Source organism: Astatotilapia calliptera, chromosome 18 (assembly GCF_900246225.1).
Source record: "Astatotilapia calliptera chromosome 18, fAstCal1.2, whole genome shotgun sequence".
Lineage (NCBI taxonomy): Eukaryota > Metazoa > Chordata > Actinopteri > Cichliformes > Cichlidae > Astatotilapia > Astatotilapia calliptera.
This window is the reverse complement of record NC_039319.1, coordinates 715722-766715: the sequence shown is the minus strand read 5'-3', so window position 1 is coordinate 766715 and position 50994 is coordinate 715722. Positions and strand designations below refer to the sequence as shown.

General features: G+C 44.5%; 3 protein-coding genes, 1 pseudogene and 1 gene segment (V, D, J or C); 3 read left to right on the top strand and 2 right to left on the bottom strand.

Annotated features, from left to right (window-relative positions):
- Positions 1-12300: 12300 nt before the first annotated feature.
- Positions 12301-15407, bottom strand: LOC113010377 (T cell receptor alpha variable 18-like; annotated as a pseudogene).
- A 1185-nt stretch (positions 15408-16592) lies between these two features.
- LOC113010277 (zinc finger protein 112-like) lies at positions 16593-22120 on the top strand. Of its 2 annotated transcripts, XM_026149289.1 has the most exons (4): positions 16593-16832; positions 17625-17653; positions 17708-17921; positions 21063-22119. In XM_026149289.1, exons 1-4 carry the CDS (start codon positions 16661-16663, stop codon positions 21905-21907), a joined length of 1260 nt encoding a protein of 419 aa, XP_026005074.1. In that variant the 5' UTR covers positions 16593-16660; the 3' UTR covers positions 21908-22119. The 2 variants fall into 2 exon arrangements, with proteins under 2 accessions (XP_026005074.1, XP_026005072.1); XM_026149287.1 differs by having other exon boundaries at positions 17625-17921; positions 21063-22120.
- Positions 22121-24767: 2647 nt separating this feature from the next.
- Positions 24768-29214, bottom strand: LOC113010365 (T cell receptor alpha variable 38-2/delta variable 8-like; the record flags this gene model as incomplete). The annotated part of the segment is given in 3 exon segments: positions 24768-24833; positions 28666-28916; positions 29002-29214. Coding segments are annotated over 3 exon segments (363 nt in total), but the record flags the coding sequence as incomplete, so codon positions are not given.
- A 7514-nt stretch (positions 29215-36728) lies between these two features.
- On the top strand, positions 36729-38438 carry LOC113010313 (zinc finger protein 550-like). Of its 2 annotated transcripts, XM_026149345.1 has the most exons (3): positions 36729-36978; positions 37199-37967; positions 38083-38438. In XM_026149345.1, exons 1-2 carry the CDS (start codon positions 36807-36809, stop codon positions 37948-37950), a joined length of 924 nt encoding a protein of 307 aa, XP_026005130.1. In that variant the 5' UTR covers positions 36729-36806; the 3' UTR covers positions 37951-37967; positions 38083-38438. The 2 variants fall into 2 exon arrangements, with proteins under 2 accessions (XP_026005130.1, XP_026005129.1); XM_026149344.1 differs by having other exon boundaries at positions 37199-38438.
- A 5594-nt stretch (positions 38439-44032) lies between these two features.
- Positions 44033-49017, top strand: LOC113010318 (armadillo repeat-containing protein 1-like). The gene is made up of 7 exons (XM_026149353.1): positions 44033-44424; positions 45643-45839; positions 46143-46234; positions 46510-46699; positions 46784-46900; positions 47080-47154; positions 47698-49017. Exons 2-7 carry the CDS (start codon positions 45678-45680, stop codon positions 47887-47889), a joined length of 828 nt encoding a protein of 275 aa, XP_026005138.1. The 5' UTR covers positions 44033-44424; positions 45643-45677; the 3' UTR covers positions 47890-49017.
- The last annotated feature ends 1977 nt before the right edge of the window (positions 49018-50994 follow it).

Below are 50994 nucleotides of genomic sequence, written 5' to 3'. Positions count from 1 at the left end.
TACATAAAGTCCCAACTTTTTTGGAATTGGGTTTGTATAACTGCTGAAGGACAACATTCAATTGTTGAGAACATGGTTCGATCCTGGATTGTAGTCCAGGAAAAGACAAACAGTTTCCTCTGTGTCTGCCTTAGTGTCCTGAGATAAAATCATGCAGTGAATTTAGTTTTTCCTTTATATTGCTGTAATAAAAGTTTGTTTACTTATAATTTTTTATGTCTTTGTGTCTGAACGTTCCTGCAGTTGGTTTGTGGTTGATGTGGATTTGCTGCTCATGTGAATCCTCCCACAGTGTTTCATTAGCAGCTGTAACCACAGTGACTCTGATAAAACAGGAATTAGCAGAATCCATCTGATATGAAGCTGTGCTTTGAATACCACTTCCCTCCTCTTTGAAGAGTAGTCAGATATCTGTGTTCAGGTTTTTGTACAGCCTCTTCTACACTTTGTATCACTGTGTTTCTAGAGCACAGTAGTAGAGAGCTGTGTCTGCCAGGGTTAGGGCTGGTATGGTCAGATTAGTTGTTGTACGTGATGTTTTTGATTTATATCGATTATTGGGAATATATTCATTGCCACTCCATGATCTTGCTCCTTTCCAGAGTATAAACTGAGGAGCCTGAAGGTCAGAATCATGTCTGTACCAGTGAAGTAGAAGACTGCTTTCACTCGTCTCATAGCTACATGTGAGTTTGACAGATTGTCCTTCTGTTTCAGTGACTTCAGGTTGTTGAGGAGTGATTGAGTCTCCAGCTGTTAGTCCTGGAAAAAGAAAGAAGAAAAGTAGTGAAATGCAGTCTGTATATCTGCTTAATGCAGCAGCTTCAACTAAACTTTAATCCCTGTTCTTAAACTCACCTATAATGTGAGATAGAAGCAAAAAGAGGTGCAGCAACATGTCTTTGGAGTTATTAAAGCCAGACAGACAGCACATGAACAATGTTCTTCCACTGCAGCACAATGACCAACAAATAATGTCATTGGATGAGCTCAACTTCAGTGGGCGGGGCCAGTGTAATAGCTGAGCCAATCAAACAGTTTTGTGCTTCCACAGCAGCTCTGTCTCTGTCTCTGATCTTTACTGCTTCATTTCTCTGTTGTCTTTGTCATCAGTCCAATGACACAAGAATCAGAGGTTTAACAGTGTGTGGCTCCCTCTAGTGGATGTTGTGGAGTATTCTGTTGTCTTTGCTCCAAAGGTTTTTGTACAGAGTTTTGCTGTTTCCTGTCACTGTGGGCTGCAGAGCACAGTAGTACACAGCAGAGTCAGACACTGCAGCAGAGGAGATCTCCAGATCTGCACGTTTCTCTGTTTTGTCAATGTGAGCTGAGAATCCCGACACAGCTCGATGAACTGATCCTCCCTCTGTAATGTAGAGCAGGAACTCTGGTCTGGATCTCTGGTATTGTCGGTACCACTGGATATTGTAGATAAGACCATCATATGTACAGGTCAGGTTGATGTTTCCTCGCTCTGCAACAGCTTCTTCAGCACGTTCCTGCTTTATGCTGTTCATGGAGCCCAAAGCTGCAAATGAATGATTCATGTCAGTCAGTCTTTTTCTTCCTTTGTGAGCATAATGAGATGAAGAACTCTGCTAATAATAACTCTGATCAAATCTTGTCACAATGAGACTTTTCTGTGTTCTAACACTCACCTATGCAGTGAGAGAAAAGTACAAACAGGTAAAGGAACATGTTTCAGGTGCTGAAGTCACACAGCAGATGAACAAAGTTCAGCAGAATGAAAAGACTAAGCAGCCTCTCTGCTGCACAGCCTTCTCCTCAACATCAGGCTGGCTGTAGTTCTGCAGGAAGAGACCATCTCATTGGCTGAGTTCAGCACCAGTGGGTGGAGCCAGAGAGAAACCTGTTTAGAGTCTTTATGAACAGCGAAACATCTGCTGGTTGTTTTTACAGCTGTCCTTGTTGCATGTGTGTTTCTTTCAGACTGAAACGTTTTGGGAGGAGAGTATTTGAACAACTAATAAAAATAATAATTCACTGAGATTTAGAGATAAATCTGTTCCTACACTGTTATTAACACTGGGAGCACTGAACGTATCCTATTATGTTTTGGACATGGCTGTGATAGCTGAAGGTGCCATGAGAGAGTGTGTGGTAGATGAGAGTTTCCTCCACTTGTGTTCGTTTATGAGGAAGATGTGACCAGAACACAGTGACTGTTAAAGCAGGCGTTAGAAAAACGTACTAGATATGATACAACGTCTTTGTTTAACACATGAAATATTGTGAGAAGTCAGAATTGTGTGTCGTGGCTCTTATCACATGTAACCGAAAGCACAGCAAGTTCCCAGGAGATACAACTCCTGAGAAAGTCCTCCTACACATCTGTCCCAGGGTGATATGCAACATGCTACACAAATCCTCTTTGTCTGTAGAAAAGAAGCTCGCTGAGCCGTCCCCAGAGAGGGCTCGCACAAAGTTATGGTTGCTGCTGCTGCTCACTTGAAGTCACTAAAAGCTTTAAAGTCACATCTCTTGTGTTTCTCCATTTGTTGAAGAGTTGTTCCAACAGCTTGGTACCTCGAGCCGGACTCCACATCTGTCCTACTCATTCCAACAATGTCTGGAAGGTGAGGTCAGCAGCAAGGGAGGAGTCGGAGAGTGATGAGATCTGTAACTACATATACACTGGAGAACCAGAGGTGTGGAGAGCGATGGCCTGAATCCTACAACAGGTCGGAAAAACCTTTTCTGTAAGAGCGTAAGACTCATAAGACGGTCAGGGAGCACAGAGTGTGCACAGAAAATGACACATAATAACAGCACATAATAATAGTTATGATAGGAATCAAAAGAATAATAATAAGTACAAAAGGTCAAAGGTCAGCAGTGTCTCCAGACAGTCAAAGGGGAAAACTGATGAACTAGCAGTGTTAACAAACGCAGGTGAAGTCATTTCATCAACAGTTTGGTCTTTTCGTCCAGCTTCCATGAGCTGGAGGATGCTCCCCAACCTGACTCCACTCTGTCTGTTCCACAAAGCAGCTTTAGGGAAGGTTGAGGCTAAACAGTAACACATGTAAGGCAGCCCCATTCATGGATTAATCACCAGAGTATGTTAGAGTTATCTGATGAACTGAAAATGTAAAGCTTGCATGTGACTCCCTTTAAGTGTGTAAACGATGTGAAGTTCAGATGAATTGTAGCCGATGATGCTGAGATCCATTCACTGATTTCCACACAGCAAATCCAGCATGTCCAAATTAACACTGTCAGATTTGATTTCAACACTATTAAAGTGTCTATATGGGTCCACACCAGAGAGTGTTAATTTAACTCTTTTTGGAGAGTTGGTACGTTAACTCTGATTTAGTGTTAAACACCAAATCTGTCTGGAGTTGATAATTTAACACTTGGTGTTAAGAGTTTATATATTAACTCTCAAAGAGTATTTTAGTTTAACTACGTAAGAGTTATCTTCTAATTCATTCTAAAAAGCAGGAATTTTACTGTTCTGAACTTCTAGAAATTTCTTTTGGAAATAAACATTTACTAAAAAGATGCAATGGTTTTTGAAAAACATTTATTCTGAACTGTGCACCACAATTTCAAAACATTTTCTGAAAGATGTAACAGTGTACATGTTCTCACTTTCATTAGAATTTTGTTTATCAAAAGGTCTGACATGGTAAATGCAAATAACAGCATCTCATCACTTATTTCTCCAATACAATATGCATGTCCTTCATTCATCCCTTTGTGGAACTTCAACGCACTTCTGCTCTCCCCCATATTCCATCTTCACAAGCATATCCTGTGCGGAGATCGAATAAAAATTAGTTGACACTAATTAACGGCACAAATAATCCAGTAAACAATTGCAGCACAGTAAAAAAAAAAGGAATCCTCTTTGAGCCATTACTTGTGTAAAGTATTTTCCCAAAAGACAAAGACACAGGCAACAGGTAATACTGAACTAAATGTAAAACCTCAACCTTTTTCATTTTTACCTAAACCGTGTGCACAAAACTCTGGAGGGATCTATGCTAACGTAGAATCCAGTCAGGACGTCAGCTACTGCTGTTTGCTCGTTTTTTTATGGGCGATCGTTTTCAGGCTTCAAGTAGCACCATTATACCAACATTTACATTCTACACATTGTTTTAGGTGTATTTGACCAAAGGTTTGACTGAAAATTCACATGCAAGCTTTTTTCAAGGCTGTGGTATTTGCCCGCAAACAATACCTTTCAGCTAGCTAAAACAGAATGTTATGCTATCAGCGAGCAACATGGCTAATGCCTTTCACACAGCTTTGTCTCAACTCCAAAGAGCCACAGAAGTAAAAGCTCATAATAATAATTGAAACAATCTTTGAAAAAATGACTTACCAAGCATGGCAAACAACTCAAACATGTAGAGCAAAATGTTCTGAAACGGCTTCACTTCAGCTTCGATTGGAGCCGTGCTGGGGGCGGAGTCTGTGAATTTGTGAGTCTGTGAAAAATGTGTAAGAAGTCCTGAATTCAAGAAACATCTCAGATGATGTTTTTACTTTGTGACATATTGGACTCGTGCTTTAATAAGAAGCTGGTATAAACAGTATGAAAGGGATAATAATAATAATAATAATAATAATAATAATAATAATAATAATAATAATAATAATAATGATGATGATAATAATAATAATAATAATAATAAAAATAATAATAACAATAATAATAATAATAATAATAATAAAAATAATAATAACAATAATAATAATAATAATAATAATAAAAATAATAATAACAATAATAATAATAATAATAATAATAAAAATAATAATAATAATAATAATAATGATAATAATGATAATAAAAATAATAATAACAATAATAATAATAATAATGATAATAATGATAATAAAAATAATAATAACAATAATAATAATAATAATAATAATAACAATAATAATAATAATAATAACAATAATAATAATAATAATAATAATAATAATAACAATAATAATAATAATAACGATAATAATAATAATAATGATAATAAAAATAATAATAACAATAATAATAATAATAATAATAATAATAATAATAACAATAATAATAATAATAATGATAATAAAAATAATAATAACCATAATAATAATAATAATAATAATAATAACAATAACAATAATAATAATAATAATAATAATAATAATAACAATAATAATAATAATAATGATAATAAAAATAATAATAACCATAATAATAATAATAACAATAATAATAATAATAATGATAATAAAAATAATAATGATAATAATAATAATAATAATAATACATCCTGTTTCAAAGCACCCACAGACACCCAAGGACATTTAACAATAGAGTGAATCACATAATAGAACAATGACAACACAAAGAACAATGAAAAGCATAAAACAGACAAACATTAAGTTCACAGTGAATATGCAGACTTGAACAGATTAAACTGGGGCAGAGACTTCCACAGCCTGGAGGCAGAGCAGCTGAAAGCTCTGCTTCCCATGGTGCTGAAAGAAGGCACAGCAAGCTGGACAGAAGAAGAAGATTGAAGTGAGCGGGCAGAAGAGGTAGGGCTTAACAGGTGAGAAAGGTGAGGAGGAGCGAGGCTATGAAGGGTCTTGAGAAGAAGTATGAACACTGTTCAGAGTTTCACAGGGAGCCAGTGAGGTTCCTGAAGGACAGGGGTGATGTGCTGTAGGAGGGCTTCTGGTAATAAAACAGGCAGCTGAGTTTTGAACCAGTTGAAGCTGATGGAGGGGTTTTTGGGGGAGACATGCAAGAGAGGATTACAATAGTCAATGCGGGAGGTAACGAGACTGTGGACAAGAATAAGAAGAAAAGGAGAGTGGCCATGTTGAACAAGCTAATTACAGAAATTAAAGCCATTCACTTAGATATGAAACAAACAGCAGAAAATAAGGATTTACTTGAGAAATAACTGGAAAGATGGATGTGTAGGAGCAGGACATTGACAGCATCCCAGAAAAAAAACTGAGTTATATAATAAACTTCAAACTAACAGAGAAAGAAATTAATAATGTTATATCTAAATAAATAAATAAAAAACAGGAAAATGGCAGGAGCAAATGGTTATCCATCTGAAATGTGACTTTAAAGCTTTTTGATAAAATGAAGAGACGGGGAGTTCCTCAGTACATCGTGAGGATTCTCTCTTACTGGTGCGCTCATCAGAACATGCAGGTTAAATGGGGAAGCAGTATTTCTGCCCCCTTTGGTGTCAGCAATGGTGTCAGACAGGGTGGGATTTTGTCTCCAATTTTATTTAATTTATATGTTGATGATTTGTCCATACAACTGAGAGCCTGTAACACTGGGTGTATATTAGGTAAAACACTGATAAATCATCTCATGTATGCAGATGACCTGGTTGTTTTTAGTCCAAGCAGTGCTGGGTTACAGGATCTTCTTAATGTCTGTACTGAATATGGTGTGCAATATGATATGAAGTACAATGCTGCTAAAAGTGCTGTTTTGATATGTAGAACCAAGCAGGATAAACAGCTAAATTTCCCTTTGTTTAAACTGGCACAAAAACTCTTGAAGTTCTTAAAAAGGTGAAATACCTCGGTCACTTTATTACTGAGCAAATGAATGATGATGATGACATATACAGACAGCGGTGTAAGCTCTATGTGCAGGCAAATGCTACTGCACGCAAATTCAGCTTTTGTTCACTTCCAGTTAAAGTGGCTTTGTAGCGTATTGCACACCGCTATATACTGCCCCCTTGTGGTCATCCTACAAACAATGTAGCATGCAGAAGCTGCATGTTGCATATAATGATGCGATGAGAATCCTTTGCAGGATACCTAGAAGTGGTAGTGCCAGCCAGATGTTTGTAGCTGTGGGTGTTTGGACTTTTAAAGCACTTTTAAGGAAGCTAATGTTCAGTTTTAGAGAACGACTGGATGGTTCGAGTAACAGTATAATTTTAGCACTCACAGATCCGACAGTGAGTGGTTCCCGTTACTCATCCAGTCTCAGAAAGCACTGGTTAAAGTGTTTGTGTATTTATTGATTTATTTTAAGTAATTGTGTTTTATATATATTATGGTTTTATATTTTTACAAATGTTTTAGATACTTATTTATATACATATATATATTTAATGGTTTATACCTTGTGTTGGGGGGGGGGGGAGTGTTGTGTGTGTGTGTTTTTTTGTTGTTGTTTTTTTTGTTTTTTTTGTCTTGTTTTTATGGACATGAAGTCTGCCACTAAAGATTGAATTGAATTGAATTGAACAACCTTTCCAGGAAATTGACAACACCGGCACTAAAAGAAGGCTTTAACCATGTCCTTCAGGGTGGGGAGGCCCCTGTGCCCTGGAGACAGGCAGCAGTATCAGTGATCTCTAAGCTGGGGAAAGAAAAGTCAATGCAGCTGTTATCGACCAATATCAGTTCCAAACATAGATTCTAGACTGTTTGCATCAATACCAGCAAGATGACTGGAAAATTTGTAGGCTTTGTATAAAGCAGACAAACACTGGGTAATGTTAGGAAGGCTCCCCATCTCACTGATCACTAAACTCCTCTGAACAATGGACAGCTTTCAGCCTCGACGCTGAAAAGGCCTGTGACTCTCTCTGTTGGAAATACTTAGTATTCTTAAAGGCAACAGTGAGGAGTTCAAAAGCAGGTGAACGTTTACATTGTTCACAAGTTTGAGACAAAAGCTGAGTTAGTTGTGTTTTCATAAAAGAGAATTTGAGCTTGTCGCGGGGTCCTAAACTTCTCCCGAACAAATGCAGGCGTAGTCAGGAAGCATTCAGTGTGGATCGTTTATTCTGCCGGAAACTAGAAAACTAACTTAACCTTCCTGCCTTCTTGGGACCTTTTTATGCCACTGCTATGTGTTAAATGGCTGCCATTTCCACTGTGTTCAGTGGAATATAACCAAACTTGCCACAGGATAGTTTTTACCTGTCAATGTTAATATTCCAGTGTGAATTCCTTAAATCAGCCTAAAATGGCTGAGCAGCAGAAATCCCCACACCCATCACCCTGGGGACCATTTTCTGCCCATTGACTTCCATTATAAACGCTATTTTTCAACCCCAAATTATCATCATATGATTTTATTTTTTCTTCTTTTCTTGGATGTCAATGAAGACTCAGGGCCTTGAAGTTTTAATTTTTAAATTGCAAAAAAAATGCAAAAAAAATAATGGCAGGTCAAAATGTATGTTGGTGCCAATCTTTGGTCCATCTAAAGGCCTACTTATAATGACAATCACATATTACTTCAACTGGTTTTTTGTGGAAATATTTAGTTTCGTTTTTTGGTTTTTGGGGCTTATAACACAGGGCGCTCATGTAATAACACTGGGATTTGAAGGGTTAAAACAACGAAAATATAATTAAAACTTTACATGAATATTTCAGGGAGAAGTAGTTTTAGGCTGGCTAATTTAAAGTGGAATAAAATATAGATATATGGTCTTTTTATGGCGTGGCTGAGAATGGTCCCTAGGGTGATGGGTGTGAGTTTTTTAAAGGATGGCAGGAGGGTTAAGTCAACACAAAACAAACATCTTTATACAAAACACAGTCTGCATGTCACCCTCTCTGTAACATCTCACCGAAAAAAGCCCAGGTAGGCCCTGACAGCCTTCTTTTATACCCCATGGCCCCTCCCACTACTCATAATAGTCATCTCTTTATTATTTCTTTTACCAAACACTCTTTTCCCCTCAGCTTATTTCCAGCTGTATTCCTACAATACATATATATGTATATACAGACAATTATGGCCAATTCCAGGCAGCCTACAGTGTTTCACAATAACAAACAAACAAAAATGATGCAGTTCACGTGACCTTTCAAGCGCGGGCGAACCCACTATTTGAACCCCGGAACACCATACCATCGGCTTGCATAACCACTCGTATAATCGGCGATCACAGCGAGTCTACGCGACCGGCTTTATTAAAGGTAAGTGGGAAAAATATGTTGGCCACCCTCTGCGCCGCTCAAAATATACCTCTCACCCCCTTTTTTGTTTATCTGCCAGGTCGACGAAAAGACGCGCAGCCACGGTAATTGTAGAAACTAATGGTGGTGGTGCGTGTATGCGCCTAGATCAGCTGTCTGTGGCCCGGGACGGTGTAACTCCGTCACAGAGCTCATTTCATGCTCAGAGATCCGAGAATGTAAGTGAAATTTATCTTACAGTTTTCTCTGTAATAACTTTTGATTTCAAAAAGTTCCAGGTCACACACGGCTTCTGGTGATATGGATATGAAACCTAGCAGCACCATTACACGGCCCACAAAATACCTTTTGGTACACTGGGCTGTGTTTAGTGGTTGAGAGGAGGCGGCAAAACACTTAGCAGGCTAGTCAAAAGAATACACACTCACACCGGCAGTGGGAATTCCACAGAGTGTTCTTTAATACACCTTCTCTTCGTCAACCATATAAGCCCGGTTGAACGGCTGCAGCTTAACAAACATAGTGCAGAGTGTTCGTACAACACATAACGTTGCAAACAAAGGTGTCTGGAGAGGTAAAACATAAAATCCGTCCCTCCTCGTGCACTAGCGTGCAAGCACATGTCCACACAATCACAGAGAGGGCAGAGGCGCATACTGATGACAACATTAACCCTCGACTTGGGTTGTCTTAAAGAGATACCACACCATTGTGACTGTTACAACTGACAACAAGCAAACTGAGAACTGAATGCATTAAAGATGGAAATACTCAGAAATGAAAAGCAATCTGCACGCAGCACAGGACAGACTCCAAATAAAGTCGCACGATGTGTTACAAACTGAAACTGCCCTCTTTGATATTTCAGACAGTCACAATGAAAACAGTTCAAAGTGAAATCTCCCACAGACACAGTTCACACGACATGTTTGTAAAAGCAACGTAAGATGAATGAGTCACACCTGGATCCTGTGTGCATGCCGCGCCTCTACAACATATACGACACCAATCCCAGCCAGCACCTCAGCACAGTACCTGCATGTGTTGTTCAGGTCCACAGCTGTACTCGAGTACTCTCCTCTCACCACAGTGTGTCTGTCACACACATCTGGGAGCATTTTTAACTCTATCAGTCTGCTTGTTCTCATCTGAAATACATCTATGTCCACTGTGAACGACCATCTTTGAACAGAGGGCGGGGCTTACCACACCAACTGTCTGTCATCTATAACGCAGTTGTGAGATCTGGCTCCACCCTATCACATGATAGGGCGGGGCCAGGTTTCACAATGAGCTCACCCGAAACCCTGGCTGATTGTGACCTACAACCGTCTTCACACCTTGGCTCGTGTGATCAGGTAGAGGATCATCAGCGGGTGCATTGTCCCTCTCAGGGTTTAAATCTGGGACTCTCCACCATTTGACCCCAGAACTGAAGAATTTTGTTGGAGGTGAAACGTCGTCTTTTCTTTTTCTTTTCTTTCCAAGCTCCTTAGACTTTTCATCTGAAATACACCTCAGTGGAGTAAAAGTTTAAAAACGCAGTCTTAGCCCCACATTAATGTTACCTTTGTGTTGTAGAGCTTCCTCTGATTGTGTGTCTTCTAAACTTTTCCTGCATGAGTCGAGCCAGATACAACAGTGCAGAGGAAAGCACAGCAGGTCTGAGGATAAACACAGACTAATGGAACCGTCGCTTCAGGAACAAGTGATAAATGTATTAATCTAAAACTACAATGATAGTGAAAAGAGGCTGGAAAAGAAGTGAATACTACGAGCATAACTCGGGGTATTGTGCACATATACTTCCTCGTAAATAATGATGTCCTTCTTTGTTGCCATGGTGACATAACTGATGATTATTCTTCTGAAACCATCAATAGCCAAACATAACATGTGCTCCCACTTTGATCTAAAGCTTGTGACCCATGAACTCTTCACTGAGGTTCATATTTCAGGCATCCTACATAACTATGAAGAAAAATACACGTGTGAGATTCTCAACACCAAACTCAGCTAACATTAAAAAATAGTGTTTTATTTTTCCTCAACCAAGAGACGATCTGAAAGTGAAAAAGCAGAACATCAGTCACAGGTTGGATGGAGAAGTGTTTGCTCTGTGACAGGTTAGCAGTCTGTCACCCAGCAAACACTGTGTACTAGTGACTCTGTTACATCTGTGAGCTGCATCTGTTTGAGCTCCATTCAAATAATGTGAATAAATGAGAATACTATGATCATGTTTTAGTCACAAACATATCAAAGTTTAAAATAAGAAAATGAACCATTTTAAGAAAAATATGAGCTCATTGTGAATTTGATGCAAACACAACATCCCAACAGGACAGCTCAACAAAGTAAGTGGTGCTAACAACAAACAGCTGACAGGAACATGCAGCAGCTAACCAGGTTAACTGTCAGCTGGTCAGTCACATGATCGAGTACAAAGAAGAATCTAAGAGTTTCTCTGTTCACCAATCAGCAGAAACGAGCATCTATAACGTGATTAATGTTCCTCACTGTGAATATCTCGTCATCTACAGAAGATGATCTCATCAAATGATTCAGAGAATCTGGAGAAATTTATTTGGACGTCTGTGATCTTCAGACAGAATTAAAATCAGAGCATGAGCTCAGGAGCACATCCAGAAATCACCATCTTATTATATTCATATTCCCCTACAGACGTATGATTTATTTGTTTATGTCTGATTTCAAATCTTCAAAACAAGTCAAAACACATCAAAGGAAAGCAGCTTGGTTTCTGTTTGTTTTCAGAGAAACTGTTTCAGATTTACAAACGATCATCAGGAAATAATCATTTCACAAATCTTGTTTTCTAAATGAGCTAAAAACTGCTCAAATGCATGACAGACCAAGGTGACAGCGATCATCTCTGCTATGGGTTGAACGTACATAAGGAAGAAACCATACCACTGCATTGTGTATTATTACCTTTGTTTACTGTTGAAACATGAGAATTTCACCACATTTGGGCTCTAACGAGACAATCTTCTTATATTCATGAAACATCTGTGGGAATAAAATATCTGGGAAGCAAAAAACTGATGGATGAAGATTAAACGTCCTGCTTTGATGTTTAAAGTGTCACTAACAGGTCTGCTAACATCAGGCTGTGATCTGCACATCTGATCATTTTGAGGAAGGTTTTAGAAACTGCCAGTGAAGAGCGAGGACAACGATGGTGGATGATTCATTTATATGAACAATCTCTCCTTTAACAAGTGGAATTACAGCTACAGAGGTTTAACAGTGTGCCCTCTAGTGGATGTTGTGGAGTATTCTGTTGTCTTTGCTCCAAAGGTTTTTGTACAGAGTTTTGCTGTTTCCTGTCACTGTGGGCTGCAGAGCACAGTAGTACACAGCAGAGTCAGACAGCTGAAGCTTCTGGATCTTCAGAGGAACTGATTTTTCTTTCTTGTCGACTTCGGCATCAAATCTGTCCTTTGCTTCAGAATTATCTGCTGATAAGAAAAAAACGTCGAAGTAAATGTTTTGGCGAGCCGTTCATTTTCTGTTTGTACCAGAACAAAGTCGGGCTTGTATCACTAGTTTCAAATCTACATCCAAGTGTAACTGTGTCTCCTTCAGCAGCAATGACATCTCCTTGTTCCTGGATCACTTTGTCTTCTCCTTTACACTCTGAGGAAGAACAGAACATGCAGAGGAAGAGATGGATCAATAAACATGATTAAAAAGTCACCATTAATCAGACTCACACATTTATTTAAGCAGAGGAAACATGTTGATGTTTGTATCTCACCAAAGAAAAGAGCAGCAAGAATAATCCACAGCCAATGTTCCATCTGTACAACAAGGTTTAAATCAACAGGAGAAACTAGCTGATGTTCAACATTCAGTCTGAGAATTGTTCTCTTCACAGCAGCACTTATTATTGACACAATGGTTGAACACAGTGCAGAAGGAGAGCCCCGCCTACTGGATGATGTCGCCCTCTGTCTCCTCTTTGAGTCTGACTTCTCTCACTTCCTCTTCCCCCTCAGAAATGTGCAATAGTTCTACACAAGTTTGAGCCTTTACTGAAGGGTGAAAGGTCAGTGTAGACTTCTTGCAGTTTGTTCCTGAACTGCCAGAAGAAAGCTGCCTCCTTCATTGTTCAGTGAAAAATAAGTGCTGTATCTGCTGTCCTGGTAAACTTTATGTCCCAGTCATCCTTAAAAACAGTTCTTCTTGCTTCATTTAAATGGAAAGTTCACACTGTTTGGTGTTGAAGGTTTTAGAGAGCAGCTTTTGTGTGCTTGTGAATAACACTTTCACATTGCAGAGCTTCATTAGTTAGCTTGCTGACCACAAGAACACCAGCAGAAGCACTTTTTTAACAGCAGCTCTTTTCTGAATGGACCAGTTTTAGTTGTTGGATCGTTTTTAAGCTGCTTTCACTGCTTGGGAATGATCCTTTATGTTCTACAGCACACACTTTAACTAAGCACCCAGCTCAGCCACAATCATTCAACAGTTATAAATGCAGTGATACTAAAATGAATCAAACATTACTTTGATCAAACTGTGGACCTGCTCTACTCACAACCTCCTGAGTTTCTGTGAAGCAAAACTGATTTTAAAACATGAGTCCAGAGTTTATCATCATCAGTTTTCTTTTTGTGTCTCTGTGTCTCCAGAACTCGATGCCATATTCAATGGCCCTGGAACATGAACTGCTCTCAGTGAGTGGAACAGGAGGTGATCCCACTGCCACAGCCTGGTAGCCATCCTGGAGAGGAGGGGGGAGCCTAGGCCCCCCGGCTCTTCATGTAGGCTGCTGTGACCATGGCAGGACCACAGCTTGCAGCTCCAACACATTTATGTGCTGTGACTCTCAATGGCTGGTCCAATGGCTGGTGACCACACAGCCCTCGTGGACCACACCCTACTGGGGACGCGTCTGTGGCAACTGGGGGTGAGTCACCAAACCCATCGCTTGGCCCTGCTCCAGTTTGGTCGAGTCCTTCCATCAATGGAAACTCTGTGTAAGGCCCAGGTGGACGATAGATGATAGCAAATAAAACAGCTTTCAGGCTTTAAAATGAATGAAAACTCTGTCTGGGTCGCTGGTAGATTAATAAGCTGGTTGGAAGGCTAGTGCACATGTGTATGATGTAGACGCGTGGGTTTGAGCTCTCCATGCAACACAAGATAAAACCATTCAGGAGCTTAAATAATCAACTGGTTCCTTTGGCTTAATCGTTGCCCTGCACATCTCAAACTGCTGAAGAAAGCCTTGAACCTGGGCGAGAATAAGACCATCGACAGATACATTAGCAGCACTAATGTTAGCGAGCTTGGTGCTAATGATAGCTGCGCTAGCAGGGCTTTGGCTGAGCCTAAAGTTGTCACCACAGATGACAAGATTGAAATGTAGGACATGTGCCAGGAAATATGTAAGACAACATCTGAATCAATCCTGGAGAGACCCGATGAACGGTTTGATGCTTTTGAGGCCAAGTTCCAGTCGGTGCTATCCGTACAGACTGACTTACAGAACCGCATGGAAGGTCATGAATTAGCTGCCAACGTCCTATATTTGGAATGGCAAGAGGGCAGAAATCCAAGAGAGACGCAGGGCTGGGCCTGCCAATTTTCAGACATTACTCCTGAGCTGCTAATATTTTAATTAAAACAAACCGTTAGAATCTTGAATCAGAGGAGAAGATTTCTGGAACTGCCAGACACACCTGTACAGATGTGTTTTAATCATGATTTTATGCCTCCTTGGCAAGAGAAGACGTATCATGACTGGAGAGAAAAGGGTTTAGTGTCTATTGAGGATTTGTATGTTGATAACACATTTTCTTCTTTTGTCAACTAAAAGGGAAATATAATCTGCCACATTCACATTTATATAGATATCTGCAGTTCAGGCATTACATCCAGTCCAAGTTTAAAGATTCTGCAACTCCACCGTCAGAACATGGCATCTACAAAATACTCAAGACCTGATTCCAGACATCATATCACCAAAATTGTACAGTTATTTGGTAATTCTGCTGTGGTGCATACAGCTGGGATTAGGCAGGCTTGGGAGAATAAATCGGGGATGAAGGTGCCTGAATCTATGCGGAGTAAGTGTCTGTCTAAAATCCACTCCTGCTCTATAAACAGCAGACACCAGTTAATTCAGTTAAAATCCTCCACCGGTTACACTGTTCTAAGGCCAGACTGCACAACATTTATCCTTCTATCTCCCCAATGTGTGACAGGTGTAGACTGGCAGAAGGTCCGTTGTTCCATGACTTTTGTTCTAAAATGTTTGACTGGTATTCTGAGGCAGATATGAAGCCTGCACAGCCTGAACTTGTAGTTTTTGGATGTTCTCTGACGTCTGAGCTACTCCCGTTTAAAGTGCAGCGGCCACTGGAAGTAGGTTTGATGTTTTGGTAGCTTTTGGTACCTGTGGTTTTTGTGAAGTGCATGGTTGTTTGTTTTTGTTTGTTTTGGGGTTTGTGTTTGTTTTAAATTTTGGAAAAAAAAATTTAAAAATAAAAAAATATAAAAAAAAACACAATAAGCTGGTGTGGAAGACTGTTAAAACTGCAACTCCTGGTCCCAGAACTGGATCGTCACATTTCTGTTGTCTTTGTCATCAGTCACACAAGAATCAGAGGTTTAACAGTGTGTGGCTCCCTCTAGTGGATGTTGTGGAGTATTCTGTTTGCTCCAAAGGTTTTTGTACAGAGTTTTGCTGTTTCCTGTCACTGTGGGCTGCAGAGCACAGTAGTACACAGCAGAGTCAGACACTGCAGCAGAGGAGATCTCCAGATTGACTCGATTTCTCTCCTTGTCCAGTGCAGCAGTCAGTCGAGGGTTTGGGGGGGTTGCTCTCAGCACACTCGGCTCACTCGTATCAGTGATGAGGAGAAGGAACTGAGGAGCTGATCCAGGATCCTGTCGATACCACTGGAGATTATCAGCTTGAACTGAATAGTTACAGGACACAGTAACTGTACGGCCCTCTGATGAAAACACTTCAGCACTGCTGGCAGTAATATCATCTTCCAAGCTGTTACCTGCTGATGAAACAACATGTTATATTTACAGCTCTGTTCCACAGTCACATGTCCATCATTGGAAAAACACAGTGAGCTCAAAGAAAATCCAAACTGGATCCGTAACGCTGTAAACATGTCTTTGAATTTCAGGTGTTCCTGTCAGAAACATACGTACCTACGAGAGCTGCAAAGATCCAGATCACAGCCAGTTTTTCCATGTTTCCAGAGGAGAAATGTTGGAAGTGATGTTCACTGGGAGTTAGCTGTGAGTGGTCTGATGTTCACAGCTGGAGTCAGACAGGTTTCTGCAGTCAGGAGGAGGAGGAGCTGCTTTTGCTCTCATGTGATGTTTCCTGTTAAATCCTGATGACAGCTGGTGTGTCTGCAGGAGATCCTGCATAGTTTGTGCTTCGTGCTGCTGTTGAAAGTTAAACAGCCAAACACGGAGCTTGCACAGAGGTCTTTATGGATCTGTTTTCTCTTCTCACGGCAGCTCAGAACATTTTATTTATTTACTGCAACAAACTGACACTTTGAAGAGGAACTAAAGGCAACACTCGTGCTCTGCCGGAACCTCACCGCGTGACACAGGCGGAAGTAAATAAAGGAAAGGCACTAATACGGTCACTGACCCGGGTGTGTTGTTGTGTGAGCTGAGTGTGTGAGCTGCGGCAGCAACGATGCCTTCAGTTCAGTATCTGAGAGAGTTCATCAACGAGCGACTAACTGCTGCTGCTGAACAAATATTCTTGGAGTTTGAAAAAACGATCGTCCAGTACGAGGAAGAGATCGACCGTCAGCGCAGACTGCTGGATATCACCTGGAAACCCCAAATCAAGCTGCACAGGACAGGTGAGTGTCCCTCTGAGGGAGGATCCTGATCACAGCTCTGCGGGACGTTTCTGATTGTGAGGACTTTTTGGAGATGTGAGCTAACAAAGAGCAAACAGAGGACAGGACTGCGCTGCGCTGCATTCAAACAGCAGGCGCTGAAATCAGCCTGGATTTGAGCTTTTCTCTGACCTGGATCCATCACTCAATCCTGTGAATCGTTTGAAAAACTTTTTGTTTGGCGGTGAAACGTGTGTTTGATGGTGCGTTCAGGTGCACCTTCTAAACTCAGTAATCTAGCCTGAAAAGGTTTTTCCTTGGTTTCCTTTCTTCTTCTGCAGAGCTGTAAAGAGTTCAGTGTTAACGTCATAACAATACGTCTTTTTTATTTCTCCATCAGTGACGTCAGAGTGGTCGCCCGGGCCCTTTGTGATGATGTCACATAAAAGCTAAAGTGGTACACAGCACGTGCACGGTTCCTGTGGTCACATTTACACACGTGTGAGAACAACAAAGTCCACCATGTTGTTGTTCAGAGTCACGGACGCGACTGAAAGAAGTGACACAGAGTTTAATGTGCAGCTCGGCACAGTGACACCTAATATTGAATTTATGAACTGTAGTGGCAGTGCGGTGCTGCTGCTGTGCTGAGGGGGCTTTACCTTCCAGATGTTCGTCTGAATAAATGCAGATCTGAGATCAGTGACTTACAGCTGACTGGAGGGCTTTACTCTCACACACGAGCGATGCAGTCATGCTGTAAAGTCCTGTTAATGTTTCTGTGGTTGTGACTTCTTTCTTCTGTCTCTCCAGACGTCCCACAGCAGCAGGTCTGTGAGGAGGAGGAGGAGGAGGAGGAGGAGGAGGTTCTCCCTGAGCAGCAGCTCTGGAACCAGGAGAGGAGCTCCAGTGTGGAGCAGGAGGAACCAGAAGCTCCACAGATTAAAGAGGAACAGGAGGAACTGTGCAGCAGTCAGGAGGGAGAGCAGCTGGGACTGAAGGAGGAGCCTGAAGTTCATAATGATCCTGTGCAGTACGAGGAAGAGATGGAGCGTCAGCGCAGACTGCTGGATATCACCTGGAAACCCCAAATCAAGCTGCACAGGACAGGTGAGTGTCCCTCTGAGGGAGGAATTTTACTCATGGGCCGTTTCTCAATACTCGTGCAGCCAGTCCAGACTTCGTAAGTTCACACGGGAGTCCGGACTTCCCGAGAGTGCGAGAAAACAGCGCGATCATTCCACAGCTGAACAGCAGTGTACTTGATGACATCACACAGAGTTTTTACTGCATCCCTGCTGAACTGTGATTAATATTTGCAATGGAAATTACACGTGACGTAGTAGATTTCTTTAAGAAAAAGATGTATGAAAAAGGTATTTTGAGCACTTGATCTGTTTCATAATGTCTAATAAGCTTCATGAAGGAAACACAAGCTTAATCTCTCTTAATAAAAATCGTATACATGTATGCACAGCTCACGCTGCTTATTGAGTAAAAACAAGCAGGTGAGACGTTAGAACGCTGCTATTTTATTTTTGCAGACCCCTAAAATCAACACTGGACTGCTGGGGTTTGGAAGAGAATCGATATTAAAAACCTAATTTGATCAATGCTGCAGCAGCCTTCAGCTGTTCACATGTGTCAGCATGTTGTTTCTGCTCCCAGAGGAAAGGTTTCCTTCGAATTCAAAGATTTTTAATGTTAATCAGCTGTTACTTACGTTTGTGTTTAAAGAAGAACAGCACATTTTACATGAGGGGACATGACGGGAGAGCACATATCCATTGAAACAATGTTAAATCAACATCAGGCAGTTCTGTTGGAACAGCGTTAGAGTCTGATATTGAATCACTGTTGAACTCTGATGGTGGTTTTCCATCACTTTTCACTTGGTTACTATTGAAACACTAAAATCATAATTAAAAATCAACTTAATGGGCGTTTATTTTACGACACCACGAAACAAACGACATGTTTTTATATCGTCGTCCGATATATATGGTTATATCAACAGCCCTAAACCAGGCGTGTCCAAACGTTTTCACTGACGCCAACATACATAAAAATATAGGAGGGGCGGGGCCAGTTACTAGAAATGAGGTATATAACCTTAACTTTACTGTATTAAAGTTAGAAAAATCACTTAAAAGTGGTCAAATATGTTATATTGTTGAATATAATTAAAGACAAAACTGCCTTCATCCCATCTTTCCATAAACGGATCTTTGTTGATTTATCCAGAAAAAGCTTTGGCAGCTCGTTTTCACAGCAGCCTCAGATTTCTTCTTGGACTGAAGATTTACAGCACAGAGAAAAAACAATAAATAAAGCTTGTTATTTAAGTTATTAGGCTCAGCAACGCACCTGTTAACGTCCGTTTGAAACAGTTATCAACATTAACAGACTGAACTGGGCTTAATAACAGGAGTGCATCATTTTAGCAGATTATTCTGGTGAGTATCAGCTGCGCTGGGTTTGTAAATCGGGCCGTCCAGCTGCGGTGCTGATCCGACGCCACTCGTGCCAAAAACCCGGACAAATGTCACTTGATCAAGGAGCAGATGTGCATCAGATGAGATCAGCTGACTGCGTGCGCTGTGCACAGCGGTGTGTGCTCTGTGTGTTAACAAGGAAAACGCAGATAAGAAAATGGTGCACAAAAGCAGAGTAGTGACAGAATCGATGAGCATTACTGATGTTTGAAGCATGTGTACCTGCACCTAACACACGGGTACTGTGGAATATAGTTTTACTCACCTAAGGCGCTCGTGCTCTCGTCCACTCCCAGCAACAATTAGCAGCTGTGCGGCGTCTGTGGCGTCGGTGCTCTCATCACATGCGATGGAGTCAAAATCAAAAGCACAGCTTTGTCAGACAGGTGCAGTTTAATGTTGGCTGACGAGTCTTCAGTGCGTCGCACGACTGGATTTCTGGACACGCTGACGTTGTTGAAGTTCTGCACTTTTTCCACATTATTTCGGTGACTTTAACGAGGCCGTGTTTTATGAGGTCTCCATCTGAAAAAGGCTCGCCATGTCTCGCGATGAGTTGGGCGACCTCATAGCGGCTATCGGAGCCTTTTCCTGGACCTTTCGAGCACGAGATAAATACTGCTGCTGACCCTGCAGGAGAGTTAATGTCTGCTCTGGCTCAGCACCAGTGTCGGATGCACAGGCCTGATGTTTGGCTTCATAATGACGTCGCACATTATCCTCTTTCATAACTGCCACAGTCTCAGTGCAGATCAAACAGACACACTTGAGTTCTTTGAAGAAATCTTCACTCTCCCACCGTGTCTGAAATTTTCTGCACTCACTTTCTACCTTTGGCTTCTTTGGTTCTGACCTGTTTAGTAACTTGGGGTAAATTTCTTCTGTGATTGTCCTTTTTGGTGGAGCAACTGCCTTGATCAACAGCAGCTCCCCTGGTGTTAAAACAAAGAAGTGCAATACACTCAAGCAAAAGTTGAAGTGCGGCCTTATTCTATGCTATTTATAAATTTAATTAATCAATTAAAAATGGCCCACGGGCTGCAGTTGGCCATAGACAGTGGTTTAGCCAAATTGTCACATGCTAACATGCTGTTAGCTTGGAAGCTTTTCACTGTGAGTGAAGATGCAAACTTCCCCTTAGTTCAGCTATTAGGGCGTGTCCATGAAAACATGCTTAATAAAAAAACCTATGGTCATTTAAAAGAAGCTAACAAAGGCAAAGTGGTTGAAGCTAAAGCTAGAATGTGCTGAGAGCCACCCAAAAGCCCGCAGCACGTAATGAACAAAGGATCACAGCAGTTATGAACATTATGGAGATGAATCGAGAAGGTCAAAAGTTCTGTTTCCTGTGATGTGATTATAAACATGCTGGAGAATGTTGGATGTAACTCACGTTTGATTTGTTGCACCTGCTTCCATTTAGTAACGTTTGTCAGCAACTTATTTTTACTTAGTTCAGTGAACTATTCAGCTTCTCAGTTTTTAACCCTCATCTTACAGATTAGGATCCATTGAGACCTCACCGGTTATTTATCAGCTCATTGCAGGATATTTATTACAGCCTTTCTACAGCAGCTGGTAGTTCATCCTCGCTCTGCCCTTACTGCTGATGTCCCTCTGTTGATGAGCTTTATTCTGGAGTGGGACAATTCACTCTCGCAGCCTGAATTTGTGGCCATTCTCCTTTATTATTATACTTTATTAGTAATAGTTACTCAGATGATTTTCTTTTTCTTATCTCCTTCTGTCCCTCCAGATGTCCCACAGCAGCCTGTCTGTGAGGAAGAGGAGGAGGAGGAGGAGGAGGAGGAGGTTCTCCCTGAGCAGCAGCTCTGGAACCAGGAGAGGAGCTCCAGTGTGGAGCAGGAGGAACCAGAAGCTCCACAGATTAAAGAGGAACAGGAGGAACTGTGCAGCAGTCAGGAGGGAGAGCAGCTGGGACTGAAGGAGGAGACGGACACCTTCATGGTGACTGCTGCTGAGGAAGGAGAGCACAGTGAACCAGAAGCAGGCAGGGAGCAGCTCCTCACTCACAACTTTGCTGTAGCTGACAGTCAAGATCTGGGAGGAAACAAGAACGCAGATTCAAGATCAAGTAGAGAAAGACACAAAAGTCACAACAATGCAGAAAATCCCGCTATGTCAGAGAGTCACTGTAACTTTGATAAAAGTAGTAAGTCTTTAAAATGTGATGTTTGTGGAAAAACCTTCAAGTTTAATTATCAAATGAAGGATCATTATTCAATCCACACAGGTGAGAGACCGTTCGCTTGTACAGTGTGTGGAAAAATGTTCAGATGCAGCAGCTTTTTGAAGAAGCACCTAAGAACGCACTCCGATGTGAAGCCATATACTTGTAAAACATGTGGGAAAAAGTTTGGAAGTAATCGTAATTTAGTGACGCACACCAGAATTCACACAGGTGTGAAACCATATCAATGCAAAACGTGTGGGAAATGGTTCAGATGTCACTCTCATTTAAGAGATCACATAAGAATTCACACAGGCGAGAAACCATATCGTTGTGAAACATGCGGGGAAGCTTTCAGACATCGTAATGTTTTTTCGGCACATGTAAAAAAGTCACACATGTTGTTGTAAAGGTCAGACGTTTTCATCACACGTGTTCTTTTTTACCTGGCTACATCACCATGGTAACTTGTGACGGGAGAAGAGAGCGGGAGATCGACCGATGGACTGGTGCTGCGGCTCATCGTTTTAGAAAGTCTCCGTTTTCACTGTCCACACTGCGGCGTGAAAGCACCGTTTTCAAGAGCGTTTTCAAAACGCTGCGTTTTCCATCAGTGAACACGCCGTCTCAGTGTGGACAGGAGGCCAAAATGGAGAGAAAACAATGTGTTTTAAATGTCTGTGAAGGTTCTCAGTCATCCAGGTCATCGTAGTCAAAGGAGCTTGCAAAGAAAAGCGTCTGGACTTCTTTAAGTTGCTTGAAGATGTTTCACCTCTCATCCGAGAAGCTTCTTCAGTTCTAAGGTCAAATGGTGGAGAGTCCCAGATATAAACCTAGTGGGAGTTTCCCCCCACAGAGGGACAAAAGGACCCCCTGATGATCCTCTAATCACCTGACCCAAGGTGGGAAACTGGGTGTGGGTCCCAATCAGCCAGAGTTTCGGGTGAGTTCATTGTGAAACCTGGCCCCACCTTATCATGCGAATTCCTGAGATCAGATGGCCCAGGATGTGAGTGGGCGTTAAGGGGTCTGGGAAGGATCTCAAAACTGGATTATAGATGGCAGAGAGTTGGTGTCGTAAGCCCCGCCTCTGTTCAAAGATGGTCGCTCACAGTGGACATAGATGCTTCTTTCACTCCTCTTTCAAACCATCTGTCCTCTCTGTCCAAAATGTGAACATTGGCTGTGAACAATGTGTTTTAAAACAAAAGCGCATTAGTGTGGACGTAGCCTGTATCTCTTGGCTGGGGGAGGTCTGGGCTTCTCTGCTTAGGCTGCTGTCGCTGCCACCCGGCCCCGGATAAGTGGAAGAAGATGTGTGGATGGATGAATTGCAGCTATTACAAAAACACAAAAACAATAAAATGAATCTGTTTGCTGCAGACTAAAGCAAATCTGTGATCAGACTTTGGGACTGTAAGCTTTAATGTTTAACTGGGTCCAGTTCAGCGTTTCAGAGCTCTAATGAGAGCTTAAGATCTGAAATGGTCCAAAGTCTGATGAACTAAGCCACAGGAAGCTGGACTGCTGTACAACATTGTATTCACAGATCCAAGCATCATTCATCCATGTAAACTCTGACATGCATCACTATGAACCACATAAACATGTTCACTCTGCTCATTATCCAGATGTGTTTGAGGAGGGAGCAACAAAAACAATGTAAACAGCACAGAGCGTCCTGAGGTCTGTAGTGTTCAGAGAAAGTTAGATTTATCGTTCTGAAGTGAAAGAGTGAGAGAGTGTTCCTACATAACTGAATTAAAGAGATCTGTTCATGTGAGACGGACTTCATGATAAATTAATTAATTAAATCATATTTATGTCCATAAAATATTCATATCTGACTGAACCTTCATGTGTGATTGAATTCTTGGCAAATTATGTGAAGTAAAACATCAAAAAGAAGAAAATGAGATGAAGTGATTTCAAAGTTTAAGCTTTGTTTTAAGTCCTGTATGTAATAAACTCAGAGAGGATGATAAGCTGGACATCGGTCGATAGACGTCAGCAGCAATGATCGGATGTCACAGTGGATGAGACCAGATGTAATCTCAGAAGCTGTCATGTCCAGAGGAGTGAGTGGGGGAGGCAAAACGGCAAAGAAGTGTAAAAGAAGGCACCCGGGACCTTTTGGAGCTGCCACTGCCTCTGGTTCTTGGAATGATTAGATTTGGCCCGCGGAGCCCACAGGTAGAAATCAGAGCAAGTTACAGCAGAGGAGCAACCAAGGCCAGCACAGTGAACGTTTTGTCTTGTTCCCTGAACATTTTTGACATGTGGGACTATAAAGTCAAGAAGATCTGGATTCCAGCTGTTTCTTTCAGTCCTTTCCTGTTGGATTGTATCCACACAGAGACAACGGGCACGTCCTGGCCGACATCTGCAGCTTCTCTCCAGTTTCTCTCCTCACAAAGATTAGAACACACAACGAGACAATGGACGCAAAGCAGAGCAGTGATGTAGGACACAGAAGTAAAACAGGAAACGACACAGACACGGAGTTGACAAGGGGATATGTCTGACAGGGAACACAGACAGAAACCAAAGACTAGAGATTCAAAATAAGACAAAAAGACTTAATAATAACCAACATAAAACACTGGGTCACTGAGCAGGACCAGGACACCCAGGTGGGAGAGGGGTGTGGCTCTGCAAGCGTGGTCCAGGGTCCTGTCCCCTGGTAGGACCTTCAACATGTTGGTGGAATTTGGGGAGTGCAGATTTCAAACATGCCTCATGAAAGTCCCCGACAACAACAGAGTGCTCTCGCTGCTGATAACAAGTTGGAGGTGATTGACTGTTGAGCTCACCTCAGCATCAGGGGTGATGTAAACAATGGTAAGTATGGCTGCAGTGAGCTCGCAAGGTAGACAGAAGCACCTACACCTAATTGGAATGGCCTGTAAGTCCGCTGAGCAGTTACTGTCTACAATCCTTCTGTTGAGGCACCAGGCCTGGAGCACAGAGGACAGTATCATTGATATCATTTCATTCCAGGGTCCTATGATTTTTGTGTTTGCATCAACTTTTCTTTTAGACTAGAGAGAAGTGATGGGACTAATTGGATCAGCCAATCAAACAGTTCTGTGCTTCCACAGCAGCTCTGTCTCTGTCTCTGATCTTTACTGCTTCATTTCTCTGTTGTCTTTGTCATCAGTCCAATGACACAAGAATCAGAGGTTTAACAGTGTGTGGCTCCCTCTAGTGGATGTTGTGGAGTATTCTGTTGTCTTTGCTCCAAAGGTTTTTGTACAGAGTTTTGCTGTTTCCTGTCACTGTGGGCTGCAGAGCACAGTAGTACACAGCAGAGTCAGACAGCTGAAGCTTCTGGATCTTCAGAGGAACGGATGTCTTGTTGAGTTCAGCATCAAATCTGTTTTTTGGGAACTCTTGATCGTTGTCCTCTGATGCTGTGTCACGTCTTAAAACATATTTTGGAAATTTGTTAACTTCTTGTTTGTACCAGAACAAATATGCGTATGCAGAAGTTGTTTCGTATTTGCAGTCAAGTGTAACTGTGTCTCCTTCAGCAGCAATGACATCTCCTTGTTCCTGGATCACTTTGTCTTCTCCTTTACACTCTGAGGAAGAACAGAACATGCAGAGGAAGAGATGGATCAATAAACATGATTAAAAACTCACCATTAATCAGACTCACACATTTATTTAAGCAGAGGAAACATCTTGATGTTTGTATCTCACCAAAGAAAAGAGCAGCAAGAATAATCCACAGCCAATGTTCCATCTGTACAACAAGGTTTAAATCAACAGGAGAAACTAGCTGATGTTCAACATTCAGTCTGAGAATTGTTCTCTTCACAGCAGCACTTATTATTGACACAATGGTTGAACACAGTGCAGAAGGAGAGCCCCGCCTACTGGATGATGTCGCCCTCTAGTGGAGCATCTCTGTGGGTTTGCTGTCACTGTGGGCCTCACAGCAGAGTCAATTAGATTTACAGCTGGAACAGTGATGAGCTCCATCAAACGTATCTGAAGGAGAGCATCACTCAGCTGATGGGCTCGTGTGAGTTCCTGGTTATATTTATCACTTCATGTAACATTTTTGACCTTAAAGAGATAAACCTGCTAAAAAAAACCAACAGATTTTATCCAATAAGCTTAATCTGATGAGTCATTTTAAATGACTTTATTTAATAACTGTTCTTGTTTCTTTGTGTTTAAACGTTCCTACAGTTGGTTTGTGGTTCATTTTGACATATTTTCTTTTCTTCCACTAATAAATGTTTTGTCCTGATAAGTTTCACGTGCGATTGTGAACATTTAACATTTACAGACATAAGCTGTGGGTGGAGGCTGGTTGAGAGCTTGACCTTGAATGGAAGCACATCTTTTAAGTCTTTAACTTTGAGTGTTTTTGTGTGTTTCACTTGATGTGCAGTAGTGGAGAGAAAGCTACAGTGAAGATGATGTTACTGAAATTGTTTTCAGCTGATTATTTTATGTACAGGTACTAATCAGTGTTTTCCCGCTAAAGATTGCGCCGGGTGTCATGGCATGCTGTCTCTCGGTTCTGAAAAGTTTATGAGGGTGTCCAAATTCATGGGCTGCATCCTCCTGAGGCCGCATTGGTAGACCGATTACGTCACAGCGACGCGGCAAAGGCTCCGAAAAATGCGTCCCCCTTTTCCCCGAATTCGAAGGATGGGTCAGGTGTGTCCTTTGTGGCCCACCATATCCCAGAATTCATAGCGCGGCCCAGCCAAACTCCAGTTTCCAACAATGGCGGCCGCTACTAAGTTTTTAATATTACTCTTATTAATCTTTCTGGGTCACAAAATAAACTTTTAAGATATTTTCAGGCGAGAAAGTAACTGTGTAAACATCAAATATCTGCTCGGTTTATCAAGATATCACATATTTGCAAAAGTGCTTCGATGTTTTCGGAGGCGTCTGCTACCCACCATCTCAATAGCTAGCTGGGAGCTCGAGGGTCACTAGCAGAGTTGGGTAATCCGATTACTTTTTTCAAGTAACGAGCAAAGTAAGGGATTACTATTGCAAAAACGGTAATTAGATTACTGTTACTTTATCGTAGGAGCGCTGCGTTACTGCGTTACTAAAACCGTGATTTTTTTTGCGAGAGTGTCTCATGACAGTGACGTAAGCGAGTGCGACGTTCGTGACAACAGCTGTGTGCAGATCAACAGTGGATCATATATCGAGTGCAGAGAGAGTATGAGCGTGCAGCGTTTAAAGCGTGGAAGTACTGACCTTACTTTGAGTTTGATTCTGTAAAAAGTGACAAAAACATTAGTGTCCGCTGTGCGTGGGAAGAAAACTTCTTTTTACAGCGAAAAAAACCCCTAAACTTCCAAACAAGCACCGAGTAGCTACGACGTAATGGGAAACTCACAGAGAAACTCGTGGATAAACAACAAGGACCTGTTATCACCTAAGGAACGTTGCTAAAGTCAGACAGGTTTTATCACGTGACACCGCACAGGTTCTTATGCATGCATTTGTGTTACATTGATTATTGTAACGCTCTTCTTTCTGGGTTACCAAGAAAAGTTTTAGAGGTTTACAGATGGTACAAAATGCAGCTGCTCACATTTTAACCAAAACTGGGAAATGTGAGTGCATTACCCCAGGACTCAAATCTCTTCACTGGTTCATTGTCAGGTTCAAGCTGATTTTAAGGTCCTGTTGCTCACCTACAAGGCTTTAAACGTTTTGGCGCCTTCATATCTCTCTGAGCTTTTGCACCTCTATTTTCCTTCCCGTGCTCTGATCTCAGGATACTGACCTTCTAAGAGTTCCTAAAGCCAGAAAAAAGATTATTGGGGAGCGAGCTTTTTCTTTTTGTGCCACATTTTTATGGAACAACGTCTGCTGTAAATGTCCAATCAGAACACAGAGGAGAAACTGTATGTATGACATCACACAAAGAGGTGATTCTTACAAAATAAGGAAAAGTTTAAACCCTTCTGGAGAAAATGTGAGAATAACAAAGTAAATCTTTCAGCTGTAAAACATCATTAATGCACCAACAATGTTGGGAGTTTATTACTAGTTACTGTATTTGACTTCTGATGCTTTTTACACACATCATCACTAAATAAGGAATAAAATGTCTTCATGTCTGAACGTTCCTGCAGTTGATTTGTGGTTGATGTGGATTTGCTGCTCATGTGAATCCTCCCACAGTGTTTCATTAGCAGCTGTAACCACAGTGACTCTGATAAAACAGGAATTAGCAGAATCCATCTGATATGAAGCTGTGCTTTGAATACCACTTCCCTCCTCTTTGAAGAGTAGTCAGATATCTGTGTTCAGGTTTTTGTACAGCCTCTTCTACACTTTGTATCACTGTGTTTGTAGAGCACAGTAGTAGAGAGCTGTGTCTGCCAGGGTTAGGGCTGCTATGGTCAGAGTAGTTGATCGATCTGATGTTTCTGATCGATATCGTTTATCAGGAATATATTCAGCACTCCATGATCTTGCATCTTTCCAGAGTATAAACTGAGGAGCCTGAAGGTCAGAATCATGTCTGTACCAGTGAAGCTCAACACCATCTGCATCTGTCTCATAGCTACATGTGAGTGTGACAGATTCTCCTTCTGTTTCAGTGACTTCAGGTTGTTGAGGAGTGATTGAGTCTCCAGCTGTTAGTCCTGGAAAAAGAAAGAAGAAAAGTAGTGAAATGCAGTCTGTATATCTGCTTAATGCAGCAGCTTCAACTAAACTTTAATCCCTGTTCTTAAACTCACCTATAATGTGAGATAGAAGCAAAAAGAGGTGCAGCAACATGTCTTTGGAGTTATTAAAGCCAGACAGACAGCACATGAACAATGTTCTTCCACTGCAGCACAATGACCAACAAATAATGTCATTGGATGAGCTCAACTTCAGTGGGCGGGGCCAGTTTAATAGCTCAGCCAATCAAACAGTTTTGTGCTTCCACAGCAGCTCTGTCTCTGTCTCTGATCTTTACTGCTTCATTTCTCTGTTGTCTTTGTCATCAGTCCAATGACACAAGAATCAGAGGTTTAACAGTGTGTGGCTCCCTCTAGTGGATGTTGTGGAGTATTCTGTTGTCTTTGCTCCAAAGGTTTTTGTACAGAGTTTTGCTGTTTCCTGTCACTGTGGGCTGCAGAGCACAGTAGTACACAGCAGAGTCAGACAGCTGAAGCTTCTGGATCTTCAGAGGAACTGATCTGATGCTGGAATCCAGTGTGGATGAAAATCTGTCTCCAGCCTCGTTTTTCCCCTCACCAACTTTAAAGCGACTCAGGATGAATTTGGGGCTGTTGTTTCCATCCTGTTTGTACCAGTAGAGATAATGATTTGATGAGCTGCTGTTATACTGACAGCCAAGTGTCACTGTGCCTCCTGCAGCAGCAGTCTCTTCTCCTTTTGCTTGCAGCACGTTGTCTTTTTGTGCTCTGCATTCTGTAAAACACCAACAAACAGTATCAGTGTGCTGTTAAAGAATCACGTCAATGTTGATATCAAAGAAACAGAGTTGTGTTCATACCGAGGCACATAGCAGCCAGCAGCACTGAGATGAACAGAGGCGTCATATCTGCAGTGTAGAGTAACTGTGAGCTACAGCAAGTATAAAGAAGCTGTGATCTCTCTGTTTAGTCTTCATCAACACTAAGTTGGTGGATTAGAAGGAGGAGCCTGATCACAGTGACAGGACTCATTCACAGCCCTGTGTTATTCCCCCTGCTGACAGCTTCACACTCAGCACCACTCTTTAGCCTTGTTAGTGTTTAACACAGGAAACATGGCGAGACAATGCAGCGTGTAGACATGAAACACATGACAGGAACACAAGGAGAGGTAACTGGAAACAGATAAGTGGGACGAAGGCACGGACATAACTCACACGTTAAAGACAAGACAGACAAGACAGAAGACAGGAAACAACACAGAGACCCACAAGAAACATAAACCAGACTCAGACTCAACTAAGACAAACTAATAGTAAAACTAGAAAACATTATTTCATAAGTAATCAAAAATACAAAATAACTGAACCGAACTGACAACATCACGCAAACTAAACATTAACATAAGAAATCAAAAATACCACATAAACTAAAAACGCTGGGTCACAGACCCGCCCCCTGACACAACGGCCTGGGAGGTCAGTTTCTTGATCATTAATATGCAGATTGTGATGACCACTGATCAGTGTCCATGAGCACCATTCACAGAGAGTTGGGGAATGGCTGCAATCACAGCATGTAAGATGGTGGCTGTATCCCAATCCAGGGTCTGCAGCCTTAAAGGCTGCATTTTAAGGCCGATTACGTCACAGCGACGCGCCGAAGGCTGTCCCAATTCAAAGGCTGCTCGAAATGCGGCCCTCAAATGCGTCCTTCATTTCCCTGAATTTTAAGGACGTGGTGGTTTAGACTTTGTGGCCCAACATATCCCAGAATGCATAGCGCGGCGGTGGGTGTGGATAATTTTGCTGAAAAAAAACGGCGGATGAGGGGCGGCCGAAGAGTAAACTTTAAGTAAGTACTGAATATTATGTCACTTATTTATGTGCAAATGTTTAATAACGAAGAACATTAAAACATTACTGTTGGCCACATGTCGGCAAAGTTATGTGACATCAGTGACGTTTGTACTAACTTGGTTTTAAAGCCTTTACTTTGAAATATACGCCGTTCAATAGCTGAGCTTCATCTTACAGAGAATGATCAAAGCTCATGTAGAAACAAACAAATGAACAAAAGATTTTCTCCTTCATCTCTGTCAAACACAGCTGTATGACACGTTTCCAGCTGTTAGTATCATGGTTGCTAGGCAACCTGGGCAGCGCAACGGAGGCTAGACCGTCCCATTTCACAAGCCACGCACTTCCAGCCTTAGCGGTCTTTGAGTACGCGGCCCTTGAGGATCGTTGAGGCTGCGTACTTTAAGGCTGCAGACCCTGAATTGGGATACAGCCGGTGACAGTTGTACCATTAGGCCCCTCCTCCATTCAGAGATGGTCTTTCCCTTTTCACGTAAATGGCCTCCTTGACTCCGCCCTCAAACCAGCGTTCCTCCCTGTCCAGGATGTTACATCCTCATCATTGAAAGAGTGTCCACTGGCCTGTAGGTGTGCATAGACTGCAGAGTCCTGATGAGGTGGCTCTGCTGTGTTGTAGCCAGAGGTTGTTTGGTTTCCTCGATGTATAAATCCTGCCAGTCCTCCTGCACTTAACAGCGTACACTATGTTACTCTGTTTGTGTCGGGGACCCGATCCTTGGGGAGGACCAGTTTTTGGCACAGCGTGTTTTGGGGTTTGAAAGCCACAGAGACCTGGTGTTTAGAAAAAATGTGTCTCAGCTGCTCCGATACTCTGACACATATGGGATCACTGCAGGTTTTCTCTTAGGCAGCGGTTGTCCTTCTCTCCTGGATCAGCTGGAGCTTTCTTTTGGCGCCTTCCCAGCTTTGACAAAAGTCCAGCTGGGATAACCACATTTACTCAGGGCCTTCAGGGGAAAGCTGCAGTCAGCTGAGACTGAAGAAGTCACCTGGATGAGCGACGAAATGTTTCCCACTGAGAACTGTTCCTCCAGATAAACTCAGAGGCAAAGCTGATGATCTGCTGGTCCTGGGTCAGTTCTCCCAGTGTTTTGAGTTTTCTTGTGTTTTTTCATTATTATAATTTACACTGAACAAAAATATAAACGCAACACCTTTGTTACTGCTCCCATTCCCCATGGGATGGACGTAGAGACCTAAAATTCATTCCAGATACACAATATAACCATCCCTCCCAAACAGTGGTCACAAATCAGTCCAAATGTGTGGTAGTGGGCACATCTGCTATATTGAGATAATCCATCCCACCTCACAGGTGTGCCACATCAGGATGCTGATCTGACATCATGAGTAGTGCACAGGTGTACCTCAGACTGCCCACAACAAAAGGCCACCCTGGAATGTGCAGTTTTGTCTCACAGCAAAATGCCACAGATGCCACAAGCAATGAGGGAGCGTGCAATTGGCATGCTGACAGCAGGAATGTCAACCAGATCTGTCGCCCGTGCATTGAATGTTCATTTCTCAACCATAAGCCGTCTCCACAGGCGTTTCAGAGAATATGGCAGCACATCCAACCGGCCTCACAACCGCAGACCTCGTGTAACCACACCAGCCCAGGACCTCCACATCCAGCAGGTTCACCTCCAAGATCGTCTGAGACCAGCCACCCAGACAGCTGCTGGAACAATTGGTTTGCACAACCAAACAATTTCTGCACAAACTGTCAGAAACCGTCTCAGGGACGCTCAACTGCATGCCCGTCGTCCTCATCGGGGTCTTGACCTGACTCCAGCTCGTCGCCGTAACAGACTTGTGTGGGCAAATGCTCACATTCGATGGCGTCTGGCACGTTGGAGAGGTGTGCGCTTCACGGATGAATCATGGTTCACATTGTTCAGGGCAGATGGCAGCTGAGAATGTCCCAGTTCTTGCATGGCCAGCATACTCACCGGACATGTCACCCATTGAGCATGTTCGGGATGTGCTTGACCGGCGTATACGACAGCGTGTACCAGTTCCCACGAATATCCAACAACCTCGCACAGCCATTGAAGTGGAGTGGACCAACATTCCACAGGCCACAATTGACAATCTGATAGACTCCATGCGACGATGTGTTGCACTGCATGAGGCAAATGGTGGTCACACCAGATACTGACCGGTTCTGGGTCCCCAGACCCCCAATAGCGCAAAAAACTGCACATTCCAGGGTGGCCTTTTGTTGTGGGCAGTCTGAGGTACACCTGTGCACTAGGCAAGGCAAGGCAAGGCAAATTTATTTGTATAGCACAATTCAACAACAAGGTGATTCAAAGTGCTTTACAGAGACATTAGAAACAAAAACAAATAAAAAGCATGATTTAAAATTGAATAAAACAAACAAACTAACTAAACACACACATTTCACACCTGTTCGCGCGATCTGAACCCTTATCGTAAGGGGAGCTACCAGTCCTTCTGTGGACGAGCTACTTTCTATTTTAAATTCCCTGAATTTAAAATACTCTCTAGACCCAGTCTAGACCCAGCTGGGGAGCTACCCAGAGCTCTAAACCCACTTAACAAACAAACAAACAAACAACAGTATATAAAATCAAAACAGATAAAATCAGAACAGTAGATAAAATCAGTAGTTAAATGTAAGTTTTGAAATTTAAGCTTAAAGTGTGGATCTGGTGCTTTATTCAAATGCAGCTGAGAACAGGTGAGTCTTCAACCTGGATTTAAATAAACTGAGTGTTTCAGCTGATCTGAGGCTTTCTGGGAGTTTGTTCCAGATATAAGGAGCATAAAAGCTGAATGCAGCTTCTCCGTGTCTGGTTCTGACTCTGGGAACTGATAAAAGACCGGATCCAGATGACCTGAGGGATCTGGAAGGTTCATACTGGGTCAGGAGGTCATTGATGTATTTTGGTCCTAAACCATTCAGAGCTTTATAGGCCAGCATCAGAACTTTAAAGTCTATCCTCTGACGGACAGGCAGCCAGTGTAAGGACCTCAGAGCTGGACTGATGTGGTCCACTTTTTTGGTCTTAGTGAGGACTCGAGCAGCAGAGTTCTGAATGAGCTGTAGTTGTCTGACTGATTTTTTAGGTAGACCTGTAAAGATGCTGTTACAGTAATCAAGCCTACTAAAGATGAATGCATGGACTAGTTTTTCCAGGTCCTGTTGAGACATCAGATCTTTTATCCTTGATATATTCTTGAGGTGATAGTAAGCTGACTTTGTTATTGTCTTAATGTGTTTTTCTAAGTTTAGGTCTGCATCCATCACTACACCCAAATTTCTCGCCTGGTTTGTGGTTTTTAGATGTATAGATTGAAGTTCTCTGGTGACCTGTAATCGTTTTTCTTTGGCGCCAAAGACTATTACCTCAGTTTTGTTTTTGTTTAGCTGGAGAAAATTGTGGCACAACCAGTCATTGATTTCCTCAATGCATTTACCAAGAGCCTGCACAGGGCCTCGGTCTCCTGGTGACATTGTGATATATATTTGTGTGTCATCTGCATAGCTGTGGTAGTTTATTTTGTTGTTCTTTATAATCTGTGCCAGTGGGCGCATGTAGATGTTAAACAGAAGGGGTCCCAAGATGGAACCTTGGGGAACTCCACATGTGATACTTGTCTGCTCAGATGTGAAGTTACCTATTGATACAAAGTATTTCCTGTTTTCTAAGTATGTTTTGAACCAGTTTAGTACAGTTCCTGAAAGACCTGTCCAGTTCTCCAGTCGTTTGAGTAATATGTTGTGGTCAACTGTATCAAATGCTGCACTGAGATCCAGTAAAACTGGATCTACACTACTCATGATGTCAGATCAGCATCCTGATGTGGCACACCTGTGAGGTGGGATGGATTATCTCAATATAGCAGATGTGCCCACTACCACACATTTGGACTGATTTGTGACCACTGTTTGGGAGGGATGGTTATATTGTGTATCTGGAATGAATTTTAGGTCTCTACGTCCATCCCATGGGGAATGGGAGCAGTAACAAAGGTGTTGCGTTTATATTTTTGTTGAGTGTATGTCCTAACAAATCCACTCTGTTAGTCTGGAGTTTATACTATAGTGCCTGGGTTGTTGTTCAGATTTTGATTGTTAGATTCCCTCTGTGTGCTTGTGTGAGTCCTTGTGTCTCGTTTCCCTCTTTGTGTTCCATTCTGTTTCCCCGTCATGGCGTCATGTCCCAATCCAGCGACCGCACGCTTCCTAGTCCGCGCAGTTTGCGTACTACGTACGGCGCGTACTAGGAAGTATGGAAAGTATTGAGAAAGACAGAGAGAAACACAGGGAGGAAGGTTTTGAGTTCTAGAGATGAAGGATACAGTAACTAGTCTGCTTCTAACTCCGGTTTACTTGACTGCAGTCAAAACATAAAGAAGGTTCTTTTCAGGAAAAGCCTCGGAGCCCTCAAGTTGGACCGCTCACTCCGCCATCTTCCCAGAATCACCCCCAAATTTGAAGCGTGGTCCGGTGGACACTTCATGGGCCCATATATCCCACAATTCATAGCGCGGCGGCGGGTGTGGATAGTTTTGCCGAATAATACGGCTGAAGAGTAAACTTTTAAAAGTAAGTACTGAATATGATGTTCAAATGTTTAATAATGAAGAACATTTAAACATTACTGTTGACCACATGTCGGCAAAGTCATGTGACGTTAGTGATGTTTGTACTAACTTGGTTTTAAAGCCTTTACATATATATATATAGTCGACCTTAATCTTACAGAGACTGTGATGATTTATGGATAATTAAAGTCAGTCATAAGAGCTAAGTTGATCTATAGTGTTACATCATATTCTATAAGGATGTTATGTGTTTGTAGACTTTCTGCCCAGTTTGACCCATTTAGCAGACGTCAGCCTGTTTAAGGCTCTGATATCTATTCTGTATGACTTACAGCAGTTATGACATGGTCTGATTTTCTCACCCAATAAAGGAATATTTCATATATCAGTCTACTCTTCATTCTATCAGACACAGTTACCACAGCTCCTACATTTGCTTTCTACACATGTATGTAAGCATTGAGCCAAATTTAGTAATGCCAACATACTGAAGGAACAATATTTGTGTCTTATGTATAAGACATATGTACATACACTTTTGAGTGAAGATTTAAGGTGACAGGAAATATAAATAACTGCAACTTGAATCTTTCAAGTTCAAGCTCACTGCTGTAATACACACACACACACACACACACACACACACACACACACACACACACACACACACACACACATATTTACAGTCCTGTGGTCTCAGCCTCAGATACTCAGCTAATCAAAGTGATGTCATGACAGAAATGAATGACCAACAAAACATTTTTCTCCTTCGTTTCTGTCAATCAAAGCTGTATGTAACGTGTCTCGCGGTTAGTATCATGGTTGCTAGGCAACCGGAACAGCGCGACGCAGGCTAGACCGTCCCATTTCACACGCCTCTCACTTCCGCACTTCTCGTACTCATAGTACGCACCGTACGTAGTACGCGTAGTGCGCGTACTTCAAGCGTGCAGACCCTGAATTGGGACGCAGCCCATGTTTCTCCTGTGGCGTCATGTTAATAATTCACGTCAGCTGTTCCTCGTGTCTTCTCACGTCCTCGTTGTCCTTCTGTGTATTCATGTCAGCGTCTCCGTCCTCCGTGTGTCCTGCAATCTGCCTGGTTTGTTTTGTAGTCCCACATTAGTTAATGTTGTAATCCTTGTGTTCAGCAGTAAAGCTGCTTTTGAGTTTACTTTTTGCCTGCCCGACGCGTCTGTGTTTGGGTCCAACGCTGCCTGCTTCACACACAGTCTAGTACATTTCCCTCCGTTGATAAGGCAGTCTGATATGGAGAGAACGTGTCCATAAGTGTGATTATCTGTTAAGCGAGGTTTGGACGTTCCAAATCTGGAACCAACCACCAGTCCGGGCCTGAGTAACCCTCATCACTGGGATCACTCTCACACAAACTCAGACCACATAATGTACTAATATAATATATTCTCCTCGGCATTCCCATGATGCACTGAGTGTTTCTTCTTCGCTTCTTTTGTCCTGTCTTCCTCCTCTCACATCAAACCCACTGTCACCAAAGTGCTTTCCCACAGTGGGTCATCTGATTGTTGAGTTTTCTCTGTATTATTGTCTTGACTTTACAATATAAAGTGCCTAAAAACAGCTGTTGTGATTTGATGCTATAAATCAGATTAAGTTGACTGAACAGTTTGAGGTTGGCACAGATCAGGTTCAGAGTTGGCAGACTGTTTATAAGGTTACATTCAAACGTTTATACTAAGTCTACATTTAAGAAAAGCATTTCATGAGCTCAAATTACAAACATTTCTTCATCAATAACTTAATGAGAAAAACTGAATGTTGGAGACCTTCAGGGCCTCAAACACGTTTCATAGATTTCATGGTTGATCTTAGGTTTGATTAATAATCGTGGTAACAGATGGACTCCATCAAGACCATGTGTGTGTCAGGTTTGCTCAACTGTTAACATGTTTTTCATTTATGTTATTACATAATAATGTTTTTTACTTTCTGTTTTGTTTTAGAATTGTTTCATGACTCTGTTCGTGTGTATTTCTGTATTTTTCTCATGAAGAACACGTCCGATCTCAAATCTGCAGGCGCAAGGAGCTGCAGAGGCGGAACAAAGCTCAGTGCGCTCTTCTGCCGGAACTTGACTGTGTGACACCAGGCGGAAGTATACAAAGAAGAGGCGGAAGCCCCGTTTTGTGAGCAGAGAGTGTGTTGTTGTGTGAGCTGCAGCAGCAACGATGCCTTCAGTTCAGTATCTGAGAGAGTTCATCAACGAGCGACTAACTGCTGCTGCTGAACAAATATTCTTGGAGTTTGAAAAAACGATCGTCCAGTACGAGGAAGAGATCGACCGTCAGCGCAGACTGCTGGATATCACCTGGAAACCCCAAATCAAGCTGCACACAGCAGGTGAGTCTGTGTCTTCATCTAAAACCTGCCTTTAAATCACGGAGTCCCTGTTTGACACAGTTATAACCTCCGCTGTGAGCAGCATGTGGCCGCTGTCACAGCAGCTAACTGCTGTTTGACGGCGTGTCGGGTAGAGGACACAGGAACCAGTCCAGTTAGCTTTTACTGCAGAGCCTCGTTACTGATTAAAAGGAGCCATATTTATGTTTCTGTCCACCAGACGTCCCACAGGAACATGTCTGTAAGGAGGAGGAGGAGGTTCTCGCTGAGCAGCAGCTCTGGAACCAGGAGAGGAGCTCCAGTGTGGAGCAGGAGGAACCAGAAGCTCCACAGATTAAAGAGGAACAGGAGGAACTGTGCAGCAGTCAGCAGGGAGAGCAGCTGGGACTGAAGGAGGAGACGGACACCTTCATGGTGACTGCTGCTGCTGAGGAAGGAGAGCACAGTGAACCAGGAGGAGACGAGGAGCAGCTCCTCTGTCACAGCTCTGCTGGAGCTGAGAGCCAGGATCAGGAAGGAGGCAGGAGTGCAGACTCGGGACCGACTAGAATTATATATCGAATTCACTGTAACAATCCTGCACACGCTCGCATGTTAGCGCGTCAGAAGAACTCTGACGCAGGTAAAAAGACTTTAAAGTGTGATGTTTGTGGAAGAGCCTTCAAGAAAAAATGCCAAGTCAAAGAGCATCGCAAAATCCACACAGGAGAGAAACCGCATTCCTGTAAAATATGTCAGAGAAGCTTTACTCAAAAGAGCACCATGCTGCGCCACATGATAATCCACACTAAGGAGAAGTCGTACTCCTGCCTGACGTGTGGAAAGACCTTCAGTCAGAGCGGGAATCTGTACGTCCACATGAGGATCCACACAGGCGAGAAGCCGTATTCCTGTAAAACATGCGGGAAAACGTTCGCACGGAGCAATCACATGTTACGCCACATGAAGACTCACACGGGGGAGAAGTCGTAGTCCAAGAATGCATTCAGGTTCAAACACACTTTTTAGACTCAGTTTGTTGGAGTCGCTCGGTGAGGTTGGTCACATGATCAGTTTGACTTGGGGGAGGCGTGCTCATGTATTAATTTACTTTTCTTCTTCTAGACAACATCACGTCGAGTCTTGGAACTCTGTTAGTATGAATGAGAGGTGGTGAGTTGTGATATGATGAAGAGATGGAAGTGAAGCTGTTCTTCTGAGAGGCGACTGTGCAGCTGTGCTGACGTTTCACTGATGTTCGACACGCAGCTGTTTAAACGTTGATCTGAGGAGCTTTGAAAGGAAACCTTTGGACGTCTTTAAGTTGCCTTGAAGACGTTTAATCCGAGAAGCTTCTTCAGTTCTAAGAGCAACTGGTGGAGAGTCACGAATTTAAGCCCTACAGGACAAGACTCATCAGTATACCTGCAGCTAAAGGTCAAAGGTCACTCTCTGAGGATGCCAATGTTCACATTTTGGACAGAGAGGACAGAGGGCGGGGCTTACCACACCAACTCTCTGCCATCTATAATCCAGTTTGGAGATCCCTCCCCAGACGCCTTAACGCCCACTCACATCCTGGGCCATCTGACCTCAGGAAGTCACATGATAGGGTGGGGCCAGGTTTCACAGTGAGCTCACCTGAAACCCTGGCTGATTGGGACCCACACCCGCTTTCACGCCATGGCCCATGTGATTAGGTGGACTATCATCAGGGGGTCATTGTCCCTCTTGGGGGGAAACTCCCACTGGGCTTCTTGGATGAAACGTCTTAAAGGCGTCCCGGCGCTTTTCTTAGACTAGGATGACCTGGATGACCGAGAACCTTCACAGACATGTTGAAACACTCGTGGCTTTAATTCATGTTACTGGGTTTGACGAGTGTGACCAGTTGGTGACCTGAAGGGTTCATGCAGGGCTGTTCTAACATTTCCTCAACTGCAGAAACTCGAGCTGAGCTAAAATTTTAGTTGACTGAAGTAAAAATGAAAATAGACCGCACAGTGAAAGCTAAATAACGTGTCACTGAATACATAACTGCAGTTTTATTGGAGTGATGAGAGGCGGCTGAGCTGCTCCCGCCTCCTCGGGCAGCGGCGCGCGCCACGTTGCCCAGGTGGTCTCCAAGGAAACCAACTTTCATGAGAAAATGAAACGGGCTGAGGTGACCTTCGATATTTCAGTGATATTTGAAAAAGGAGAGGGCGCACCCCCCTGACTGTGACTGAGCACAGTCAGCAGGGACTGAAGCGCCGCCTCGTGGCTCTCCACCATCGCCACGGCGATCGGGGACCTGCAGGCTCAGACAGATTATAGATGATAACCTCGCAGCTGCTTTTCACACTCTGTTTTCTATAAAAGCTGTTTTGTAGGATTTCTTTGAGACTCTGGAAGAAAACATGTTCGATGACGTCTCTGCTTCAGTAGAATCAGAGGCAACAGTGTAAATATGACAAAGATGCAGCTCTGATCTTCCGCCTGCATCGAGGTTTTCTTCTTTACCTCCATCACTCTGTTTGCACCTGAACGTTTAGTGGAAGATGTTTGGTTTGTGTCCTCAGTGATTTTTGGATTGAACTCAGATGTTGAACTTTGTGTTTCAAGCATGCTTTGTTTTGTGTTCACATCTTTTTAAACGTTTCCGTCTTTAGAGCTGACACTAACAAACTGTACGAGCTGTTTGACGTGTCGATGTGAAAGGATCTTTATAAATAAAGTTTCCTTCCACAGCAGCTCTGTCTCTGTCTCTGATCTTTACTGCTTCATTTCTCTGTTGTCTTTGTCATCAGTCCAATGACACAAGAATCAGAGGTTTAACAGTGTGTGGCTCCCTCTAGTGGATGTTGTGGAGTATTCTGTTGTCTTTGCTCCAAAGGTTTTTGTACAGAGTTTTGCTGTTTCCTGTCACTGTGGGCTGCAGAGCACAGTAGTACACAGCAGAGTCAGACAGCTGAAGCTTCTGGATCTTCAGAGGAACTGATGTCTTGTTGAGTTCAGCATCAAATCTGTCGTTGTTGAACTCTTCAGATTTTTCTGTTGTTTCTGAGAAAGATTTCAGCATATACTTCGGGTAACTGTTCACTTCTTGTTTATACCAGAACAAAGTGGGGCCTGTTCTTGTTGTTTCATATCTACATCCAAGTGTAACTGTGTCTCCTTCAGCAGCAATGACATCTCCTTGTTCCTGGATCACTTTGTCTTCTCCTTTACACTCTGAGGAAGAACAGAACATGCAGAGGAAGAGATGGATCAATAAACATGATTAAAAACTCACCATTAATCAGACTCACACATTGATTTAAGCAGAGGAAACATGTTGATGTTTGTATCTCACCAAAGAAAAGAGCAGCAAGAATAATCCACAGCCAATGTTCCATCTGTACAACAAGGTTTAAATCAACAGGAGAAACTAGCTGATGTTCAACATTCAGTCTGAGAATTGTTCTCTTCACAGCAGCACTTATTATTGACACAATGGTTGAACACAGTGCAGAAGGAGAGCCCCGCCTACTGGATGATGTCGCCCTCTGTCTCCTCTTTGAGTCTCACTTCTCTCACTTCCTCTTCCTCCTGGTTCACAGACTGTTAGCAGCAGTTGAATCCCTGTGAGGAGGGAGGATGGAGCACTTACTGTACATCTCTGTCCTCTGCTGCTGTGGACGGTTGACCCGAGGTATTTAAACTCTACCTTCACTTCCTCTGCTCCTTGCAGATTCACCGTCTCTGTCCTCATACATGTCGTCCTCCTGACTCCCTCATGCAGGACCACAGCTCCTCTCTCAGCAGCCAATCATCTGTTTTCTCTGATCCACCTTCTCTGAACTTCTCCGTCACCTCCCTTAACCTACAGCAGCTCTTTCCCATATCTTCATGGTGGTTTAACTCTCTGTAGTTACTTCCACTCTTCATCCTCAGCTGCCCTCGCTTCCTCCTTCCTAATCCTAAGATAAGATAAGATAAGATAAGATAAGATAGAACTTTATTAATCCCTCGGGTGGGTTCCTCTGGGAAATTCGACTTCCAAAGAAAAGCACAGCAACGACCGAAGTTACAGTTACAAAAAGAGAATTGATAGATATATATATATATATATATATATATATACACACACATATATAAATACAGAGACAAATATAAATAAAATATACAAAGGGGATAAATAGAATAAATAGGAATAAAAAAAATAAAAATACAAGTGAATTGCACATTTCAAGTATTGAGTCTATTGCACTGTTGACTATTTACAAAAAGTATTGCACAAGGTATTGTACAGTGAGGTGAAGAGGCACTACAGCTTAGTTGTTCCCCCCTCCTTTGTCCTCCTGTCTCCCCTCCCTCTCCCCTCCAGAGAGGAGTTAAACAGTCTGATGGCGTGTGGGACAAAGGAGTTTTTAAGTCTGTTAGTTCTTGTCTTGGGGAGACAATCCTCTGCACTTCCTGATTCGTTGACTGTCCTCCATCCATCAATCCTCCTCTTTTATTTTCTACATTCATCAGCTCCTTAAATGCTCCTTCACCTTCTCAGCAGCCTCTCATCATTCATGAGTACATTTCCACCTGTGTCCTTAAAGCTGCTGCACATCCTTTCCTGTGTTTGCTGCACACCTGTCCTGCCGTTACTCCTGCCTGCTCATTGTTCTTCCTCATTCTCCTCTTTCCTCTGTCCACAGACACACCAAAGACCTTCCACTCTTTTCTGCTCCAATCTCCACTCTGTCCCACTTACTTGGTCTGTCTGTATTTGCATAGTGCTTTACTTGGTCCTAAGGACCCCAAAGCACTTTAGACTATACACAATCATCCACACATTCACACACTGGTGATGGCAGCTACGTTGTAGCCACAGCCGCCCTGGGGCGCACTGACAGAGGCTGGCACCACCGGGCCCTCTGACCACCACCAGTAGGCAACGGGTGAAGCGTCTCGCCCAAGGACACAACGACTGAGACTCTCGGAGCCTGGGCTCGAACCGGCAACCTTCTGATTACAAGACAAACGCCCAACTCTTGAGCCACGATCGCCCCTTACTTCACACTTCCTGTTCTTCTTGTCTCCAACCTGTGAGGCGTGCACACTGATAACATTAATCATCTCACAGCCCCACCCCCTTTGGCCAGCAGTAGCACAGTTTCCATGGAGACAGTTGTTGTTATCCTGGGTCAAACGTCTTCCTGATGCAACCCTCCCGGTGTATTCAGGCTTGTGCGCACGAGCTCATTCGCTGTTCCGACCGTCTGCAGAGTTCTTAATATTATCGTTAAATAACCGTAGCTGCCGGCTTGTTTGAGTAATCTGTAAATGAAGCTGCTGCAACCTCAACAAGTCCCTTCTTAACAGTTGACCTGTCACACTGCTCCCACTGCCAGACTGCAGCTGCACCTTATGTACATTCTGTAGTATTCATTCCACCTCATTCATTTCTGTATTTTATGTATACAAGTTTAGATTCGTTATTTATAGTTGATTTACACAGCGTGTGTGTGTGTGTGTGTGTGTGTGTGTGTGTGTGTGTGTGTGTGTGATTTACATTGCTGTGCTTGAGAGCCGCCATCTACCGGAACCAAATTCCCTGTATGTGTCTGCACATATACTTGGCCAATAAACACGATTCTGATGATTCTGAAATCACAGTCTAGGCCTCGCGGTGCAGCGGGGGATCCTGCAGACTCGACGACCTGCGGCTAGAATGTGCTTTTCGTGCAGTATGAAGGGAGGCGTGCTTGTAGTGAAGCTGGAGTTGTACTAGATGTGTTTGGACCTGCTGGAGCAGATGAAGAGCTGCTGCGTGTTCAGCACCAGCTGTTTGTGCGTCTCCTTCCTGACAAGCTTTTTGTGCAGCGACTGTGGCTTTGCTGTCACTGTGGGCCTCGCAGCACGGCAGCTGTTCCTCCCTCAGTCAGCTCAATCGGACTCCTTCTGCACCACCGCCCCCTCCACCCTCACAGTCACACACAAACCTTACAGTTTATTCTGGGGGTCATCAGCAGCAGTGTGTGCAGGTCAGGGGCTGGTTTTACAGCAGAACGCTGCAGCAGCTCCTCACGCTCTCCTCTCATCTTTGCACTACAGTCTTTGGCTTTGTCTCCACCTGCTGGACTGAAGCAGCTGGAAAAACAGCCCTCGATCGTATTTTCAATTTTGAAAATGTTTCCTCCCTAATAAAAATGTAGACGAAGCAGACACAGCAGTGAGGGCAGCTGTCACCTGGTGCCTGTTTGGGTGTTTTTGTTCTAGTGACATAAACAAAGGCTGTTGGGCACCTGTGCGTGGCCCTCTGCTGCCCTCTGCTGGACAGCACTGAACGCTGACACGTGCACTCTGCCACAGTCACGTGCTTCGTCACTTCCTCAATTCGCACACATTTGTTTTAGTGTGTTTAAAAGCGAAGTCCAAAGAAAATATTAATGCAGGGATTTAAAAAATCAGGTTGAGGAGAAAACCTCCGCAGTCCGCATTCATGTGCGCGTCATGTCACCCAGAATCACGCGGTAAAAGCTCGCAATGACTCATTTTCTCTGGAAATGCAGAACGATCGTGGCTGTCTGACGGTGTGTGGGTTCAATGAAGACAAAGCAGCAACAAAGCGTCACCTGCAGATCTGTAACTGGCTCCACATTTACCTGCTACCTGAAGTCTGACGTCAAACAGTGGTTGACGTTTGCTTTAATAAAACGTGTTTGTCTATGAGTCAACTCTGAGCTGAGCTCCTCAGGATCAGCTGATTTATTTTGTACAGAAACTTGAAACATTTCACGAAGCTAAATCTTCGGAGTCACAGGAGCTCCGATCACTTCATTTTCATCCCGCACGGGTCCAGGAGAGCTTCCAGGCAAACATGTTTACTCTGGTAGAAACTGCCACCAAATTAATGTCACCGGGCAGGATATGCTTCCTCCTGTGAGCATCTCACTCGGAGCCAGCTCTGCGCACATCCAGTGTTCACAACAGGAAGCTAAACTGCTTTACTACGTCCACCGGAAACGATGCGGCCACAGTTTCTCCAACACGTGATAGAAATGTGCAGGTGAGATAGTGCCACAGGTGAAAACAGGAAATGAGCTCATGGAAGTGTTTTAAATCCACTTTTTAAAACTCAGATAAATGTGACGTTTTTGTCTCCAGCTGATCCTGCGTCAATTTCCGGTTCCTTCAGGGCGCGGCGCCATTAGCTGTAGGAACAAAGCAGCTCATTGGTCGGCGCGATCAGGTGGTCTCGGCTCAGCCAATCGCAGGCTTTGATGTTGCGCCGTGGACGGCCGGGTGGCGTTCAGCAGGAAGCATTGCTGCTTCGGTTCACGGTGTTTTCCTCGAGTCGTTAACGGCGCCGGAGACTGAAAATCCGCGCGCACGCGAACCCCGAAGAGGTGCGGATTCGTCACCACCGCGCGAGGCTGCCGGAGGAGAGGCCGACCGGACAGCCCACGCGACCAGTTAGCCGCTAGCCGGCGCTCGGTGTCCGTCAGAGAGGTGAGTGCTCCCGGGGCTCGGGCAGCCGAACACAGCGCCTGAGACCCGCGCTGAGCCGCGACCACAGACCGGCTCCAAAGTTAGCGCGAGAATCAGCTGATTTAGCTTCTTCCGGCTTCTGTAGAAAGAAACACGATCAAAGACGCAATAACGGAGAAACGGCAGACACGGGGGAGGTTTCCGGTCGGTTCGGCAGCACATTAACAACTGACATGAAATACAGGGAGGTAGGACAGGTGGGTCCATCCAGACTTCAGTCTGACAGCTGTCAGAATCAAATATATCAGAGCGTTTATCGAGCAGCAAGCATTTCTCTTCATCATCATCAGCGAGGCTCCTCTAAGGAAGACGTTCCTGTGTCTGTTCATGAAGCTTTAGATCCAACATGAGTTTATCAGCTGGAGGCCGGACACCAGCAGGAAACAGCCCTCCGGCCTCTACAGCCTCAGATGTGCTCTCATTAATATCTCTGCTGAACGCTCTGACGGGTTATTACAGACACCTGCATCCAGCTGCATCTCCTACGAGTCCTCCCACAGATGAGCTTCATCTCCAGCATCCTCTCCACCCACTGCTGCAGAACCAGGACAGCCATCACCGGCTGCAGAGCAGGATGAGAGGAAACGAGAGGGGCCGGGTCGTTTCCAAACAAGAGCGAGGGTCTAAGGCTTACCTCCTGCTGATGGGACTGTGCTGTCCAACACCCCAGCAGCACCAAGCTTAACTACAACTAAACTGAAAACTAGAGCGCGATGTGACAAAGCGTCCAGTTAACGTAGATGTGAAAATGAAGACCAGGTGAACTAGAATAGAAACAGAGGAAACATTGCTAGTTTCTCACAGCTCGGCGGCTTTGATGGGTACAGCTCTGGTTCGTAGTGCAACACCTGCACTGACCTTCCTGAATCGGTCCCACGCCCTCTGTGATGATTAAAAATACTTAATCTGACACAGGGTCTAATAAAAACTGTCTGACTACGGTCCTCGTATCTCCTCGCCCCCGTGCTGCCTCTGATCCTGAGGTCACCAGGTCATGCTGTTTACCTTCTGATGTAAAGCTCTTAGAGGCTGTTGTCAGGCTGTGAATACAGTAAAATGTGTGTGAAGGAAACACGTTTTCTGTTTCCCGTGATATTCATGGTCTGGGGTTTCTCAGAGGTCAGAGGTCGTGAGAGGAAAATAAATGACGTAGAATACCTTACTCTGCTCGCCCCTCAGCTGCTTCTTTTATGGGCGAGTGAACGGCAGCAGCCATGACCGCCGAGCCGGACGCGCTGGCCGTGGTCAACCAGCTGAGGGACCTGGCCGCCGACCCCATGAACCGCAGGGCCATCGTCCAGGACCAGGGCTGCCTGCCCGGACTCATCCTGTTCCTGGACCACCCCAACCCTCAGGTGGTCTACTCCGCCCTGCTGGTGAGCTCACAGTCCAGTGGAAACACATAGACTCTGTCCAATAGAGAGAGGGCGGAGCTTACATGAGGATTTCAGACACCCGGATCAGCTCAGCTTGCTGTAACACCTGTTGTGTGCAAAGATCTGCTCCAGGTGTCTGAACCCAAACATCAGAACGAGTTGGAGGCTGCTGGTCGTCGGCGCTGAAACGCCTCGAACAGCAACAGAATCTGTTATTTTAAATCAGACGATATTTGAATAGAGTTTGGTGTGGGAAGCCGTCTCTCTGATTCAGTTTCTGACTCTTTCCGGGTGTCCTTCCAGGCGATCCGTTACCTGGCAGAATGTCGAGCCAACCGGGAGAAGCTGAGGGCGGAGCTGGGGATGATGCTGAGCCTCCAGAACGTCATGCAGAAGTGAGTCTGATGGAGCTTATCCAGGTTTCTGCAAGCACAGTAGCAAAGTGACTTCCTGTTTGCTGTGAGCTCTAAGAAACAAGTTTAGAGGAGAATAAAGGAAGAAGGAATGTCGTGAGTCGCTGCTGATCGTGGCGCTTTATCTCGTCGATATCAGTGACGTGTACGTAGAGACCAACCTGCTCACCCGCTCGTACTTGCAGCGCTGTGAGCAGAGCGCTGACGCTCCTGCTGCTGGGAAAACGAGGTTCCACAGCTCTGCTCTTTCCATCCAGGTCGACCACGCCCGGCGAGACGAAGCTGCTGGCGTCTGAGATCTACGAGCTCCTGCAGGCGTCCGGCATCGCCGACTCCGAACCGGCCGAGGAGCCCGTCAGCAGCCGCCGTAAAGCCCAGTTCTTCCTGGGCTCAAGCAACAAGAGAGCCAAGACCGTCGTCCTCCACATCGACGGCCTGGACGACTCGGTCAGCGCGCCTTTCACTCAGTAATGATTCCCTTGGCGTGGGCGGTGGGAGGAGTCATGAGCGTTTTGTTTTGTGACCCTGCAGAGTCGGAGGAGTATGTGTGAGGAGGCGCTGCTGAAGATCAAAGGCGTGATCAGCTTCACCTTCCAGATGGCCGCGAAGAGGTGCATCGTCCGCATCCGCTCGGACCTGACGGCCGAGGTCAGACCAGACCACGCCCCCTCGTGGTTCTCGCTGTATAATCACGTGATCACAGCTTCCTCCTGAAATCTGCTTTTGTTCCTTTGTTGAAGTTTTTCTGTCATTTTCTGTGAATCAGCTGCTGAAATGTGAGTTTCAGGAGGTCGTCTGTGAATGACTGACGGTGTTTTTGTGTTCAGGCTCTGGCGTCCGCGATCGCCGCCACCGAGGTGATGAAGGCGCTGCAGGTGGTGAAAGGAGAAGACGGAGACGAGGTCAGTTTGGCTCTCAGCTCGTTGGCACGTCACGCTTGCTCTCGTGCTCGCAGCTTCGTCGTTCGCTCTGACGTTGCACCTAAAAGCACCAGAAGAGAAGGTGGAGCAGTGCTGTCAGCTGTGGGCTTTAAAGAGCTGAGACACTGTGTGGCCAGCAGGGGGCAGCAGAGACACACTCACACCTGGTAGTTAGAAATGTGCTCGCTCAGCCGGCTGTCACTGTGGAGTGCCCACTCAGGCCTGCTGCATCAAAGACTTCACGTTACAACATTTCCTGCTCACACAGTAACACCCAGTTTGCACCCACTGTGGGCCTCCCACAGGTGGAGCACCAGCCGGGTTTACTACACCCGGCTGATAACACCATCAAAGTGGGATCAGTGGGAGTGGGTGTAGCTCATGTTTGTGAGCGTGGCAAGATGACGGGCACGAGTTCACTGACAGGAAGACGCACAAAAACCAAGGGGCGGGGTCATGCTTAAAGAACAGGTGTGCAGCCTATCGCAGCGCGTCTAACGTGTGCGTTCCCGTCCGTGTGTGCAGGTCCTGATCCCGTTCCCGGAGGACGGCTCTGTGGAGGTGGAGCAGAACGTGGACCTGCCGGACTACCTGCCGGAGGAGGAGAGCCCATCTCAGGAGCCCGACAAGGCGGTGAGCCGAGTGGGATCGGGGCAGGACGGAAACAGCTGGCTCGGAGCCGCCGCCAACTTCCTGTCCCGCTCCTTCTACTGGTGACCGGGCGGAAGGGTCGGCGCTGCCCCGCGGCCCCGCCTCCCCCCGTCGGACCTTCGTCCTCGTCTCAGAACAAAAACTCACAGCTGCCAAATCAGGATGTTCAGCTGGAGAGACGACGCAAAGTGTGAAATGTTGCCGTGGAAACCGTTTCCTCCTGGGGTCCCACGCTCAGTCTGACCTGCACGTGGCGACGTCCTCTCCGTGAACCAGTCCTTGTGTTACAAACCAAAATGTCTTAACAGACAGGAAGTGAACAAACGCCGAGTCAGAACAAACGAGACTCCTCCTCCTTTATACTGTTTATTATTTATTCGCCCTCGTGCCGTTTGACGTGTTGGAGCGGCGGCGGCGGCGAGCCGTGCCTTTCAGTTTCTCTGATCACAAACTTCCTGCTGCTTCCTTTGGGGCTGCAGAGATCGACCAACACGAGCGAGAGAAGAAGAGGTGGTTAAACACTGCGCCGGGCCGAGCGGAGCGTTTCCTGTAATGTCTGAGCGCGGGCTCGTAACGTGAGCCGCGTGTCGGGGTCAGAGGTGAACGACTGTTCCGCTCATATGTGGCAGATGTGTTAACGTGAGGAAGGACATAACCACAGCTCAGTCAGCTGAGACCCCTCAGGGCTTTGTGCCGCGTGCTGGGGACACGGAGCAGATCATGGCTGCGTCATTAGAGGAGCACGCGGCCGCTTTAACCCTCTGCTGCAGAGGCGTTTACTGACCTGCAGGGTCAGAAGCACAGGTTGGAGCTGCGGGGGTTTGCACAGGTAAAAAAAATGAAGCTGCTGCTCCATCAGTCAGCCCTCGGGGTTTCCACGGGAACCATCACGTACCTTGGCTAACTTCAGCTATAAAACTCCTGACTCGTGTCCCTGTGGGCAGACAGCTCACAGCTTCACTGAGAGCTCAGAGGACTTCATGTTCCTGCTGTCCACTGTTGTGCAAGTTCCACTGACCAACCACGTTTGACCTGTGGTCCTCGTGGAGTGGAAGAACGTGTGGAGACGGCAGCAGTCGCCTGAAAAGAATCCAGCTTTTAAATGTGTTCAGCTGATGAACAGGAGGTGACCTGATGATTCCAGACTGGGGTGTGTGTGTGTGTGTGTGTGTGTGTGTGTGTGTGTGTGTGTGTGTGTGTGTGTGTGTGTGTGTGTGTGTGTGTGTGTGTGTGCGTGTGTGCGTGTGTGCGTGTGTGTGTGTGTCGTCCCCACACACCCAACCACCTCCAAATCAGGACAGGAACGTTTGCAGTTATTCAAACAGGCGGTCCGACACGGTGCCTGGGTCCTTGCTCCGGCTGTGATGAGATGCACGAGCCTTTCTGCACTCATGTCCACCATCACGCCGCCCGCTGCCGTCACGTTTAGCAGAGAGCGTCAGTTTAAAAGCTGCAGGCCGATCAGAGAAACTGAAAGGTCACAGGTTTGATTGCCGACCACCGTCGTGTTTATGGAGACATGTTACCTGCTTTTGTTTCACTTCGGAGACCAAAGGGTTGGAATCACCACCTTTTTTTTATTAAACATGGTTTAATGTGAGGCTGCTGAGTGTAAACGGCGTGCGTGTTACTCTGTGGACGACGCGGGGAACAGGAGCACGATCCAGTGACCGCTCGCTCCGAGCATCAGGTCCAAGGAGCTTTAACGAGCTCGTTAAAGAATCAAAGCACAGTCGATTGGAGTGAAATTTGCAGAACTTTTGACAGTCTGACATCATTTCCTGTTTCCCCTGAACGCTCGCTCACGCTGTGGTTTCCGCTCAGCGGCCAATCAGAAGCTTCATTGTTGATATTTCAGAGTGAAACAAACTGATTTGATTGGCAGTGGAAGTGACCTTTGACCTCCATATACAGATTTCTGCTGTCGTCTCATTCTGTGTTGATTGTGTACCTGCCAGGTGTGCTCACGACTCCACCCACAGAACGCACGGTCCAATCACATTCAGAGTAGCCTGTTGAATCCAAACGCGGTGTCGGCTGAATCTAGGACAGCAGGTAAACGCATCGGTGATGTCATTGGCGTTTCCATGGAAACGCTGTATAAAACGCCCCGTCGTAGAGCCTCCACAGAGCGTCGAGCTCCAACCCTCGGGTTCCTGAGGATGTCCCGCTCTGATGGTAACCACGGGACCGCTGAAGCCGCCTCTTCCCGAGGAGGGCGACGCCCCGCCTCCAGGTTCTTGACTGATGTGTTGTGTGACATCACGGTTCTGCCGCCTCGCTAAACGCTCGTGTTAAAGCCGAGCTCTGAGCACTGCGGCGTTTTACAGCGTTATTACAGGTCATGTGACCGAAGCATCTTTAAAACAACACCCAGCGCACATGGGTGAGCTGTTCTCCACCCGTGCGCGCTCTTCTCCACCCGTGCGCGCTCTTCTCCACCCGTGCGCGCTCTTCTCCACCCGTGCGCTCTGCTCTTCTCCACCCGTGCGCTCTGCTCTTGTTTCCTCTGCTCAGGTCAAAGTGTGAAGTTTCACATGTGTCAGAAATAAAAGCTTTTCTTCGATGTTGTGTTGACGTCATGTTTTTGTTTTCTTCGCTGAAACCAGCTGAAACTCGTGCATTTTCTTCATCGTGTGTTCATCGTGATGTGTGTTGCCGTAGAAACGGTCTGTGTGGTGACTGCTGAATAAAAACTGGTGAACCTCGCGCTCGCTGTTTGATGTTTCGGATTCGTTGTGTTGTCACTCAGCACTGCTCACACAAAAACACACACGGGCCTCAAATGTCATAAACACAGTGGTAAATATCCAAACGGATAAATTATGATCGCGCTGAAACGTTTTGTTGACAGATTGTGTAGTAACCTCGAGAGTGGCCGCTGCTTCGTTCAGCAGTCTGATGGCGGTTGGAAAGAGGTTTCCTGTGAGAGCAGGCCGTGGTCGGGCTCTCAACAGATGACGCCGTGGCCCCACTGGTCCTCTCGGCGACCTCGCCGCTCTCCTCGGGGCGCACGCGCACAGATGCTGCCCGTCAGCACTGTCAGTGGAGCGTCTGTAGAACGTGCTGAGGACTCGGGTGTGCCTCCTTAAAAAGCAGATGCTGTTGTGCGTCTGTGCTTAATGATGTGATTTGTACCAAACATTGAACGTTTAAGGGCTCAAGACTCAG

Excerpts from the sequence above, each read along its gene's own strand:
- LOC113010313 (XM_026149345.1), top strand. The coding sequence starts at position 36,807 with ATGCCTTCAGTTCAGTATCTGAGAGAGTTCATCAACGAGCGACTAACT. Across the intron at positions 36,979-37,198 it reads AATCAAGCTGCACACAGCAG|ACGTCCCACAGGAACATGTC; the intron begins GTGAGTCTGTGT and ends TCTGTCCACCAG.
- LOC113010277 (XM_026149287.1), top strand. The coding sequence starts at position 16,661 with ATGCCTTCAGTTCAGTATCTGAGAGAGTTCATCAACGAGCGACTAACT. Across the intron at positions 16,833-17,624 it reads AATCAAGCTGCACAGGACAG|ACGTCCCACAGCAGCAGGTC; the intron begins GTGAGTGTCCCT and ends CTGTCTCTCCAG. Across the intron at positions 17,922-21,062 it reads AATCAAGCTGCACAGGACAG|ATGTCCCACAGCAGCCTGTC; the intron begins GTGAGTGTCCCT and ends CTGTCCCTCCAG.
- LOC113010318 (XM_026149353.1), top strand. The coding sequence starts at position 45,678 with ATGACCGCCGAGCCGGACGCGCTGGCCGTGGTCAACCAGCTGAGGGAC. Across the intron at positions 45,840-46,142 it reads TGGTCTACTCCGCCCTGCTG|GCGATCCGTTACCTGGCAGA; the intron begins GTGAGCTCACAG and ends GTGTCCTTCCAG. Across the intron at positions 46,235-46,509 it reads CTCCAGAACGTCATGCAGAA|GTCGACCACGCCCGGCGAGA; the intron begins GTGAGTCTGATG and ends CTTTCCATCCAG.